This window comes from Euphorbia lathyris, chromosome 2, assembly GCF_963576675.1.
Source record: "Euphorbia lathyris chromosome 2, ddEupLath1.1, whole genome shotgun sequence".
In the NCBI taxonomy this organism is placed as follows: Eukaryota; Viridiplantae; Streptophyta; class Magnoliopsida; order Malpighiales; family Euphorbiaceae; genus Euphorbia; species Euphorbia lathyris.
In genome coordinates this window covers 36,923,499-36,995,587 of record NC_088911.1, presented here as the reverse complement: position 1 = coordinate 36,995,587, position 72,089 = coordinate 36,923,499, and the positions used below count along the sequence as shown (strand labels likewise).

Sequence of the window (72,089 nt, the reverse complement as noted above, 5' to 3'; positions counted from 1 at the left end):
TAATTCTATCTAACTAGGGATTAGATACAAGAGAGCAAGCCCTAGAGATTTTCGAAATCCATATAGTGCAAGAGAAAGAAAATTTCGACACCCCTAGTACGAGGACGAGATTTTCTACGGCTTCTTTTCGATCAATTGATTTCATCTATTTCTCTTATCCTTGATCTTGTGTTGATTAGTTAGAGGCAATCTACTTTGGTTGCTATTCAACGGTTGATTCTAAATTAATCTTCCCGTGTTTTATTTCGTGTTTGGAAACTCGGAGAAGAGTTGTGGGCACTTCATTAACAACGGTAGATTGATCATCAATAGGTAATTCTTCTTATCCCTCTTTATATGAAATAACGGTTAACAAATCTTGTGGTTTATGGAAATAGGTTAAAAATTTTATATTTCCGCTGCTATACCTTAGCCTAATTTCCAACAGCCTGTACCTACAATTAATTATTGTTCTCCATAAGAAAAACTATTTAGTATTTTACCCGACTATTCCCATGCTCCGTACTTTCGGTTGTCTGTATTTTTCTTGGCTTCATCCATACAGTCCTCACAAGTTACATTCTCGTTTACGAAAATGTATATTTCTCAGTTATAGTGAAGTTCATAAAGGATATAAATACTATTACCCAATGAAATTTTTTTCATCTCATGCCATGTTTTTAATGAACATGAGTTTCCATATTCAAAGTTAGTACGTGAGATACATTCTGAATCGATTACCAATTAGTCACAACCAATTACTGTTCCATTTCCATCAATTTGTGAACCATTCACTGCAGTTCTAGCGACAACCCATATGTTACCAACCATACATCGACAAAGTTCAATCATCGACAAAGTTCAATAACCCCTCTACCTAGCTACCTCTGACAGACCAACCTTGACATCATCTCCCTCATCTCGACACAATACTACAACTCGACCAAATCGACCAACCCCTACACCTATACTAGTTCGACCGACCACTCGTGCTCCTGCATTTAATTCCCGACCAAAACCTACATAAAAATCTCAAATTCCCACTCATGTCCCTCAAAACCTCACCGCCACAAAAACAAAATTCAACACTACCAAATTCACCAGAACCCACTATACCCGCCACACATGTACCATAACCCATATTACCTCAACAATCAAACCTATAACCCCATATCCTTGTACAAATTGACCTCACCTCCTTTCCTAATACCCATTACCCAATACCTCCCAAACTAGCCCTAAACACAAGCAACACCCATCCCATGGTTACTCAAAATCAAACTAAATCCCGATGGTACAATTGATCGATATATAAGGTGCGGTTTTTTGCTAAAGGATTTCATCAACGACCCAATTTAAATTTGAGCAAACTTATAATTCGATTATCCAACCTACCATAATTCGATTGTTACTTTCTATTGTTGTGTCAAATGGTTGGTTTATCACTCAACTTAGTGTACCTAATGCCTTCCTCCAGGTTGACTTGATGAATTTGTGTATATGGAACATCCCACATGCTTTATAAGTACCCAATTTTCTACCTATGTCTGCCGGTTGAATAAAAGCATATATGTTTTGAAATAAGCTCCTCGCATGTGGCATAAATATCTTTCTGCAACACTTGTTAATCTTAGTTTCAAAAGCTCTAAAGCTGATTCTTCACTCTATTATTTTCAAGGAACCAATGTTGAATTGTATTGCTTACTCTATGTGGATGATATTGTTGTTACATCTAATGATTCTCAGGCTATTTCTTACTTGATCAAACAGCTTCAGTTAAAGTTTGTAGTAAAAGATCTTAGTCGATTGTCTTACTTCATTGGTTTAGAAGCTCATTGGACTTCTGATGTTCTCTCTTTAAATCATCACAAATATATTCAAGATCTTTTGGAAAAATCCACCATGTTAGATGCTAAAGCAAACTCCACTCCTACCTGTAATCTTTAAGCTCACTCCTTAAATTAGTGAACCTTTCTCTGATTACAACTTATACAAAAGCATTACGGGTGGTCTGCAATATGTTACCATTACAAGTCTTGGTATTTCTTACCGAGTCAACAAAGTCAGTCAATTCATGGACCCACCAACACTTAATCAGTGGAAAACAGTCAAACAAATCCTTCACTACCTCCGTTCAACGCCTACTCATGGACTTCGAATTCAACAGAGTTGGTCAATTGATATAGTGGGATTTTGTGACGCCAATTGGGGGTGGAGATCCTTATGATTGAAAAGTAACTACCGGCTATATCGTCTATATTGGACCAAATTTGGTGTTTAGGCATTCTCGGAAGTAGCACATTGTATCTTGGTCATCCATAAAAGTTGAATATCGTGCACTCGCTTCCCTTGCATCCGAAATTTTATAGCTGCGCATACTTATGTTCGGGACCACGTATCTATGGTGTGATAACCTAAGATCCACGTATCTAACAACCAATTCAATAGTTCACGATCGCTCTAAACATTTGGAAATTGATTTTCACTTTGTTCGGGACAAAGTTGCAAAGAAATAATTTCAATTTTAATATATTTCGTCACTTGATCAAACCACAGATGTCGTTACCAAACATTTGTCCAAAGCTCGATTCCCTGCTCTTCGTGACAAGTTAAATGTTCAACCACCTTTAACTTGAAGGGACATATTATGGTTATGATTATTATTATTATTATTATTGATATTGTTGTTAGCAATATCTCTCTGTTAATATCTTGATATACTATAAGTTATACTTTGAATCAGTCTTGAAAATTCAAATAGTTTGTATTCCTATCCTATAAAATCTATTTAAATACACAAATAATTGAGAGATCAAAATGTTTTAAATACAACAATAGCTTGAGGAAAGAACAAAAAGAAAATAGAGTTGTAATTTCAACGATATTGTTTATAAAAACCCCACAAAAATCCATTCAAAATATATATAAAGGGATAAGGCCAAATTTGACTCTAACGTGTTTTTTGTAAAATGCAAATTTAGCCTTAATGTATGAAGAAGAGATGGATGGATAGGGGTAAAAGAGAGAAAGGTATAAAATTATATTTTTTATAATTTGTGGGTCCCACTTTTACTAATGAATAGGATGATAATGTTGAGATGGCGCGTTGACTAGACGTTGACCAATCATTTTTACCTGTTGTACACCATAGTGTGAGGTCATCTATAAGGTCGTACATATTAGTGAGACAAAATAAAGGTTGTACACCAAATTATGAAATGGGGTAAAGATTGTATACAATTGATGAAATTAACCCACTATATGATCTATGGTAGCTCTATGGTAAACTACTCCGTGACTCTGAAATTTTTCATGATCCTATGAGAAGTAATCTACATTTCTTTTTCTGTAATACCCAAAAATCAATTTTATATTTTCCATTTTAATGTACTTTCTCGTTAATGGGCTCTATGCTAATTTACAGTCCCAGCTCTCATCGCTTCACATTACATTTGCCTCAGAAACTGAGTGGCACAACTGGAAGAATCGCTTCACATCATTAACTTTTCTTTGATGTTATTGGTAGTAGCTGGTAGAAATTAGCTAATTTTACTTCCGAAATGGCTAACAATGTTGTGTTTCAATGCTAATCAACTACCAAAAGCCTTAAAATAGTACAAATATCTATTTTTTAGGGAATTATAAATATCTATTTTTGCCTATATTTTATAGTTTGGTGAGCAAACTTCTTGAAGTATCTATTCAACCTTGCAGATCCTTAATCCCATATTTCAATGAGGCATCTTAAATATGTTCTTCATCGATGGAGTTAAATGTAGAGAATTGTGAACTTTCTTGCAAAGGAGTGACCCAACTTTTTGACACCTTTTCAATCCTACAAAGACCGCCAATGTCCCTCTCAATTATAGATAATGGCTTTGGCAAGTATGTTTGCCTAGTGATATATATAAGTTTCATATTTTTTGTTTGTGTTATTTATTGAGATGTGTCAATTAACTTCAATTCAATTAACATAATATTGGAGGCATTGGACTAGGCTCAGATGGCATTCAGAAGCTACAAAATGAAATGCTGGTAAAATCAATGGTTCTAAAAATCAACATAAGGTTTGAATTAAATTCTTGATTTCTTTTCACTAACTACCTTCCATTGCAATTTATATATGTAATTTAATAAATTAGATGTTTTTATACAGTAAAAACAATAAACTTTTTATCTTTTCAGGGCTCGGTATAATAGTTATACTGAAAAGAAAGAGAACATGATAAAGTGTATCATGCACTATTTTGTGATGGTATAAAACTTGCTCTCCAAGACATTGTTTGGAATTGGCATGGAGAGCAAGGTAAGCAAATACAACAATAACAAAAAGTAGAGAAACAACAAGAAATAAACATGCAATAGTGTTATACAAAATTAGGAACAATCAACAGAGAAATTGCGCTTTTAAATTCAATGGCGTAATGTCAATTTTTTTTTCAATTCCTGAAAATTGTATGTTTTATTTATTGGAAGCTAACATGGTGATTCAAGAGACATTACGTCTATACCCACATGTTAGAGGCATTAGAAGATCTCAATTTTAAAAGACATTATGATTCCAAAAGTAACATACATCCATAGAAACAGTAATCAAAACCCAAATTCTTCTACAAAACCCAAAATATCGTATAAAAAGCAGTAATCAAAAGCCAAAATATCAATAGAAACACCATTTCTTATTTATTGATAAATACTAGATTAAACCTCTAAAAATGACTAATGAAATATGGTTGGAGGGTGAGGTGGTGGCCTCTCCTCGTCGATGCATTTGGTCAAGCAGCGAACCGCGTAGACAGGATCAATTGGTGGATTCAAGCATGCAAAGATATAAGAGCGAAGGCATTTGAAGAATGTGGTGTAAGGTTTTCTTTTCAAGACCACTGATGAATCATTTGCTTTCACTGCCATGGAAATCAGCAGTATAAGCACGACTATGAATCTCACTCGATTTTGATTAACCATGATGTTGATTATGATTTGATGAATGTTTCTGTGTATGAATATATGTTTGTTTATATTGTGTAAGGATGGATTCTTGTGGGTCACTTGTACATTTTTTAATAAAAAAAAATGATAATAATAAAGTTTCATGCAGTAACTGTAAACTAATTAAAACTCCAAATCAGTTTCCCATCAAAAAAAAGAAAAAATTGCCTCTATGTACAATGCCAACTATTTTTTCACTAGAGTTGTCAAAAAAATAAAATAAAAATAAAGTTTCATGTAGTAACTGTAAACTAATTAAAATTCCAAATCAGTTTGGCATTTAAAAGAAAAAATTGCTTATATGTACAATGCCAGCTAATTCTTCACTAGAGTTGTAAAAAAAAAAATCTAATTAAAAATTGGAAAAAAATGATCGTGGTTTTCGAGAACGTTCTAGAAATTTAGAATTTAGAATTATATATTTTTTTTCCATTTTTATACTTTTAAGTATTTTTTATTTTTTCCAATTTTTAATTAGATTTTTTTTTGACAACTCTAGTGAAGAATTAGCTGGCATTGTACATAAAGGCAATTTTTCCTTTTTTTTATGCCAAACTGATTTGGAATTTTAATTAGTTTACAGTTACTACATGAAACTTTATTATTTTTTTTGACAACTCTAGTGAAGAATTAGCTGGCATTTTACATGGAGAAATTTTTTTCTTTTTTTTTGATAGGAAACTGATTTGGAGTTTTAATTAGTTTACAATTACTACATGAAACTTTATTATTATCATTTTTATTTTTATTAAAAAAAGGTACAAGTGACCCACAAGAATCTATCATGTACACTATATAAACAAACATATATTCACAGATAGAGACATTCATCAAATCATAAACAACATCATGGTTAATCAAAATCAAGTGAGATTCATAGTCGTGCTTATACTGTCGATTTCCATAGCAGTGAAAGCAAATGATTCATCAGTGGTCTTGAAAACAAAACCTTACACCACATTCTTCAAATGCCTTCGCTCTTGTATCTTTGCATGCTTGAATCCACTAGTTGATCCTGTCTGCGCAGTTCGCTGATTGGCCAAATGCATCGCCGATGAGAGGCCACCACCTGACCGTGCAGCCATATTTCATTAGTCATTCCCGGAGGTTTAATCTAGTATTTATCAATAAATAAGAAATGGTGTTTCTATTGATGCATGTTACTTTTGGAATCATAATGTCTTTTAAAATTGAGATCTTCCAATGCCTCTAGCATGTGGGTATAGACGTAATGTCTCTTGAATCACCATTGTTAGCTTCCAATAAAACATACCATTTTTAGGAATTGAAAAGAAAAAATTGACATTACGCTATTGAATTTAAAAGCACAATGTCTCTGTTGATTGTTCCTAATTTTTTATAACACTGATTATTGCATGTTTATTTCTTGTTGTTTCTCTACTTTTTGTTACTGTTGTATTTGCTCACCTTGCTCTCTATGCCAAACCCAAACAATGTCTTGGAGAGCAAGTTTTATACCATCACAAAATAGTGCATGATACACTTTATCATGTTCTCTTACTTTTCAGTATAACTATTATACTGAGCCCTCAATAGATAAATTTTTTATCGTTTTTGCTGTATAAAAACATCTAATTTATCAAATTACATATAAAAATTGCAATGGAAGGTAGTTAGTGAAAGGAAATCAAGAATTTAGTTCAAACCTTATGTTGATTTTTAGAAGCATTGATTTTGTCAGCATTTCATTTTGTAGCTTCTGAATGCCATCTGAGCCCAGTCCAATGCCTCCAATATTAAGTTAATTGAATTGAAGTTAATCGACACATCTCAACAAATAACACAAACAAAAAAAAGTGAAACTTATATGTATCACTAGGCAAACATACCTGCCAAGGCCATTATCTGCAATTGGGAGGGACATTGACGGTCTTTGTAGGATTGAAAAGGTGTCAAAAAGTTGGGTCACTCATTTACAAGAAAGTTCACAATTCTCTACATTTAACTCCATCGATGGAGAACATATTTAAGACGCCTCATTGTAATATTGGATTAAGGACCTGTAAGGTTCAATAGATACTTCAAGAAGTTTGCTCACCAAACTATAAAATATAGATGAAAATAGATATTTAGACTATTTTAAGACTGTTAGTAGTTGATTAGCATTGAAACACAACATTGTTAGCCATTTCGGAAGTGAAATTAGCTAATTTCTACCAACTGCTACCAGTAACATCAAAGAAAAGTTAATGACGTGAAGCGATTCTTCCAGTTGTGCCACTCAGTTTCTAAGGCAAATGTAATGTGAAGCGATGAGAGCTGGGACTATAAATTGACATAGAGCCCATTAACGAGAAAGAACATTAAAATGGAAAGCATAAAATTGTTTTTTTGGGTATTACAGAAAAAGAAACATAAGTTACTTCTCAAAAGTGCATATTATTACATATCGGTTTTTGTTGAGATAAAACTATAGAATTCATTAAGTTGATAGCTTAATAGAAGTCAATTCATTGTTCATAGAGTACATTGTTTTCTTTAAATAAAAATTGACAAAATATAAATAGAAAGTGAATATAAATGGGGCTAATCCAATTAAATATCAGAATTACTTTCCTTCAAATAGGGATGCACACAAAAATTCGGATTGAAAAACCAAATCGAAACCAAACTGAAAATAAGATTAACCGAAATCGATAGACTAGTGTACGATTTTTAATTTTAAAAATAGTGGTTAATGGTTATGGTTTCGGTTTCGGTGTTTCAAGAACCGCAGCTAACCGAAACCGACCGAATATCAATTAAATATTAAAAAATATAAAAATACGTTTATTTATATAGATAAAAAATTATTTAGTCTCTATAATTTTACATAACCCATTAATCAGTCCACTATCTGTTAGAAATCTTAGATTTCATCATAATATTAGACAAACATAATTACCCAGATGTTTGAATAAGATGATTTTCACAAACACTTAATAACAGTCAGAAGAGCGTACCTTGATCCATGATAATTATAATCGAGTTCTTATGGAATCACGAGAATTGTGTTTCTCTCACTTAACCCTTTAGACTTTATAGATTTTCTAGATGGAGAGAAAACGACTTTTAGATAAGTTAGAGAAAGGACCAATTCTGATTATGTTCTATAAATATACCTTCCATCAAGGTATCTCTTCATCCATAAGGTACCTTTTCATTAATGAACCAATAGGATTCAACGTACCCTTTGGTTAATCAAACACGATGATTGATCGTACCCTTACGTGAACTGACCAATAGCATTTATTGTTTTATTTTATCAAACTACATAAGTATATAATATACTAGGACCATATTCTAACTTGATATAAATTATGGAAAATCCAACATTCTCCCACTTGGTCCGTGTGAAATTATATATATATACAGTTTAATAACAAACATAAGGCGCGCATTAAAAATAAACCCATTACCATACTGGTCAAACATAAAGTCATTGTTAAGCAATAAGACTAATAAGGATCATAGCGGTTGTATGTCAGTTCATCGACATAGTCCCTTCCATGTATCACAATATAAATCTTATACTCAAAATGAATTATAATAAGTTTTTCATGATGGTCCAATAATAATGTCTTTGTTAGAGACTATATCCTGTTTAATGCCCATTATGCATTCATGTATATATACTATTTATAAGAAACAGGATATAAAAATTTATATCAGAAACAATATGTAAATGAGCTCAGAGTGTCAAATACATTATATCATAAAATATAATTATAACATCATCATTAATGATATTTGATAATCCCCATTCTTTCAACATGTTCACTAAACACCTTAGGGGATAATCCTTTTGTCAACGGATCCGCAGTCATAACATTTGTGCTAATGTGTTCTATTGACACTCTTTGTTTCTGAACTTCTTCTTTAACAACAAGGTATTTAATTTCCATATGTTTAGCACCTTGCGAATACTTGTCGTTTTTAGAAAAGAAGACTGCTGCAGAATTATCACAGTAAATTTTCAGCGGCTTAGCAATACTGTCGACAATTTCAAGTCCTGAAATAAAGTTCCGCAACCATAATCCTTGAATTGTGGCCTGAAAACATGCCACGAACTCAGCTTCCATAGTGGATGTAGCAATTATTGATTCTTTTGCACTCTTCCATGAAATTGCTCCTCCAGCTAATTGGAACAAATAACCAAATGTGCATTTTCTAGTATCCACACATCCTCCATAATCTGAATCTGAATATCCAATCACTTTAAGATGATCAGATCTTTTATAAGTGAGCATATGATCTTTTGTTCCTTGAAGATATCGCAACACTTTCTTTGCAGCTTTCCAATGATCTAATCCTGGGTTACTTTGATACCTGCCCAACATTCCAACAGCAAAACTGATGTCTGGCCTGGTACAAGTCTGTGCATACATCAAACTCCCAACAATAGATGCATAAGGAATATTTTCCATTTGACTACGTTCCAATTCATTCTTTGGACATTGATCGAGACTAAATTTATCTCCTTTCTGAATTGGAACAACACTTGCAGAGCATTTTTCCATCTTGAATCTCTCTAGAATCCTTTTAATATATGCTTTTTGAGACAATCCCAATAATCCTTGTGATCTGTCACGAAATATTTCTATTCCAATCACATAGGATGCCTCACCCATATCTTTCATTTCAAAGCATTTAGAGAGAAATTCTTTGGTTTGACGTAATAAACCAAGATCATTAGTTGCAAGCAAGATATCATCAACATACAGAACTAGAATTATAAGCTTACTCCCACTGATTTTTAGATATATACATCGATCAACAATGTTTTCCTTAAATCCAAAAGATGTGATGGTATCATTGAACTTAAGATACCATTGTCGGGAAGCTTGTTTTAGCCCATATATTGACTTTTTCAGTTTACACACCATATTTTTCTTTCCTTCAACCACAAATCCTTCTGGTTGAACCATATAAACATCCTCATCTAAATTCCCATTTTAAAAAGCGGTTTTCACATCCATTTGGTGGAGCTCTAAATCATAATGCGCTACCAATGCCATAATAATTCTAAAAGAGTCTTTTCTAGAAACAGGTGAAAAAGTTTCTTTAAAATCAATACCCTCTTTTTGAGTAAAACCCTTGGCAACAAGTCTAGCCTTGTAACGTTCGATATTGCCTTTCGAGTCACGTTTAGTCTTAAAGACCCACCTACACCCAACTCGTTTACAACCTTCTGGCAATTCAACAAGGTCCCAAACTTTGTTGTGGTCCATTGATTTCATCTCTTCGTTCATGGCATCTAACCACTTAGTAGAATTATTACTTTTTATAGCTTGTGAAAATGAAACTAGATCATTGTCGATTCCTTCATCAAATTCTGTCTCTTGCAGATAAACCACATAATCATCAGAAATAGCAGATCTTTTTTCCCTTACAGATCTCCTTAATGTAGTTTCTTGTGCTTCACTTATGATAGGTTCATTCATGGAAACTTCATTTAGTGGAGTTGGATCATTAATTTGTTGTTCTTGTAATTCATTAACATGATCAACATGTATAGGAACAACAACTTGAGAGGAAGCTACAGGCAAGGGAACTTGCACTCTAACTTCTTGAATTTCCACATTTCGTGGTTCCAAAATCCCACTGACTTCATCATTCTCAATGAACCTAGCATTTCCAGTTTCAACAATTCTTGTACTATGGTTAGGACAATAGAATATATACCCTTTAGATTTTTCTGGATAACCAATGAAAAAACCACTGATTGTTCTTGAATCCAGTTTCTTTTCTTGTGGATTATAAATTCTTACTTCCGCTGGGCAACCCCAAACATGCAGGTGCCTTAAACTGGGTTTCCTTCCTGTCCACAGTTCAAAAGGAGTCTTTGGAACTGCCTTACTAGGAACCCTATTTAATAAATACACAACGGTTTTTAAAACATGCATCCACAATGATTTGGGTAAAGATGAATTGCTTAACATACTTCTAACCATATCCATTAATGTACGATTACGCCTTTCTGCAACACCGTTTTGTTGCGGTGTTCCTGGCATTGTGTATTGAGCACAAATACCACGAATTTCTAGGAATTTAGCAAATGGACCAGGGTGCTGTCCATTTTCATCATACCTTCCATAATATTCACCACCTCTATCAGATCTGACAATTTTCACCTTTTTATCTAGTTGCCTTTCAACCTCATTGATAAACACCTCAAGGATATCTACTGATTGAGATTTTTCATGCAATAAATAGACATATCCATAACGTGAAAAATCATCAATAAAAGTGATGAAATATCGTTCCCCACCAAAAGATGGAACATCAAAAGGCCCACAAATATCAGTGTGTATAATTTCAAGGAGCTGTGAACTTCTTGTGGTTGCTTTCTTAATTGTGTGTTTTCCCTTAATACAATCCACACATATTCCAAGATCAGTAAAATCCAAATCAGGTAGGATTTGATTCTTTATTAATGCCTCCATTCTTGCTTTGGATATATGACCCAAACGTTTATGCCACAAGTTAGCAGACGATTCATTACTTAAACCACGTTTAGTTCCAACGTTTTGATGCAAGGTTAACAAAGTTTCGACAAAATTAGAATCAAGATTTAATTTGTATAAGCCATCATAAAGAATACCAGAACCAATAAAGAGATTTTGATTGAACAAACTAAAACAACTATTCCCAAATTTAAATGTATACCCAGAATTATCAAGTTTGGACAAAGAAATCAAATTACGAGAAATAGAAGGAACATAAAAGGTCTGAAAAAGATCTAAATGATGTCCAGTGTCTAAAATCAAACGGTAAGTGCCAATGGCTTCAACTGGAACTTTGACCCGATTTCCCATAAAGATGAACTTTTCATTTAGGCTTATGGTCTGGGTTGAAAGGAATCCATGCATCGTATTTGAAACATGAGTGGTACAACCAGAATCAATCCACCAAGTATTATAAGGAACTTTAGCTAAATTTGATTCGAAACATACTAAAGCCTTAAGCTTACCTTTCTTTTCGAACCATGCCTTACGTTTCAGGCAGTCTTTCTGATAGTGTCCATGTTTTTTACAAAAATGACACACATCCTTGTTTGGTTCCTTTTTGTGGATTTGGGCTGATGACTGATTCATTTTTGATAGTCCTTTCTTGCCCTTTCCATACTTCTTTCCTGGTTTCTTTCCAACTCCTTTATTACCCATGAGATTAATTGAATGAATTCCTGGTTTCTTAAGCCTTGCCTCCTCTTGAATGAGCATACTTTGCAATTCATGCACATTCCATTTGTCCTTTAGAGTATTGTAGTTCATATGAAATGGACCATACTCAGAAGGTAAGGAATTAAGAATAAACGTTACTAGGAAATTCTCATTCACTTCCATTCCCATAGACTTCAGTCTTGCAGCAATATTAGACATTTCAATAATATGCTGGTGCATGGTACGAGAACCATCAAACTTAATAGTGGTTAAAGTATCCATTAGTGTCCCAGCAAGAGACTTATCAGCAGACTCAGACTGGGAACATTCTTCCACAAATTTCATAAATTCCCTTGCACTTTCGGTTTTATTTATTGTGGACTTGATGTTGTTTGCTACTGTCATTCGCATAAACATTAAGCTTAGTCTGTTAGATTTTTCCCATGCTTTATAGGCAGATCTCTGTTCGGCACTACTAGTAGCAGTAAGTGCATTAGGTGCATCAATTAAGAGTGCCAAATCAAGATCTAAAACACCAAGGTGAAACTGGATTTGTTCACACCATTCAGAGAAATTAAGCCCATTGAATTTAATTACAGACGTTGCTTGCGAATGAAGAGAGACAGGAACATATGCTGCAAATATATAACTCATCCGTTAATGTCTTGAGTAAAATGTAGTTTCAGTAATAAAGATTCAGAATTTTATATCATCATCAAATGTACATTGAAATTCACCTTTGGGTAAAACAACAATATATAACAATGAAACAAAACATAATTGATGCTTCATTAATTTAATTACACATAATTTGTAATTAATATACTCCAGTTAGACATATTTGCTATCTTTGGATATACTAAACATGTCTACTCAAATATATATTAATTAACCATGTAATGTTTATAAATTATAAAATAACTAATCAGCCTTTGGGCGATCCATAATATTTTATAACAATGAACGTCAATATACTCATGATAAAATATTTTGATATATCATAATATCATCTCACTTATAAGCATCATCGTATACATGAGTAATTAAAATTATTTTAACATGATATCTATGAAATCTTTCTAATTTGGCCATTTTGATGACTAACAAATTACACATAATATAGATATCAAATAAAAATAATAATATACAATTTGTATAAGACTTTAATATTTTAATCACTTTGGTGATTAAATTCGTTACTGAATTTTAAATTATATATATACTCCACTTCATATATACATCATGTATATAGATATTGTAATATACACAAAACAAATATGGACAGTAAGCATAAAAGTAGAATAAAAACTGATTTAATCCATAAGGCTTTGCAAAACTAGAAAATATAATTGCCCTTCACAAACCGATTTGCCCACTAAACATTAATTCATAATTAAGGTAGTCATTAACATTTGAATAGAATAAAACATAATGGAAAACAAACAGAGATAAGAAAATCTGATTAATGGGTTTCCCAAAACAATCAGAGATAAAAGAAATCAAATTAATGGTTTCATCTTTCTTTTAATAACAAGTAATCAAAATCTCGCATAACATCATAAACTTTCATAATCAATATTCATGATTCAACAAATCAAAACAATTACAGGAAATAGATTTTGGTTAAAGCTTATGACACAACCATTTAAAACAAAAATTGAAAACCATGATTAAAACAGAACATCTCCATTCTTATAAAAGGAAAAAAATTGTTAATCAGATTATTTGTAGAACAGAGTTCATAAAAAAAAATTTAACTATTAAAGCAGCGGATAAACATATTAAACATAATTGAAAAATCATCCATTCAAAACCAGGCTCTGATACCACATAATATTAGAAATCTTAGATTTCATCATAATATTAGACAAACATAATTACCCAGATGTTTGAATAAGATGATTTTCACAAACACTTAATAACAGTCAGAAGAGCGTACCTTGATCCATGATAATTATAATCGAGTTCTTCTGGAATCACGAGAATTGTGTTTCTCTCACTTAACCCTTTAGACTTTACAGATTTTCTAGATGGAGAGAAAACGACTTTTAGATAAGTTAGAGAAAGGACCAATTCTGATTATGTTCTATAAATATACCTTCCATCAAGGTATCTCTTCATCCATAAGGTACCTTTTCATTAATGAACCAATAGGATTCAACGTACCCTTTGGTTAATCAAACATGATGATTGATCGTACCATTACGTGAATTGACCAATAGCATTTATTGTTTTATTTTATCAAACTACATAAGTATATAATATACTAGGACCATATTCTAACTTGATATAAATTATGGAAAATCCAACGTTATCTAATTATAAGGTTTCTAAATTTTTTCACTTTCAATGGTTTAGTCTTTCTATTAAATATTAACATTAAAGAAGATGAAAATACTTAAATAATCCTCAGTTTATTTGTTATTGTTCTCTAATTTCGTTTAAGATTGTGCTCTTGCTAATTTTTAACTCCATCTCACACCTTTTTTTTTTATTATTATTATTTTGGGTTAAACTCTTTCTCCAAATAGCAATCTCTTATCTGATAACATGATTTCTTCTCTTATGGGGACTCATAATAAGGAAGGAAAAGATGGAACATAATGAAGAAATTGAAACAGCAACAGAAGCAAAATGCATTTGTTACCCGACTTTTGTCTTGATTATATGTTCCAGGTTCTTCATATTTAATATAGGATTTTATTAGAGATTTTGTAAAAAAATTGGAAATTAATAATGTGAATTGAGTGTAGATAATTATTGAAAGTGATCAATATGTGGTTTTTTTTTTATTATGTTTTCGGATATAAAAAAACAACAAAATTTTATTACTTGTTTTTAAAAAAATTGTATAGAGAAGTTTTATTAGGAGAAATTTTACTTAAAAATTTATTTTTATCTGTTTAATTGTTTTTAACATATCTGTAGATAGAAATTTGATATAGGGACTAAACAGTTTAATGGAATGCACACACATCTTTATTTTCGTTGTTAATTTCTTCAACTCGTCATTGACCCATCCTCCCACTCACAATAAAAATTAGAATTCTTTTATTATTTTTATTTTTATTTACTAATAGTTAGAATCCAAATAGAAGGTTAACCGAATTTAGTGTACTAGTGTATTTTTTAAAAACCGATCAAATAATTAACTAATCGAATTAATCTTAATGGACTGATTAACCGATCGTGCATCCCTAACTACACATGTTATTGTAATAACTTACCAATAATTTTATACTAATTTTGATAATAATAATTTGTATATATGAAATTAATTAATTATACAATCATAATATTGATAACTCGTCACTATAAAAGGGGAAGTTTACATTATTCAAAGTTGAGAACGTGAGAACGTGAGAACGTGAGAGGTTGCTTTCAAAGTCTGATTTAAGCAAATTGACTTTTGATTTGGTTAATACTTTTTTAAAATTTAGTTCCTTAATTACGAATTGTTTTCCTTTCTTTCATTACATACATTCTTTCACCATTAATTTTTCACAAAAAATGATAGTAAAAGAAATTTAATTTAACAATTATGACACTTCGAATAGATAAGTTACTTCATTTGTTTCTTTTTACTTGTCGTTAAAACGGCATAAAAAAATACGGCTAAAAATATATGTTATTATTGATGTTTTACCTTTAATATTGATAAGTTGGGTCAATTGGAGAAATTATTAATCAAATTATCTTCTTAGTCATGAATATTGTAATCTATATTTCACATGTATGTCGTTTTATCACCCATGAGTAACATATCACAAACATTTGACTAAATGTGATTTTAAAAAATAAAATAAAAAATATATTGTATTTTATATACGAGTTGAACAAAAAAAAATAATTCAAACATTTCACCAAATTTAAAAATATTAATCTTTAATTATATTATTAAATCACAAAAAATATTTTAGAATCAACTTACGTGCAATTGGTACAGAATAAGGAACAAAATATCCGTGTTTTATAATAAAGTTAAGGGTAAACTTGCTATTGACTGCAATATTAAAATAAAATTACATCATTTTAGACGTTAGGCCATCTCCAAGGGCTCTCTATATATAAAGAGAGCCCTTGAAATATAAAGAAATCCAGCTCCAACGGAGCTGGATTTGCTTGCGGCAAAGATGCCGCAAACGAGTTCGCTCTTCATATTTGAAGAGCCAACTTGCTTGCGGCATCTTTGCCGCAAGCATAGTTAGATTATTTTAATAATTTTTTTTTTAAATCTTTTATATGTCATTAATGTTAATTTAATATTACCAAATGTTATTTTTTTTTTTATAAAAATCCTTTTATTGAATGTTATCAATACAAGTTATAATGTATTTATTTTATATAACATTTATTTCCTATATTTTGTTATAATGTATTAATTTCATTTTTTTATTTTTTTACATTTATATTTATTATTTAGATATTATTTTTTAGACATATTCATGTAATTTCTAATTGTAGTGTTATTTGATTTTCTATTGTGTTGTACATTTAAATGTTATGTGAAAAATGAATATAATAATAATAAAAGTTTTAAAGAGTGGGTAAAATAGAGTATATGGTTGGAGAACTTTTACTGTAGCAACTCTATATTTAAAGATAGAGTAGAGAAAAATAAAGATAGAGTAGGCTAAATAGAGAACACCGTTGGAGATGGCCTTAAGGATAAAATTGCTTCTGCCTATAAACGTTATGAGTATTTTTGCACATTTTCCCAATTGACCTTAGGATAAAATTGAGTGATTTAAATTATTAATTTAATATACAGTAAAACCTTCATAAATTAATACTCGATAAATTAATAACCTCTTTAAAATAATAATTTCTTCTGATCCCAACTTGGATCAGTTCAGTAAATTAATACTCGATAAATTAATGTATCTCTATAAATTAATAAAATGTTCCAATATTATTAATTTATAGAGGTTTTACTCAAACCTCTCTCTAGCTGTAAATAAAGATAAATTTAATTTTGTTTTTCGAATATAAATAAAAGAATGAGAAATTAAACATTTAGTTGACCGGGTCATCCCTTACATAGCGGAATTAAAAGCTGCAATTTTTGCTATAAAAACAGCGATTTTGAAAGGCTAGAAAAAGCTCTGGGTAGAAAGTGATTCAGTCTATGTGGTCAACATCATCCGAAGCCGCTCGGTAGCAGTGCCTTGGACCCTCAAACAGGAATGGATAGACTGTATACGACAACTGGAATCATCAACAATTGTGGTCTCACACATCTACAGGGAAGGTAACCAAGTAGCTGACTTGCTAGCTAACTTTGGTAGACTTACGACGGACCAGATATGGTGGGACAATCTCCTAGATTTTTTGTTCTTCTGCTTTCTTCTGTAACTTAATCGGGCAACCTTGCACCGATTTGTTTAGTTTCCATTGCTGTATATTTCGTTTTTGCTTTCTCTTTAATAAAATCGGCACTGGTATCGGGAAGGTCTTTAGGGGGTGCCAACATAGTTGGGATGTCCTTTGTCCGACCCCACCAGCTGTCTGCTTCCAATCAAAAAAAGAGAAATTAAACATTTAGTTAAATACTTCATCCGTTCCACGAATATAAATACACAATTTATTTTTTATCGTCTCATGAAATAGGTAAAACTCAACTCCGAAAACGTGTTTGGGCAAGATATGTGATTTTTTGAAAAATCCTCGTGTTGCACCGCATAAATTTATAAATTATAAATAACCTTTAATTTTCTATTATACATCTATTAATTATGGTTTGAAATTACTAAGCTTAGAATTTATTAATTGGGGGTATATTAAAAACAGATCAATAAGCATTTAATGTTTTTGTATTAAATGTAAAATCATACTCCTATTTGTTTCTATATTCATCATAACTAGTCTTGCACCCATGCGATGCACGGTATATAAAATATTTTTAAATATATTAAATATAAGTAAATAATAAGTAAATATGTATGAATATGTAGTTTACAATCTAACTAATTTTATTATAATAATTCACTATAAATTATTAAAAATCTCTTTGAATACAACATTTTGAGTATGATCACATGTCCTATCTTCATCGTCGCAAATAAGAATCTTCAATATGTTCCAAAAATAATTTCGAATAAATTTTGTTAGTGATAAGTTTAAATGGGAAAGGGAATAAAAATAAACATTTAAATTGAAAAACTAAAAAACCACCTTTGTTTAAATGTGACAATCTCATCAATATGGTCATTGTGTAGAAGTCTTGTCTGATAAAGAGTATTGGATATTTTTAATGCATCTAAGAATAAACTTATTTAATTAGGTTTCGAAATATATATATAGAAACATATATAATGCAAAAATTATAATAAGCTATAATAAGATTATTTTACCTCCAAACTTTTTAATCTCGGCATGCTGCAGAATGATCACATATGGAGGATTAGCCGTAGTAATATAGGCTTTTAAGTCTAGAGCAAAGTCATCCCATATAGTACAATTGATTCGATTTTCTCTACATGTAGAGAAAAAATATGTTTATGGTAGAATTAAAAAAAAGAATATTAAATATAAGATATATATATATATATATATATATATATATATATATATTTTAACTCACCCAGCATCTAACAATGTAAAAGAGAGTCTATAGCCAATCTTTTCATCTTCTTTAGTTTCTACAATATCTTGAATTTGTTTTACCTCTCCGATTACATCTACACCAAAATATAAATGTTTTCAAAAGCTATAATTAGATAATAATATAACATTAATAAATTACATACTTACCAACTAAAAATGCTTGATCGGTAGAATTGGACATGATATCTTCAATTGGCGTGAAATCAAACAAATTCTTTTTAATAGTTGTAGATTCATGTTTCGTGACACATGTTTTGTACAAAAAATTCAGTTTAAATGAATGTTTGGTTGCTTTGTAGTCTTCATTATTTTTTGCAACATTGAAGTACTCAAAAACATATGTTTTGTGCTCTTCCAAGAATTTGTCAAATTTCATAAATAAGTCTGGTTTAATTTTTGCCTCAATTGTTGTATCCTACAAAATATTTAATAAAATAAGAATCAAAATTCATGAATTAAAATGAAAAATTAAATATAAAATAAAAAAAAATTCATGAATCAAAATATTTATTGGTGAATCTCGGTGGCACTTTCCATAATCTCATGATTTTAACTTTTATTTTCCATTTATCTTTGGCATCCGTAACATTTTCAAGGAAATCGTATGTTCTAGCCATCTAACAGAATAAAAAAATAGATTCCGAAGTTTTTCAAATATGTTCGGTATACTGAATATTATAACAAATCGGAATTAAAAAACTACATGCTAAATATTATAACAAATCAGATACAATATTGTGATACATACCAATTACCAGAAAGGAAGAGAGAGAGCGAGAGAAAAGTTAGAGTTTACCTGAAAGAGAATAAAACACATAAAATTAACAACGTAAAATAATAGTCACATTGAATTGCCAAGAAATTACAAAGCTATTCAATTCGATTCGAGCAAACTGTTCATACAAAGAGAGATTGTTGTATATAATTTATTAGTAAAAACAAATCTACGAAGAAAACCATGAAAGAGAGGCTGGGTGACAAACCCTGGAGTTTACCTGGAAGAAGTTGGTGAGCCAAAAAAAAAGAATCTGATTTGAGAAAATTACAACATAAACGGATCAAAATATAATGAGATAGAGTACCAGTTGGAAAAGAAGTCCTCAAAAGAAAGAGAGAATAAAATCGAATAAGCCAGATATTAAAAATAAGATCACATTATCACATACCATCCATGCTTATCTTCAAAAAATAATATTTTATTAACTATATGAATTTTAATTGAAATTGAAATCTTGCTCAACCACCAATTCGCAGGATTATTGTTTGGAGTTCTTTATCCAATAGACAAATAGTAATTAAGAAATAGATTTTCACTAAAAAAAACAACCTTATTTTAATTATTTAATTTTATATTCGGAGGAACCTATTATTTTCCAACTAAAATTACAATGTGGGTACACCACATAATATTGATAATTACTTTTCTATTTTGTATTTTGTATACTATCAATTTCGGATTCTTTTTGATATTCATCATCTTAAATCTAATAATTTGGTTGGCAATATTTGTTTATTAATGTTAATAAAAGTTAAAGAAAAAAGATAAATAAATATTTTTATTTTTAATCAATAAAAATCGAGGAGTCGACACCTCAGCTCCATCGTTACTGTTTTATATTATATATATAGATATATATAAAGGATCGAGAGAAACGTGAAATTGTGAAAATGAAATGGTGAGTTGAGAGAAATAGAATAAAATGAGAAACACATAAGATGTTTGACCTAAATTAAAAAGAAAAGAATAAACAGAAAGTTGAGCTGTAACATGATTTCATTACCATATATACCAAATGACATTCTCTTAATGAAAATTCTTCTTTCCTGTCTCCATCTTCTCCATTCTTCTTTCTCTCTCTCTGTGTAAAAAATTCAAATAATATAAGTGGTGATGGTGCTGAAGAACAAGAGAAAATATTCTAAAATAGGATTAATATGTTTCATCTTTTTTCTATTATTCTTCATCCTCCAAATCTCTTTTTCTTCGATTTCAAGATCAACAGCTTTCAATTCTCATCACAATCCAGGTATTTATTTAATTCCTCTTTTTAGTTTTATATATTATTCATATAGTTCTCTGGTAATTATGTTCTTATTATAATTCTCACTGTGTTGATGCATAGATTTTTTAACAAGCTTGAAAACCAAGATTTATAGTGTCTTGAAAAACTCAGGAAGACTACTTCACCTCTATACAATTGAATTTTGATCTACCTCATATGAGTAATGGGTTTAGTATTCTTTTGCTTTTTTTGTAAGGAGATAAATTAGTGTTTGGTTAGAATTGAGAAATGATCTCTAATAACGAGAAATCATCTAATGTTATCTGACATCTATTAGCTACAGTAAACAACAATAATAACAATACACACAGTAAATAACAAACAAACATTTATATTTTCGTATACCGTTTTAAAAAGTTAAAACTAAAATTCATTAGATTGAAATTGGAGAAAGAGTGGAGTCCTTTTTCAGTTACATACAATATTAAGAAGGTACTCGTATGAGATTAAAGATCTATTTAACGGATAGTTGATAGTTGTTGTTGTAATGTTAACGGTTTGTTATTAATTAATTAATAGTTAGTGTTTAGTGATGAAATAAAGATCAAGAGTGATGACAATCGTAGGATTGATGATGATTCCACATCACAGAATGACCATGGTTGAGTCACAAGAGTGCATCTAGGACAGACAATAGCATATCATTTTCCCCCCCTTTTAGTATTCTAGGTCACCGTTATTGTACAACTGTTAGCTTTTTCCTATTTTTGTGTGCACAACATCACATTTGTGTATTTGTACCACTCAGTCATATTTTATTGAATCAAGGAATAACAAATTCTTCCTTTTCATTCTTCTTTTGTAAGATTGTATCAGAGCACATAAACTCTATCCAAATCAATATCCTAAAAACTTCCACATTAATGGATGTGATTATGCCATCCAATCCTTTCTTTTTACCTGCAAATGAGAATCCAACACTGGTTATTGTCAATGCCCCTCTCACCAGTGAAAACTATCACCAGTGGTCGAGATCCATGTGAATAGCTCTCATTTCGAAGAACAAATACAGTTTCATTGACGAATCAATAGAGAAGCCCGAATCTAGCGCCACAAACTTTAAGATCTGGGAGACATGCAAGACCATGGTGCTTTCATGGATCATGCACTCTATTTCGCCTCAAATTGGCGAGAGCATAATCTATATCGAATCTGCGTGTTCTGTGTGGAATGATCTGAAGGATCAATTTTTGCAAGGTGACAACATCAGGATCTTGGAACTTCAGAAAGAGATTCAATCGCTCAAACAAGGTTCTATCACAATCATTGATTATTATACCAAAATGAAAATTTTATGGGATCAGCTGCTTAATTACATGCCTCTGCCTAAGTGCTCTTATGCTCCTGCTCGCATTTGTGGTGTTATTAGCAAGTTTAGGAGCTATCTTCATTCTGATAAAGTTATTACTTATCTTAGGGGCTAAGCAGTAATTACCAAACTGTTTGCTCTCAAATTTTACTTATGCAACCTCTACCTCCATTAAACCGTGTCTTTAACCTCAATATTCAATATGAGAGGCAAACCAACTCCCAAATACATACCTAAACTCACCATGAACCTACTGCTTTTCCTGTAAATATTTCAAACAATTCAAAACCACCCAGATTTCAACAAAACAACAGTTATAATCCCAAGAAAACCTCAAACAATCTTTCCACATGTACACACTGCGGCAAAAAGAGCCACTCTGAGGATATTTTGCTATCGGAAACATGGGTTCCCCCTAGATATGGAAACAGAAACAGAGGAGGAGGACCAAGGAATCAAAGGCAACATAGAGCAAATCAAGAGTCTCAAAATGATGGCAATGAGGAGCAGTGTGACTTCACTGAATTTAACAACAATAATTGCATAGAACAAGACCAAGAGAGGTATGGTTTCACCAAAACTCAGTATGATCACATACTCAGTCTACTACCTCAAATGAAAACAAATGGAGGAGCCTCATCAAGTGGGTCTCAAACACACATAGCTTCAGTCAACATCAATTACATGCTGCCAACTCCCTTCTCTGGTAAGATACTTTCTACTTATCAAGCACCTATGCATAAAAGTAAATAGATAATTGATACTAGGGCCACATATCATGTAGTTTATGACCCCAAATATTTCATGCATTGTAGAATTGCATCTAATTTCTCTATTCAACTACCCAATAACCAAAACATTCTCGTCACTCACTTAGGGGATGTTCAATTACACCCCAATCTCATTCTTCAAAATGCCCTATATGTACCACAATTTCACTACAATATGATATCTAGTAGTAAATTGACTGAGAACTCAAATCTTTGCCTATATTTCACCTCCAAGAACTGTGTTATACAGGATGAGAACTCTCAGAAGATTGGCTCTGCTAGCTTGAGAGATGGACTCTACCACTTAGACAAGCCAATTCCCAAACACTTTGCTGCATCAAACACCAGACAATCAACAACATCCACCCTTTAGCAGATGAGATTGGGGCACCCTTTAATTCAAAGAAGTGACATTTGTCACATTTCTTACATGCTTTAGCTAATTCTCCCAAACATTTTTCTTGTGATGTATGCCATTTGGCTAAGCAGAAAAGAAACAATTTTAATCTTAGTTGTAATAGAGCTGTTAGATGTTTTGACTTGATCCATTTGGATATTTGGGGACCTCTTAAATATTCCTTCAATGAAAAGCATTATTTTCTCTCTATCACTAATGCTCATATCAGATTTGTGTGGTTGTATTGAATGAAATTTAATCTAAAACGAGGGAAGCTATTGAGACCTTTAACCAATATGCTATGACACAATTCAACAAGCAAATTAAGGTTATTAGGTTAGATAACAGAGCGAAGTTTCTAATGCCCGATTTCTGTGCAAAGTTTTGCATCCTGCACCAAACAAGTTGTCTTGAAACTCCATAATAGAATGTAGTTGTGGAGCGAAAACAATAGGAAATTTTAAACACCACAAGAGCTTTGCTCTTCTAGAGTAAAATACCAAACAGTTTTTGGCCCTTGGCAGCAACACACAATGTGCATTTAACGAACATGCTCCCTACCAATTCCACTAAGAACTGCATACCCTACACTTTGCTTCATAAACATTCCCCAAACTGGAATGACTTGAGAGTTTTTGGCTTCTTGTGTTTTGCAACAACACTTGACAGAGATATGACAAAATTGACCCCTAGAGCCATCAAGTGTGTATACATAGGATATCATACAAGAACCAAAGGCTACAAACTCATGAACCTTCAAACTAAGAAATTTTTTGTCTCTAGAATTGTCCAATTCTATGAGAACATATTTCCCTATGACAAAGGCACGGACTCCTCCTGATATATGCCACCCTTACCATTGCCAAATGTAACCACTAATAACAATGTCAAGGATTATAGCACCCCTGAGCCTGAACATCCACAAAACCCAACACCGGAACCACCATTACTAAAAAACACCAATCCAGCTCCACCAAATTTGGAAGAGAACCGCATAAATGAGAATCCAACCCAGCCTAAATCACATAATGCTGCCCCTAAAAGATCCGCTAGGTAGAGACACCCTCCAAACTACCTACAGGACTACCATCATAGTCTTCTCAATAACGTGACCTCAAAATCCCTTCTTAATACCCCTCATTCATTATACAAACAAATATCTCATGACAACCTAAACATATCCAAAAGAGCATTTCCATCAAAATATCTTGTCACAAAGAACCCCAATCATATGAGAAGGAAATCCAATCACCTCACTGGCGGGAAGCCATCCAAACTGGACTAAAAGCACTGACAACAAACAGTACGTGGTCTATCGCATAATTGCCACTTGGAAAGAGGTCCATCGGTTGCAAATGGGTATTTAAGATAAAATATGAGGTTGTTGGTAAGGTGGAGAAATACAAAGCAAGGTTGCAAATGGGTTTACCCAAAGGCAGAGATAGATTTCAATGAAACATTCGCCCCTGTGGAGAAAAATCATTACTATCAGAATGCTTATAGCTTTATTTAGTATGCATGGTTGGTTCCTGGAACAGTTGGATATAAATAACGCATATCTCCATGGAGACATTAGTGAGGTCTACATGAGTATGCTAGAGGGGTATCAAGCCCCAAATTTACAACCAGGTTTTGTATGCAGGCTTCATAAATTGTTGTATAGGCTCAGGCAATCGAACCATAAGCTAACATCAGCTTGGAAAGACTTTGGTTTTAAACAAGCTCCTGCAGACCCATCATTGTTTGTGAAAATTGGAAATGACAAATTCTTGGTCGTTTTAGCATATGTGGATGACTTGCTACTGGCAAGCAATTGCAACAATGAAGTACATTCTGTAAAATCTTATTTACATAAACTTTTCAGTATCAAGGACCTTGGGCCTTTGAAGTATTTCTTAGGTTTTGAAGTGGCAAAAAGATCGAAGGTAATTCATTTCGACGAACAAAAGTACTGTCTTGAGTTACTCTAAGACCAAGGTTTTCTAGGTGCAAAGCCAGTCCTCGCACCTGTTACACCAAACTCTAAACCCTCAGAAAATCCTGTTGTGATAAGCGTCATTCCTACTTATAGGCAACTCGTCGAAAAACTCCTTTATTTGACTCACTTTAGGCCAGAAAATCTGTTTCATTGTGCATCAACTCAGTCAACATCTGAACAATCCCACTCAAGATGACATCCACAGAGCATAAAGAGTCTTAAGATACTTCAAACACTCCCCTGGCCAGGGCCTTTTCTTTCCAGCCATCGGTCAAGCCACCAAGATCAAAGCTTTCACTGATGCGGATTGGGCAATGTCCCTTGAAACACGAAAGTCTATAATATATTTTCGTGTGTTCCTTGGAAGCTCTCTTATTTCTTAGCGTTTAAAGAAACATCCGACAATTTCTCGTAGCTCTTCAGAAGTCGAGTGTAGAGCCATGGTTGCCTCTATTTGTGAGTTAAGGAGGCTACTCTTTCTCTTACGAGACTTTAACAGCATTCACACGAGCCATCAATTCTTTTTTTTTTTGTGACAATCACTATGCATTGCCCACAATCCTATCTTTCATGAGAGAACAAAGCGCATCGCATTGACTTTCATATTGTGCGTGAAAAATTGCAGCAAGATATTTGACTTCATCAAATTCAAATCCAAACTCGGCTTGGTAGACATCTACACACCTAGTTTGAGGGGGGCTGATGAAATAAAGATCAAGAGTGATGACAATCGTAGGATTTATGATGATTCCACATAAGAAAATGACCATGGCTGAGTCACAAAGGTGCACGATAGGATATACAATAGCATAGCATACAATAACGATGTGAACGTAGGTCATCGTTATTGTACAACTATTAATTTTTTCCTCTTTTGTGTGCATAGCACTTCCATTTGTGTTTTTATACCACTGACATTGCGGTCATATTCATTGAATCAAGGAATAATAAATTCTTCCTTTTCATTCCTGTTTTATAAGATTTAGTAAAATTGTAACTAATTAACAATTTATACATTCATAAGATAGATTAGACATATGATATTAGAATGGATTAATTTATATTTTTAAATTGGGTAATTAATTTATTAGTTCTTATATTTTGACAAAACACACTGTTTAGTCCATGTATTTTCAAAAACACATGATAAGGTCCCTAACTTTTTTCTCAGTGAACTGTTTAGCCCTTCCGTCTATTTATTAGATTTTTTACCGTTTATGAATTCGAAAATGACTAAATTACCCTTTACTATTTACTAGTCAAAAACAATTCACACCTTTATGTCTTTCTCTCACAACTCGCGCTAAAAAAATTGAGAAATGATTGAATCTCTAACCCGTAATCGACTGAAATCAACTAGAAGAACGCAGAGATGAGAAACAATGAAGATAACTGTCTTATATATTTGATTTTCTGATAAAGGGTAGTTAAGGCATTACATTTTTTTTAAATAGATTTTGACTCAAATCTAAATTAACCAACAAAATCTTCATGAGAGTCTCACGGCAGGGACTAAACAGTTCACCGAAAAAAACGTTAGGGACTAAACAGTTCATTGTGAAAAAGGTTAGAGACCTTACCGTGTGTTTTTGAAAATACATGGACTAAACAGTGTATTTTGTCAAAATATAGGGACTAATAAATTAATTACCCTTTTAAATTATAATTTATCTTCACATTTTAATTCCTTAACACCTTCTCCAATCACCTAGTATGAGAATTTTTTTTGTTATTATTATACTGATGGCGAGTCATAATATCAGATTATTTTAAAATACAATTTACTATTCTTTTAAGACAAAATATTGCATGATTCATACATGCCGTTTAGCTCAATAGTTGACTTAAAAAAAAAAAAACTCAATAGTTGACTAGTATAAAATAGGTTTAATATATTTTTTTTTGGTAGAAAAGGAAAGGAAAGCAAAGCAAAACAAGCAACTACACCGGGATTAGCCTAGGAAAGCTAACCCCAATCCTATCCTCTAAAAGAAGAGGAGAAAGAGCGATAGGGGGAACGGTAAGGGTAGAAACACCTAACACCCCCTCATGGCCTGCCGCCGCCAAGTGATCTGCAACACGGTTCTGCTCCCGGAAAATGTGGCTGAACTCAAGGATATCAAATGAGGGGCTAAGCCTCTTAATAGCTTTAATAAGGTTGCGGCTATGAAGACCCATGACATGACTACCCAAAATCATATTGATAGCCTCCAAGTTATCTGACTCCACAGAAAGCCTCTTAACACCCAGCCTAATCGCCAGCTGGATCCCAGAGAGAATGCCCCAGAGCTCCGCAGAGAAGGAAGAACCCAAACCCAAATTCTGGGTAAACCCAGAAAGCCAGGCGCCTTCCGCATCCCTAAGAACACCTCCGGCAGCAATCTTACCATTACTGAGGTAGGAACCATCAGTATTCAGCTTCACAACCCCCTCTCTCGGCCTGCTCCAGCTCACGAGGTGGACATCACTACTCGGGGAAGATCTGGCAAGGGACTCACCTTTGAAACTATCAATAATAGAGGAGAGTTTCTTCAAGAAGAACTCAGCTAAGTTAGGCAAAAGCACAGCTTTATTATCAAAAATCTCCTCGTTCCTCCATTTCCACACTTGATGACAGATAATGGCAAAGAAAATGTCCCCATGCTCCATATAAGACAATAACTTTCCCCTAATACCATCTGAGAACCAGTCGTTCACAGAATGGGACATGAAGGAAGAGAAAGTATGATGAGGGAGAATTTTCTTCCAAACCTCTTCACTCTTAGGGCAATCCCTAAGAGCGTGGCACAACGATTCAACATGGCCTCTACATCTACCGCAAGCTCCAGAGGTCACCAAATGCCTTCTGTATCTATCTGAGTTAGTAAGTAATCTGTCTTTAACGCCCAGCCACAGGAAGCTCCTCATGCGGTAGGGGATTTTAAGGGACCAAATGGTCTTCCAAATATCCGAGGGATTATCAGTCCTGTTAAGGGAAAAAGCTTCAAAGGCAGATTTGCAAGAATAGACTCCATTGTTAGTCAGCGCCCAGCAATGCTTATCCATGTCTTCCTCTTGATTACTCACCTTCACTCCTCTAACTCTAAGGAGAGTCTCAAGGCTAAAGAAAGAATCAAATTTAGGCCAAACCCAGTCCCCTTCAGAGTCCACCACATCGGCTAACCTCCAGTTTTGGATATCACTAGGCGGGGGGGGGGGGGGGGGGGGGGGGGGGGGGGGGGGGGAAGTGCACACATCCACTAAAGGTTTATCCCCAATCCAGGTATCAAACCAGAAGCTTATGGACTTACCATTACCCACATCCAGACCAACCCCCGAGCAAAACTCAGCAAAAACGGCGCTAAGCCCTTTCCAGAGGAAGGAACAATTGATAACTCTCTCTTTCGGGCCCCCAAAGATCTTATCTTTTCAATACTTACCACAAAGAAGGCGAACCCAGAGAGAGGAGGGGTATTGCCACATACGCCAAAGGAGTTTCATTAATAAAACTTTATTATTATCCTTAGCTCTCCTAATGCCCAAACCCCCTGAATCTTTGGGCTGACAAACCTCACTCCAAGGCACCAGGTGGATCTTTCTTCCCTCCGCAGCTTCCCCCCACAGGAACCTTCGGTTAATCTTATCAAGATCATTAAGCATAGGATTCGGAAGCTGACAAGCCTGCATGATGTGGTTGGGAGCAGCGGAATTCACAGATTGAATTAAAGTCAGACGGCCAGCGAGGGAGAGAGTCTTGGCTTTCCACGTGGCACACCTCGTGTTGGCTTTATCCAAAGTATCTTTAAAAGAAACTTTAGACACTCTCTCACTATGGAGAGGAATCCCCAGATACTTCCCAAGAGAATTAGTAAGAGGAATACCAGACAAATCACTTAATCTTTTACAAATTCTCGGATTCATGTTCTTAGAGCACATCATCCTAGATTTCTGGATATTAAGTCTCTGACCAGAGGCCGAACAAAAACAATCCAGAATATCCATAATGACACTCAACTGCTCCTCATTACCTTCAAGAAAGATAAGGACATCGTCCGCAAAGAATAAGTGGGTCACCTGGGGACAGAAACTGTTGATGGCCACCGGGTGGAAAATCCCAATATCAATGGCATCTTGAATAAGGTGGGACAGCCTCTCCATAGCAATAACGAAAAGGAAGGGACTCATAGGATCACCCTGACGGATGCCCCGACCCGGAGAGAACTCCTCCGACATATCCCCATTCACCATAACCTGAAACACAGGAGAAGTAATACAAACCTTAATAAGATTTCTCCAACTGTCCGGGATCCTAGCTCTCTCCAGACTCTCCATCAGGAAGTTCCAGTTGATGCGATCATAGGCCTTCTCCAAATCCAGCTTAAGAGCCACAATGCCTTTCTTCCCTTTCCTAATCTTCATAGTGTGCACCATTTCTTGGGCAATCACCACATTATCCATCATTTGTCTACCGGGTACAAAACTACCCTGATTCTGACAAATGATCTCCGGAAGAATGCCACGGATTCTATTAGCCACAATTTTTGTAATCGTCTTGTAAAGAACATTACAAAGACTGATGGGTCTTATATGCAAAAAGGAAGAAGGCTTATCAATTTTAGGAATAAGGACCAGGAGAGTTCTATTAACCAGCTCAATATCCTTAGACCCATTGAACACACCTATGATAAACTCATAGATACCCTCCTTCACAACACCCCAGTGCTTGTGGTAGAAGCCAGCTGGAAGACCATCAATACCAGGCGCTTTAGACGCCCCAATGCTGAAGATGGCATGGTCAATCTCTTTTTGGGAAATAGGAAGAAAGGCACTCTGACTGATATCCTCACTAATCAAAGGAAAGGTAGCAATAGAGTGAGCCCTCTCCAGCTGAACATGATCCTCTTTGAAAAGCTCCTTATAGAACTCCAGAGCCAAATTCCGAATCACCTCATCTTCATACACCCACTCCCCATCAGAATCTTTGATAGCCTCAATTCTATTCCTCTGCCGCCTGATCATAGTAGACATATGGAAGTACCTGGTATTACGATCCCCATCCCTAATCCAGGATTTCCTAGACTTCTGGAACCAGAGAAGCTCCTCCCGCCTAAGCACAACTTCCAGCTCCTTCTGAAGGGTTCTAAGGAGGCCATCTAAACTGTGATCAAACCTCACATCCAACCAACGCTGAACGCCCTCCATCCTTTTTAACAACTTATTCTTTCTTCTAATAATGTGCCCAAAGACATTCTTATTCCAACCAAGCACCTTCTTCCTGAACCCTTCAGAAGCTTACAGGACATTCGAATGAGGTTTCCAATTATCTTGGACGAACTCCTTAAACTTAGGATGGGACTCCCATGCCAGCTGGTACCGGAACGGTCTCTTCCCCCTAGGCCGGTTGCCTCTCAAAAGTCTAAACAAAATAGGGCAATGGTCCGAATGACGGAACGGAAGATTTAAAACAGAACACTCAGGGAAAGAAGTCAGGGAAGCCACATTAGCATAGACCTTGTCCAAACGAACAAAGGTACTATTGCGTTTCCAAGTGAATCTATGACCCAAAGCCCCCAAGTCGGAAAGCCCACATAAATCCATATTATTTTTGTGGTGAAGACAGCGATTAACATAATGATTGGAACCTCCTCTCTGGTCACTCATAAGGCCGATATCATTAAAGTCTCCCGCAATAAACCAGGGCTCAAAGATTCTGCCACTCATTGAAAAGAGGATCTCCCACAGCCGTTTGCGATTAACTAAGATCGGATCAGCATACACAAGGGTAGTCAAGAAGGGAGTAATACCAGAAATGCTCACTTTACAGTGAATGAACTGCTTATCGATACTAATAACATCAAAATGAATCCGATCTGGCCTCCAGAAAAGCCAGATCCCACCAGCTCGGCCAGTAGCCTCCGATCTAACACACCTCCAGTTCTTAAACTTATTAACCACCTCATCTGCTTTCTCTCCACTAATCTTAGTTTCCAGTAAAGCAAAACACGAGGGGTTAAACTGTTTAATTAGGTCATTAATATGGATACGGGTAGCCTTGCTAGCCGCACCCCTAACATTCCAGCACAACAAGTCCATAGAAAGGAGGAGACTGACCGCACCAACCTACCTAAGCCAGGTATTTACTAGGGGCTCCTAAGAGCCTCACCGAGGTACCCGCAAGTCCCATCTTCTCTGAAAAAGCCAAGGAATTCTGGATGCTTTTTTGTTTGCCCTTTGGCTTTTTCAAGCCAGGTTTAATAACCCCCATTGGATTCCCAATTCCAGGTCCACCAGTAAGAATAGAAGAACTACCCTCATTAGTTTCCTTCATTTTTCGAGCCGCCTGAACCAGGGGGCCTGTAACCCCCTCACTTAGATCACATGATATCTTACACAATATCAGTTATAGACATGCTTTCAATACTCAATCATATAAACTTCAATCTCATATAAACTTTATATTGTGTCCTCATATTTTCTTCTACCTCCCAAGTTGCCTCATCAAGTGTTTGATTATGACTCCATCTCACCTTAACCATTGGAATTTCATGGTTTCTGAGTCGTTTCATTTCTCGTCCCAAAATCTCTAAAGGTTGCTCACGAATAGTCAAGTCTGTGTTCACTATTGCAATCTCAGGTTCAGGAATCATATGACTTGGGTCTGATCTATATCTTCTTAATACTGACACATGATATAAATCATGTATTAAAGACAATTCTGGTGGTAAAGCTAACCTATAAGCCAATGGTCCAACTCTCTCAATGATCTCATAAGGCCCAATGTATCTTGGATTCAACTTCCCTCTTCTACCAAAACGAACTATTCCTTTCCATGGGGATATTTTTAAAAACACTTTATCTCCAACTTTATATTCCATCTCCCTTCGGTGCTGATCCACATAAGCTTTCTGACGTTCCTGTGCAGCTTTTAAATACTTCTTTATGACATTGATCTTCTCAACCGTTTCCTGGACTAACTCAGGTCCTTCCAATTGCCTCATTCCTTCAACATCCCAACATATAGGGCTTCTACACGGTCTTCCATATAATGCCTCATAAGGTGCCATGCCTATACTCGAATGATAACCATTATTATAAGCAAACTCCATAAGAGGTAAATGTATATCCCACTCACCTTGAAAATTAAGAACACAAGCTCTCATCATATCCTCTAAGGTCTGAATAGTTCTTTCTGATTGTCCATCTGTCTGTGGATGAAAAGCTGTACTGAAATGCAATTTTGTTCCCAAGGAGTGTTGCAAACTGCCCAAAAATCTAGATGTGAATCTAGGATCACGATCTGAAACAATAGATATAGGTACTCCATGAAATCTCACAATTTGTTCCACATAAAGTCTAGCCAATTTATCCATCGAGTCTGTCTGTTGAACCGGTAGAAAGTGAGCAGATTTCGTAAGTCTATCTACTATCACCCATATACTATCGTGTCTACGCCTTGTTCTTGGTAATCCCATCACAAAATCCATAGTGATCCTCTCCCATTTCCACTTTGGTATGGTTAAAGGTTTTAGTTTTCCCACGGGAGCTTGATGCTCAGCTTTAACCTGTTGACATGTCAAACATTTGGAAACAAAATCAGATACATCTTTCTTCATTGTAGGCCACCAGTAAAAAGGTCTCAAATTTCTGTACATCTTTGTCATTCCTGGGTGCATAGCATAAGGAGAATTATGTGCTTCCTGTAAAATTTCTGATCTTAAATCTGCTACATCTGGAACACATAATCGACTTCCTAACATCATAGTCCCATCATCTTCCACAGAAATATCAGGTCTCTTACCTTGTTGTACACGATCTCTCATTTTCTATAAATAAGGATCATGCCACTGTGCTTCTTGGATCCTTTCTTTCAAATCTGGTTTTACCCGTAGTGTAGCCATCAAACCTGTTACTTCATTTACTTCTAACTGCACATCCATGGCTCGCATATCCACTAGTGAATTCAAACTATAACTCTTCGTACTAGCCACAATATCAACACTCTTTCTACTCAAAGCATCTGCAACCACATTAGCTTTTCCTGGATGGTAATCTATTGTACAATCATAATCTTTTAATAGCTCAATCCATCTCCTTTGTCTTAGGTTCAACTCCTTTTGTGTAAAGATGTACTTCAAACTCTTGTGATCAGTGAGAATCTGAAATGTCTCCCCATATAGGTAATGTCTCCATACCTTCAATGCATGGATGACTGCTGCCAACTCTAAGTCGTGTGTGGGGTAATTCATCTCATGAGGTCTCAGTTGCCTAGAAGCATATGCAATAACTTTCCCATTTTGCATTAGAACACATCCCAAACCTTGTCCCGAGGCATCTGTATAAACAACAAAGCCACCACCTTCAGAAGGTAACACTAACACTGGTGTGGAAGTCAATCTCTTCTTTAGTTCCTCAAAGCTTTGGTGACATTTATCATTCCACTGGAATACAACTCCCTTTCTCAGCAATTTAGTTGATGGACCTGCAATTAGAGAAAAACCCTCTACAAATCTCCTGTAATAACCAGCTAACCCAAGAAAACTCCTAAGCTCTGTAACGTTCTTTGGCGGTTCCCACTCATCAATAGCTTTAATTTTGGAAGGGTCGGGTTGAACCCCTTCACCTGACACCACATGACCAAGGAATACAACTTCATCCATCCAAAATTCACATTTGCTCAGCTTTGCATACATCTGATTATCTCTTAAAATTTTCAAAACAATTCTCAAATGTTGTTCATGCTCACCCACAGTTCTTGAGTACACTAGGATATCATCAATGAACACCACAACAAACTTATCTAGATATGGCTGAAAAGTCTTGTTCATTAATGCCATGAAAGCTGCAGGAGCATTAGTCAAGCCAAAAGGCATCACAAGAAACTCAAAATGACCATACCTTGTACGAAAAGCAGTTTTAGGTATGTCAGCTTCGGCAACTCTCAACTGCCAATAGCCCGATCTTAGATCAATCTTTGAAAAATGACGAGCTCCTCTAAGTTGATCTAGCAAATCATCAATTTGAGGCAATGGATACTTATTTTTCACTGTCATTCTGTTTAATTGTCTGTAATCGATACACAGTCGCATACTACCATCTTTCTTCTTCACAAATAATACAGGTGCTCCCCACGGTGAAGTACTAGGTCGTATAAACCCCTTCTCAAGTAGTTCTTCTATTTGTTTCTTCAATTCTTGTAATTCCATTGGAGCCATTCTATATGGAGCAATTGATATAGGAGATACTCCTGGCATGGTCTCAATAGGAAAATCAATCTCCCTATGAGGTGGTAATCCTGGTAGTTCATCTACGAATACATCTGCAAAATCTCTCACTACTGGAATATTCTCCAATTTGCCTCCATCCTCCCTAGTATCCACAACATGAGCTAAATATGCCTCACACCCACTTCTCATCCATCTGATTGCTTGAATTGCAGATATTAAACGAGACGGCACAACCTTTCTCTCCCCAACAAATAACACAGTTGACTCTGAAGTAAAATGTAACACAACTTCCTTTGAACAACAATCAACTTTAGCTTCATATTTACACAGCCAATCCATCCCCAAAATAATATCAAATTCTCTAAACCCCATAACTACTAAATCTATAGAGAACTCACTTCCCCTCACTTTTATAGGACAATCTCTCAGAACCTGATTTACAATAACATGATTCCCAACTGGTAGGATAACTCCCACATCATATCCTAATGGTTCTACCTTCCCATTTATTTTCAATATAAACTCAGGTGTTATGTATGAATGAGTGGATCCAGGGTCAATCAAAATAAAAGCTAAGGTATCAAGGATAGAAATTGTACCGGATATAACCTCTGGTGCTATTTGAGCTTCACCCCTCGTCATATTGAAGGCTCTATTTCGTGGTAAATTTTGTGTCTGTCCACCCATAGGAGCATCATGTCTACCCCCTCTACCTCCTCCTCGACCTCTGCCTCTGCCTCTATCCACTCCAGCTGCACCACCTCTTATATTAGACTGAGGTTGAACTCTCTCTCCTCTATCAACTAATAAGGGACAATTGTTACGATAATGGCCTGTTTCTCCACACTCAAAACATGTGCCCTTCTTAAATGAACCATAACACTCTCCTGTGTGAGATCGGCCACATCTTCCACAAACCAGGGAAGGTCCCCAACACTCACCTCTGTGTACCCGTCCACATGTCTGACAAGTTGGAAAAGATGTTGTTCTCGCTCCTCCTCTATACCCACTATTAAACCGACCACCTGAAAATCTGTTACTACCCACAGATGGAGCACTACTCAAAACATCTCCAAATCCGCCCCGTGATCTAGTCCCACCACGATGGATACTACTACTACCTCTAAATTGGTGAGAATAGCCTCTAGAAGAAACTGAGAATCCACCTCTCTTTGTTGGCCTGCTAGACTGACCCTCTGTATCAAATCTAGCCCTTTTGGTTACAAAAAGTTGTTCTCTATCTTTCACAATTTCCTCAGCTCTGAGTGAAGATTCTACTAACAATCTAAAGCTCGTTTCATGTGCATGAATCCCCATTCTAACATCTGGGTGTAGACCATGTTCAAACCTACGACATTTTGCTTCTTCTGTAGCCACATTTGCAGGTGCATATTTGGCTAAGGTGTTAAACTTAAGCTCGTATTCAGCCACAGACATATCCTCCTGCATAAGGGTTAAAAACTCTGTTTGTTTCCTATCTTTGTATATCATTGACATGTACTTATTAGTGAACAACTTCTTGAAAATATCCCATGTTATTTCAGTTCTAATTCTTGTCCTTTTTATAGATCTCCACCATTCTAAAGCTTCACCAGTGAAAAGATTAGAAACATATTTGACCATTGAGTCCAGACGACACTCTGTGTTCCCAAGTACATCTTCAATCTTGGCCCACCATTTATCAGCTATATCAGGATCTGTGCTACCCTCAAACTCTGTTGCACCCATCTTTTTAAGCCTTTGAAATTTTTTATCAAAGATTGGCGCATCTCGACGAGCTTGAACACGTGGTTGAGGCTGACCTTGAGCCAAATAGATTCCCATCATTTCTTCAAACTGGTTGTAACCCTGTGGATAACCTGCATGTCCTGAAGCTCCTATATGTTCTGAGCCCCCAGACTCATGAACATGACCAACCGAACCATGACTAGACACATTACCAGATTGTCCATTCTCACCATCAGACTCCATAACCCTACATGAAACATGACCATGTCAACATGCTTTAGCATAAGAAAATATGATTATGTGGTCTTAACCTAGGAATCCAAAACAAGTCATACACAACCAAATCCCTAGGAAAGTAGACCCGCTCTGATACCACTAAATGTAACCCCCTCACTTAGATCACATGATATCTCACACAATATCAGTTATAGACATGCTTTCAATACTCAATCATATAAACTTCAATCTCATATAAACTTTACATCTTATACATAAGAGAAAGCATTTACAATACACGTTTAAGTCATTATCCTGCATAGAGGATTTACAAAATAAAAGTACATCACAAGACTCCAAAATGCCTAGATGAGAATGGACTGACACTGCTGGTGCGACCTTAAGCGAGAAGAACTCCACCTAACCTGTAAAATCTGTTGGCAAGGGGTGAGCTGCCTACTCAATAAACATATTACGCATTTATGTATATACAAAAGTAATGTAAAGAGCACAAATCAAAATATATCATCAGTACCAAGTTAGAATTTATTCACCTGTTTCATTTATTATAGTAATACTTATTTTAGAAAGGCCTTGCTGTACTTAGACAATATATATAAAATGGTCCTTGGGCCCAATCTGTATTCCGGCTCACTAAATTCGGAATACAATCATCTGTGCTACGGAGGAGTTACACTCAACTCACGTACTCATATATCTCAACACATGTGCTTCCGGCTCACAATATTCGGATAGCACTCTCAACTTGGACCATTTCACATATCCATCTAAGCAAGCTCATATTCATTTATAATCCAACCATTATCCAGTTCCAGTATGCGCACAAGGCTCAACATGCCGTATTTGCTCATAACACTGCAACATACTCAATCATATCACTTTCTTATCAATCATAACGTATCATAAACACTCAAACATTATTCACATCATTCACATCAGATTCAACCACATCTCACACTCAACAATTCACAAGGCACAATACATTCATACACATATATAAGCAATATGCTTACCGTCGCACTTGGTTCGATCTATTCAACACGATCGGGTGTGCGTTCAATTGCACCTTGCCCTCCTAATGTCACATAACATTGATCCAATTAGCCTTAACATAAACTTAATGAAAATATAAACTAAGGAATGCTATATGATTTACAAGACACTAATGCCACAAAGTTCATGCAATCTAATCCTTTTGTCTTAGATCATCACATGACCTACTTGCACACATTCGGTCATAACTTTCTCTATATGAATCCAAATTCCCTGATTATTGAACCTACTGAAACTAGACATATATGGGAAGAACATATCCAAAATTCACATTAATATCACTTCTGCACAATATATGGCATGCAAAATGATTCTGTCCTGTTTCCAGCCAAGAAACAGACTACCCAGCTTTGCATCTACCATAATGCACTCAACCTAGCTCACACTAAGCACAATGGATTGCCAAATCCTTTTACAGTAGTTAGAAACAATTTTGTATAAAGAAACTTTCTCCAATTCGGAATCTAAGATCCTCAAAATGCTACATCAACATGGCTGCCGCACATGACATTCAATTTCGAGGCAGTCATGATCCATCTAGGTTTTCTTCCTCTATATATGGAATTAAAGTCCCATATTTTACAGAGAGTTTCATAACACATATAGGAACATAGTTTATTCTTTATGTATCTTCAAATTCGAACAATATCAATATGAAAAACATGCTCCAAAATGACGGAAAGCAGTACCCTAGATTTCTGTTTAGGGCACTTGATACATATCTTTCATTTGGACAGCCTATAACCACTTCAAACAACACCAAAACTCAACAAACTCAATAATAACTCATCCACAACAACTCCTATCATCATACCTAGGTATTTCATAATCTCAAACTCATAGAAAACAAGCTAAAACAACATACTAACCTTCAAGTTGTGTCTATCACCTAGTATGCTTCCTAACTTAACTTGTTTGGCTTGACAATGGAAGAAATTGGAAGAGTTTTCTTTGGAGGATGTTAGGGTATGAAAAGGGAAAGTTTGCTGAAGCTTTGGTCGAAATTGTGGCTGGAAAGCATAAAGAATGAGTTGTGTACATCCATTTGAAATGAAGAGGTGCATTTTGTCTCAATCTTGGGTGACATCATGCTTAAGTGAGGTGCTTGTTCACAAAACTCATTTCCAGCCCTCCACAAGTCTAATTTAATCAATTAAGGACATGTTCATTCATTCATTTAAGTCCTAACTCAATTAACCAATCGTTACATCTTAATGACACACTAATCGTCTACTAATCGCATGATAATCACATTATGCATACGAAACTTCCGATGCCAATGAGATGAATCTAAAATGTATGTATTCAATCATGAAAACATATATGAATGTGGGAAGATGTATATGTTAGGGTTTAGGGATGTTACAGGGCCCCCTGAGCTTCATTCTTGGAAGCAAAGAGGGGATTAACAGAATCAACCACTAGCTCAGAAGACACAACAGACTCCAGACCCGGCAAACTGTGTTCCATAAGCTCATCTCCTCTGAATTTGTAAAAAAAAAAAACTTGATTATAATCTGAATTTATTTAAAGTTACCTCTTAACTCCTCTGAACTTGCTTATGAGTGATTCATTTGTCACCTGAATTTGTTTAAAGAGATATAAGTCTTTAAAATAAAAAATAAAGACATAGTTCGTGATTTAAGTTTTTAAAACAAATTAACTTAAAAAATGAAACTTAAAACAAATTAACAATCAAAAATCTATAATAAAACTTAAAAAAAAATAAAGGTATAGTTCGTGATTTAAGTCTTTAAAATAAATTAACTTTCTGTTTTGTACATTTTTATGATGTTTTTTAATAGATTTGGTGACTTAATTATGACAATTTAAGTAAATCTAACAGATTGATAAGATACATGTAAATCAACTTTTTTAAACAAATTCAGAACAAGTGATATATTAAGCCTATAAAATATTTTAATAAATCTCTTCAAGGTAGAAACAAAGTTTTGAAGATTCGAAATCAGCATTAGTGAATCCCACTGCGGAGTAAAGTGAAAATATGGGAGAATTAGGTTGATACGGCCGGATCGGTTTGGTTATTGCTAGTTTTTTTTTCTTCTAACCAATCTGGCACTTAAATGATTTCAAAAAGAAATTTATAATTTTTTTTAAATGTTCATTTTACTACATTTTTAATAATTTTGTAATTGTAATTCAAATTTATTTATCATAAATTGTTTAAAAGTACAATTTGAGCAAAAATTAAGAAATGTGAATACAGTGTAATCTAAAAAGCCAAATATTTTAGCCAAATATTTACCATAAATCGCAAATTAAACCATTAGTTCCTTGCATTAAGCATATTATCTCATGTAATGTAATTTTAATTTGTATATTGCAGTATCAGAACAACATATGAAATCAGAGGAGACAATTCTCATTCAGAGCTCAACGCTTCCACCACCAACACCACCACCACCACCACCACCACCGTATCATGAAATCATCCGGTGCGACCGATCAAACAGAGGCTACGATTTCTGCAAGATCGACGGCCCAACTGTATTGGATCCCAGGATCTCCACATTCTATGCTGTGGACCCTCGACTACCCTATACTGCCCACAAAATCAGGCCTTACCCCAGAAAATGGGAAAATTTCACTATGCAACGGATCAAAGAGCTCACTCTAATTTCAGGCCCATCAAGCCCACAATGTGAAATCCAGCACAAATATCCAGCCATAGTATTCTCTGCGGGCGGTTACACCGGAAACTTCTTCCATGATTTCAACGACGGGCTCATCCCTCTCTACATCACCGTTAAATCTATCTTCACCGACGACCAAGATTTCATCCTCGTCATATCCAAAGCTCGTGATTGGTGGGTCAGTAAATACTCAGATATCTTACAAACTTTCAGTAAACACCCAATCATAAACCTAGACAATGATACCTCCACTCACTGTTTTACTTCAGCCAATATAGGCCTCATGTCACATGGATTTATGACCATTAACCCCAAGTTGTTACCAAATTCACAAACCTTAACCCATTTCCGCACTTTCTTAAATTCGGCCTACAGTCGTCACATAACCACCCGTCGCATGTTCAAAAAACCCCGGTTAGTGTTGGCTAGTCGAAGTGGTCACGTGGCGCGGGTAATTTTGAATCAAAAGAGAGTAAAAAGGTTAGCCGAAGACGTTGGTTTTGAGGTTACGGTATTTGAACCCAAACCTAGTACTCCGTTGCATCAAGCGTATGATTTGATCAATTCGAGTCATGCGATGGTGGGGGTGCACGGTGCAGCGTTGACACACGCGGTGTTTCTTAGGCCGGGGTCGGTGTTCTTGCAAGTGGTGCCGCTAGGGAACGAGAAGGTTGCGGAAATGTGTTTTGGCAATTTGGGGAGGGGGATGGAATTGGAGTACATGGAGTATAAAATTGGAGTGGGGGAAAGTAGTTTGGTGGATAAGTATGATAGAAATAGCCAATTGATAAAGGATCCAATAGGGTTCCAAGGGAAAAAGTGGTCGGATGAAATAATGAGAATATATTTGAAAGAACAAAATGTTAGAATTGATTTGGTTAGGTTTAGGGAGTATTTGAAGATAGCATATAAGAAAGCTAAGAAGTTGTTGGATCAACAAGGTTGATATAAATTCACAGGATTAGCATTGAAGAGATTTTCAAATTTGTATTAGCTAGTTTTTTAATTTTTTTTTTTTTTAATAATTTGGTTTCAATTTATCTAAATTGGATGGATTCTTCGAGTTAATTTTAAAATTTAGAAGTTGTCGATTTTATTATTCAAATTTAAAAAGAATCAGTAGAAAATAGAAAGACAATTATTGTGGAGATCTTATTTTTCATATATGAAATCATGGGCATACTTTTAGTCCAAGATTGAATTCTGAATCATTGAAATGTTGAAATGTTATAAATCATAATAACCTGAATAGTTTGTGGATCCAAATTAGAACAGAATTCACCAAAGATTTTAGTAAATTTTCATTGACTATGCACAAAGAAAGAAGTAAGAAGTTTGAAACCTGGCACGTAGAGGGAAGGCAATTTTTGAAGGAATTTAATTGAATTAAACTTACATTTAGGTTGCAATCTTGTTACTAAATAAGTGGAGGATGTGTAATGATTTTTCGAGTCAAATCAAAGGATGCGATAATGATAAAAGTAGGTGAAAATATTGTTTGATAGCAACTTTAATAAAGAGGGCTCTAGTATCATGTTAATATGAAGGCTCAGGAAGGGATGTCCTTAAAGTGCGCTATCTAACAGTACGACAGAATACGAAACATTATTTTAGAGAATCCAAATGCTCAACATCATAAAATCGGATCGAACAATTTTAAAAAAGCGACTTGAATCTTATAGACAGCTAGATGGTTAGTAAATACAAAGCAAAAGACGCCTCAATAAAGAAATATTTGACTTTAGTTAAACAACTTATGGCTCAAGCCCAACAAGATGGAAGAAGCCTATAAATAAGGGGAAATCGAGTAGAAGAAAATTGTGAAGCTAACCACTTGATAGCATCGATTCCGAACGGGCCAAGGATCTGTTCGTACAAAATAGAAGTAATCCAATAGCCAAACATTCATAAGACGGACGTAATGGTTCTCGATATTTGACAACCAAATGCAATTACCCCATTTATTTGTATCTAACTAGAAGAATCCTCCCGGAATGAAAAAAGGACCAAGTCAAGATCATCCAAAAATCTGGACGATACTCTATTATGGATGACACCTGTAAGGGATTTAGAGCGGTAGCCGTCAATTCAGAATTGCTATGTTTTCAACCTTACGTGGTTTGTCAACATTCAATACCACTTATTCAAAAAGTTTTCTTACCTACTTCAACTTAAGCATGAGGAATACATGTTGATACGCACAAAGACTTCAATGCAAATGAGATTTTAATCAAATGGAAAGACCGAAGTAAAAATCCAGTTGAAAATGAGTCGAAACTTCAATTAAATGACCCACTGCTCGCTAATATGCTACAACCAAGTCCTGAAGAACTTCAATCCATGGATTTCCAAGGAGACATCTAATATCATATATAACTTAATCATATTACATGTGGCCCAATAACGTAGTCCCTTCCTAAATAGTAACTGTCAAATACCACGTGGACCAATAAAAAAAGACCACATAGTCATGCACATTCTACTTAGGTATTGCGCCTTGATTTACAGGACCACAAATACAACCGACTCAACCATTTCAGGTTGAGAGCGGACCTCCACATGAGCTCCAACTCATTTAACGCACATAATTATATTCTCCTATAAATAAAAACACACTAAAATGTAGCATTTTCTTGCTCATTTCAGTTATATATTTTTCAATATCTTTTCTCCTTCGGTTGACTTAAACATCAGAGTAAAGTCACTGATATCCAACCACTCCTTGATCATTACATAATATCACAAATAATCTTGTGATGTCTTTAAAATGTCTTCTCTTCCTCTCTCTTTCATCCCTCTCCTCTTATCAATTAATATCCTCTCTTTTTTTTCAAAGCTTCTCCAAATTTTCTGTTTAGTTATTGAAGTTTTAGTTTTATTTGGTGCGATTTTTCTATAGAATTGTAAAGAGTTTGGTGTAATTTTTCACTACCTGTTTGATGAAAATCAGAACTCTTTGTTATTATAACTCCACTCCATATTAACCAATCAGGGCTTTCGATCATTATACCAACCCTCCTAGATTTTTTTTGATGGACTCCTAGATTATATTTATTCGATGATTAATATGGTTATATTATATATCCACATCACGGTGCCTTCTATGGTTACTTTGTTTTTGACAAAGTACCATTACTTGGTGTGTTTTCACCATTGGATGATGGATTAGAAAATTAATTCAATGGTAAAAACACACAAAGTAAGGCTTACTTTGTTAAAAACAAAGTAAGGATAGCCTTTACCTCCACATCATATCTCAAGGGTTGAATCTTTACTTTACTAAATAAATAATTCAAATATTATAAAAAGTACAAAAAAAAAAAAATCAATATACTGTATTGTTCTTGGTACCTAAATGATTGATTACTTATCAAGTTCTAAACGTAAACCAATTGTGATGGAGATTCTTTTTTTGAAATTTTATATATTGATTCATCTTTTAATTTTATATTTAAAATTGGCTTAATACATCATTTGCCCGTGAGCTTGTCCAAAAAGCCTCTGAACTTTCAAAGTGTCTTAATAGCCTTTGAACTTGCATATCTGTTAGTCCCCTGAACTTGCATAAAATGTAATCAATTGATTGTAAAAAAAAGTAAGTTAAATGCGGAAGATTTATTCCACGTGTCTTAAAATGTTATTACATAATTCAAGAATAGATTAAAAATAAAGTTGTTACTTGCTTAACTATAAACTTTGTATTCTCTAATATTACAACCGCATACCCCGATCTTGATTGTTTTACTTTTTTAAGACACGTGCAATACATTTTCTGCATTTAACTTACTTTTTTTTTTTGAAACCGAGTGATGAATTGATTACATTTTATATAAATTCAGAGAACGACACTTTGAAAGTTCAGGGGGCTAATGAAGCTTTTTGGATAAGTTCAATGGACAAATGATGTATTAAGCCTTTAAAATTTTGACATTTAATGAGAATAATAAAAAAAGAAAACTTTGGTAAAGAAGTGGATTAAGAAATAGAGGTAAGTGAAGAAAGAAATAAAGAAGTAGAGAAAATGGTGAGATTCTCCTCCTCTAGGTATGGAAGTCTCCAAAGTAGCTAAGTTATGAAAGAGACAGATCCCATGCATAAAATCATGGCACTGATTTTGTTTTATCTTTTTGGTACACCTAAATTAAGTAATTAAATACAATTTCCATGTAAACCTCACATGCTTAGTAGGTATTAATCAGTCCAAATTAAATTTAGAAGAAACAAACTCTGATATTATATTCATAAGTAGCACATATTCATCTGTGTCTTCCTCTTAAATTAGAAACATTGAATCACATAAATCTGTAATAAAATAATAAATGGAAGTGCAAAAAAGAAGGGATGTTTGTTCAAAATCTGAGATTGCTGTGTCTGTATGGTGCTTACTTTGCTGCTTTCTTCTGCTATTCCTTCATATCACCATCATGTCCTCTGTCTTCCACTTTCATCTAAATCTGCCAGGTACTCTCTTTTTTATTCTGATTCTTCCATATATTTCATCATTTCTTACCTTTTTAATCTCTACTTCATCATTATTTTGATTCATTTTTAGCTAAACCAATGGCTTTTAATTTAGAATATTATAAACATGTAGAGAAAAGAGGAGCTAGTAACCAACCGAACCGATACTGAACTTAGGTAGTTTCGATATTATAGTTGGTTAGTTTTTTTTTAGCTCAATCTGGAATTGAACCAAGCCGAATTTTAGCAAATTTTAATCAAAGTCATAATGTACGTAGAACAAGTAGTATAAAAGACAAATACATAAATAAAACCTACAACATATTAGTAAAGACAAATTTACAGATCACAGGTGTTGTAGTGGTTGTATATTGACGGTAGCTGCTAATTCTACTAGTGTGGATGACAAAGTAAAAAAGAGAGAACAAAAAACATATTAGTTTTTAGAGGATGTTTGGTACGAATGATAAATGAGATAAGATATGGATAAAAAATTTCAAGTTCATTTACCATATTTTTATTTTAGGGATATGGAAAAATCATTTTATTTCTCAAATCAATTTATGCAGGGTAATATAGTAAAATATATTATTGTATCCATATCTTTATTCGACAAAAAAATGGAATAATAATTTGTACTTATCTTTTATTTTTATCCATATCCTAACATTTATTTATATCTCTATCCCCATCAAATATCAAAGGTCCATTTAGAATTTGTATTTTAAACTTTAAATTACTATAGCTATCGAAAAACTTAAACAACCATTAAATGTTTTTTAATCGGCTTTGTAAATTGTGACTAGGTTAGAACTAGATTGGTTAAGACGACCTATTTATATATGGGTCAATATGATCCAACCCATTTATTAAATGAGTTACATGGTTGACCTATTTAACCCAATTAACAAAATCCCATTAAAACTGAGAAAAAATAAAAAAAATACATAAAAGTATTAAATCGGAAAAAAACTTTATAATTACAATGGAATTTTAGAATTTTGGAAATCTAGAAATCTATAATTTTAGACTCTAAAATTCTGGAATTTCAGAAAATACTAGAATTCTAGAATTCCAGAAAATATCGGAATTCTAAAAATCTGGAATTCTAGATTCTTGAATCCAGAATTCTAAAATTTAAGAAAATACTAGAATTCTAATATTTCAGAAAATACTGGAAGTCCAGATTTTGGAATTCCAAAATTCTAAAATTTTAGAAAATACTGAGATTCTAGGTTCTGCAATTCTGGAATTCTAGATTTTGGAATTCTAGAATTCTAGAGTTCTTCTAAAATTCTGGAATTTCAAAAAATACTAGAATTCTAGTATATTCTGGAATTTTAAAAAATATCGAAATTTTAGTATTTTCATGAATTCTAGAAATCTAGAATTCTAGAAAATACTTGAATTTTATAATTTCGGAATTCCAGAATATGGAACAAACAAAAGAAAAAAAATTCGGAGGGGGAGGAAACTAATCTTGCATTTTAACGATGTTAAAAAATTTGTTGCGAATTTGCTAACGACAAAAACCACAACGCTATTTTTGGGACAAAAAAAAAACCACAGATACGATATGTGAAAACGTGAAATCATAGAGTTTTTTTTAACTTAATAATTGATTCTATCATCTTAAAGTTTTAAATAAATTCACGTTTCAATTTTTCACATTTTTACATTTTCCCATTTTTCATGTTTTTCACGTTTTCCCAATTTACATGTTTTTTTTTGTTAATGTTTCACAAATTATTAAATGGGATAATGAGTCAATTCAACTAACTCACAATCCAACCCATTTATTATATGGGTTAGATAGATTGACCTATTCATGACATAACTTATAAATGAGTCTAGATCAGACAATTATCATGTTCGTGTCATTTTCAGGTTCGTGTCAAAAAGGGTAAACTCAAACCCAACCCAAAAACTTTCGTGTCACAATCGTGTTAACCTGTTCAGGTTAGTGTCGATTTCGTATCGTGTTTTCGGATCACATGCAATTTTGTTATGCATATATATTAATAATAATTTTTAACAATATAAGAACATATGGTACAATTTTTCAATACTTTATGTCATTTTTAGATTAGTATGTTAACACTAACCATCGAAAAGTCCGTTAATATCATATTAGGGTTATGTAATGTGTTTATAACCATTTAGGAGGTTCAAATAATGTTTGCAAGTAATAATTATAATTTTATTATCTTTATTAATAAAGTGACATAAAAACACGAGAGTATATAACAATAATTTTAAATATTCGTGTCATTTTGTGTCGTTTTTGGGTTAGCATATCAGTCCTAACCCAATCCAAAAATTTTCGTTTCAACCCAAAAATGACACATTATCTACTAAGCTAAACCCAAACTAAAATTATGTGTCAATTTCGTATTATATAATCGTATCGTATATTCTTTTACCATCCCTAAATGAATCATTCCAATTCATTTATTTGGAAAATAATCTCTCAAAAGTTATTTGCATTTGTTCTTGTTTGTTTCTTGCAGTTTAAGTGCTTTAAATTAATTTTTAACTTTGTTAACTTTTATCATTTTCTTTTACAGACAGGCCACGTGGGGATTTGGAGACGACGATACTCCAGGAGGGCCCTTCTCCCCAGCAACGTTCACAATCTTCGACCGGCAGTCAAATTAGCTGCGACCGCTCCCACCTACGCTATGATCTCTGCTCGGTCAACGCTACAACCATAATGGACCCCACAATCTCCACCTTCTTCGTGACAGGCCCCACCAACTCCCCTCCGAATTTCCTGGAAAAAATCAAGCCTTATCCGCGAAAATTCGAAGCTTTCATCATGGCCCAAATCAAAGAACTCACTATCAAATCAGGCCCACCAAGCCCACTATGTCAAATCCGACACCGTTTCCCCGCCCTAGTATTCAGTGACGGAGGCTACACCGGGAACTTCTTCCATGATTTCAATGATGGCTTCATCCCCCTATTTATCACTCTCAACACAATCTTCTCCGATCAACAAGACTTCATCCTCGTCGCTTCGGAGGCTCCTGATTGGTGGATTGACAAGTACAAAGATTTAATACAAGCATTCACCAAACATCCAATCGTAACCCTAAACGACACCGTAACACACTGTTTTCCATCTGCAACGTTCGGTTTAATTTCACATGGATTCATGATCATTAACCAAACCCTAATCCCCAATTCAAAAACATTCATAGATTTCAGGTCTCTCTTAGACAAATCCTACACTCAGAACAATCAAACCCTAAATCTGAACAATTCGAAACCCAGACTGTTACTAGCGAGCCGTAATGGAAGTATCGGCCGTGTAATCATAAATCAAAACCAAGTGATAAAGGAAATGGAAGAAATTGGATTCGATGTGACTATTTTCGAACCGATTTCAAACAGCTCATTGAGTGAATTGTATGGGCTGATTAATTCGAGTCATGCGATGGTTGGGGTGCACGGTGCTGCACTTACGCACTCGTTGTTTCTCCGGCCAGGTGCGGTGTTTGTGCAGGTGGTTCCGATAGGGGTAGAATGGGCATCGGATGTGTATTTTGGAAGGGTAGGAAGGGGATTGAAATTGGAGTACATGGAGTATAGGATTGGAGTGGAAGAGAGTAGCTTAGCAGAAAAATATGGAAAAGAGAGTATTTTGTTGCGGGACCCACATGGTGTACAGGTTAAGGGGGAAGGGTGGCCCACTCAGATTATGGACAGTTATTTGAAGGAACAAAATGTTAAGCTTGATATTCAGAGATTTGGGGATTATTTAAAGAAAGCTTATGACAAGGCTAAGAAATTTATGGAGCGACAAGGATGAGTAAATTTTTTTTTTTTGCTCATGTTTTTTATTTTATACATCGACTTCTTCATTATTTCATCTATTAATTTGTTTAAAGGACATCAAGGTTTGACAAATTGGATGGATATTATTCGTGATGATATTCTCGACCTTCTTCATTCTTTTATGTCGATCGAATTTGTGTTTGAGAGAATACAAGTGAATACTATTGCACATGGTTTAACTGCTTGAGCTCGTTCTCTGTCTATTATGGAAATTCTTATTGATGATTTTTCTGATTGTATTGCTGTTTGTATTCAAAACGATTTGACTTATGTTGTTTAATATAAGTTCATGTTATGAAAAAAAAAAACATAAACAAAAACAAAAAATACAAGGAAAATACTCAAATGGTACAATTGAACTTACGGTATCGAAACTTCTCAAACTCTTCGTATTGGGAAACTGAAATGTCAAAATTACGTTCATTCCACCAAGAGATTCTTGTATCACATCTCATTGTCTTTCTATTTAGGATAATTAATTTATTAATCCCTATATTTTGATAAAACACACTGTTTAATCCTTGTATTTTTAAAAACACATAGTAAGGTCCCTAGCATTTTTCTCAGTGAACTGTTTAGTTTTTTCATCTATTTGTTAGATTTTTTACCGTTTATGAATTCAGAAATGACTAAATTACTCTTTACTATTTACCTTCAAATATCAGAAGAGGAAATCCAATTTAGAAGAAAAAACTATTTTTATGGAGAACAAGAAAAAGAACAGACCCAATGCTTATGAATTTGAACGATTAAGAAGAAAATCGAGAAGAAGAACACTCAAAGTTGATTTCAGATGTGATGATCCGCGAAGCCAAACCGGGCCGAATCATAAACACGGGCCCAACCTATACTTAGGCCCATGGTTCAAGATCAAATGGGCTCCTAATAAAGGAAGCGGGTAAAGCGGATAACCGCCCCGAAATCCTAACAGGGCATTAAACCTCTCACTCAAACAAACGAAACCACGTTGGTGGCCACGTAAGGGACGTGGCATAGAAAGAGTAACCGCCCTCGGCGGTTACCTAGAGATACTTATAAAAGAGACATGAAAGCAAATGGGGAGGTAAGTTCACATTTTTTTCCCCTCAATACTATTATCAATCTACTAGCCTTCCACATAAAATTGACTTGATCGTCGGAGAGTTTTCCCGGAGATACTGTCTCCAGTTTTGTTTTGCAGGTAACTACGACGAGGACCATCGAATTAAATCCGACAAGTTATCATTGGTGCGGTGATCGTGGACCTTTTTTACCAACATCTGGGTAAAGGTACACAAAGAACATGTCAGAACCATCACGAACGACCGGAGTTACAACCAGATCAACTAGTATGAACTCAAGAGGTCCACGGACTGTGAATTCGCAGCCTGCGAGTACACAGCCTGTGGTACCCAGCTCGTCGAGTCCTTCGGGACAGTTGAGTCCATTATTAGAGGTCCAAGTGCAAACTGAGAGGGAGATGTCCAATAGCGATTTCGTACAGATGGCAGGACAAAGTCTTGGCTTCGAATATGAGCCAAGCGGCTGGAGATCGAATGATTAGTTTGTTAACTGCAATCGCTGATCACAATACCGCCGTAGCGGCTGCTCCTCAAGAACCCGTTGTCATCTCGACACAATCACCGACTATTCCTGCCATATCTGCGCTTCCGTAGCCATCTCGAGAGACAAATCGGATGGGTCAGAGTAGTCGCATGAACCCACACAGCCATCCAGGCAACTACTCGCACCAAGATCCTATTATGACGATCCATCCGACCTGGCAAACATCCCAGCCGATGTCAGGAATGCAAGGAATTCTTCCGCTACAACAAACGGAGCCCTTTGTCCACAGACATTCAGAGTTGATGACGTCTGGAATGAATATGTCTGGGTGGGAGCACACTTGGAACTTTGATCCTATAACTGGACAGCGGTTAGACCCACAGCGAGAACAAATGTCGATACAGTATGGCGGGTGGATGTCACCCAGAATTCACCAGCAGCGGATGGAAGAAGTTCGGCGGGAACCCAATACTGAATTGGAAGATCAACTGCGAAGCATGATGGAGCGAATGGGGTACACACCTAGGGCGAGAGCAGTGGTGCAGAGTGATTCGTCTTTTGCCCCATCGTTGCGGGAGTTTATTCCAGATCACAGAATAAAAGCGCCGGCGATACCTAAATACTATGGGGATCCAAATTCTGACCCTGAGGCACATGTCAGAAACTATAGGGAGTTGATGGATGTTGCAGGAGCAAGCGAAAGCATAATTTGCCGATTGTTCTCGACCACTTTGGGCGGTGCAGCATCCGATTGGTTTCGGTCTCTACCTACTGAATCTATTCACAACTGGACTCAATACAGTCGTGATTTCTGTGCAAAGTTCGTTGGCTGTAAAGCAGCAGATGTGACGGATAGACAGCTGAAAGAGATCAAACAGAGAAATTACAATTCCCTAAGGGAATTTGTTGTAGCCTTCAATGATATTCTGGTGCGGCTACAGAACCCGGATATCGTGAGCATCAGCAACATAATGGCGGATGGAACCACAGATTGGAGCATGCGGGAGGAAATCATCCGCAACAAGCCACGCACAGTGGCCGAACTCATGAAGATAGCAAAGGAGTTCATGGAAGTGGATGATGTCAACAGGGAACATAGAGCTCAAACCCGGCGAGAAAGAGATGCCACTAGATCCGCTTCGGACAATCGGCGCCATCAAAATCAAACCCAGTCCAAGGGTAATTTTATTCGGAAGGGCGATCGCTCCTTCCAGGGAGGGGGATATCAAACGCCATTGAATACGACTCGCCATGAGGTGTTACTTTGGATTGAAAAGAACCCCCTGAAGAAGGATGTGCAGTTTCCTAAGACGAAAGGTCGAACTAGTTTGGGGCGATATCCTAACAAATATTGCAGGTTCCACAGATTGAACGGCCATGACACGAACGATTGCTACGAACTAAAGAGGGAGATTGAAAAGCTGATTGAGAGAGGCAAACTGAGTCAATTCGTTAGAAAAGAAACGATGGATGAAAAGGTAACACTTCCGCGTGAGGTAGAAGTAAGACCAGAAAAGAAGCAGAAAAAGGAGTGATTAACGTGATAGCAGGCGGGGTCTATGAGCCTCCAACAAAAAGGGCTCGCCGTGAACAGCGAAAAAGCAACACGAGTAGGGAGGATGCCCTCAATTACTCATTTGCGCGAATCACGGAGCCGCATGCAGATGCGTTGGTGATTACGGTGGCTATTGAAGGATGGGACGTTAAGCGGGTCCTTATCGATACAGGCAGTTCTTGCAATGTTATTACTCGAACTGCATTCAACAAATTGGGAATTAACGACGAGCGAGTAGAATATACGTTCATGGATGTAACTGGTTTTGGAGGTCAATCATCTCAAACAAGTGGACAGGTGGTGTTGGAGACAGAAATGGGCGATAAAAATCTAAAATGGCGAGGTGATCTGGAGTTCGCAATTGTTGATCTCCCATTGGCTTATAATATAATCCTGGGGCGTCCGTTCCTATCGGAAACGGAGTCACTCATTTCAATGAAGCATTTGACATTGCATTTGCCAACACACCAAGGGCGAGTCGTTGTTGAGGGAGATCAACTTATATCTCAACAAGCTTATACATTGTCACTTGAACCAAAGCCAGATGAAGAGGATAAATTTGATGAGAAGTTGCCGGCTGAAGCGTTAGGAGAAACAGAACTATTCGCCATCTCAAATGACAAGAATGTACGGATAGCGGCAGGACTTCCAGAGGAAATGAGGAAAGCCATTACCGATGTGTTGATCCAGTGCGAGTCGGCATTCGCCGCTCCAAATGAAGTGCTGAAGGGGATAAGCCCAGAAATAGCGACACATCGTTTGAATGTGGACAAAAGTGCAACCCCAGTGCGACAGTAAAAGAGAGGACATGCTCCAGAGAGGCAGAAGGCGATTGAAAAAGCAGTGGCAGATTTGCTAAAATCAGATGCAATTCGAGAAGTCACCTATCCGGAGTGGCTAGCCAATGTGGTGCTAGTCAAAAAGCCAAATGGAACGTACAGAATGTGTGTAGACTTCAAAGATCTGAATAAAGCTTGTCCGAAGGATATGTATCCGCTACCTAACATTGATATATTGGTAGATGGGACTGCGGGATTTGAAGCTTTATCGTTCACCGATGTGAAATCCAGTTACCACCAGATACCAATGGAGAAGGCGGATGAGATCAAGACGTCATTCATAACTCATCAGGCAACTTATTGCTTCAAGGTGATGCCCTTTGGACTGAAAAATGCTGGAGCAACCTATCAACGGATGATGAACAAAATATTTTCAGACAAATCAGGCGAGAACTTCTCGATCTATGTAGATGACATGATCATTAAAAGCAAGAAGATGCAAGACCACCCGCAGGATATTAAAGAAATCCTGGAAGTGCTGATCAAATATGGCCTCAAATTGAACCCAGATAAATGCACGTTTGGAGCAAGAGCAGGGAAGTTCCTGGGTTTCATTGTTAGTGGCAAGGGAGTTGAGGCGAATCCTGAGAAGGTTAAAGCAGTGATGGAGATGAAGACACCGAGGAATATAAGAGAAGTACAGCGACTCAATGGGCAGTTGGTGGCATTAGGGCGGTTCATATCATGCTCGGCTAGAAGATGTCTACCTTTCTACAATGCCATCAAAAAATCTAAGTCCTTTGAATGGACACCAGATTGTCAAGAAGCATTCGAGGGGATAAAACGACTACTATGTTATCCGCCCTTAATGAGCAGGCCAGAGGATGGAGAAGATTTATTTCTTTATGTATCCGTCACCAGCACGGCGATATGCACCGTAATGGTATGGGAAGAAGAAGGGCAACAATATCCGGTGTACTACGTGAGTAAAGTCTTGAAGGACGCAGAACTTCGATATTCGAGGTTAGACAAAATGGCCCTCGCGGTGATAACCACGACGGCTAGGTTAAAGCCATACTTTCAGGCGCATACTATCATTGTGAGAACTGGAATTCCAATGCGAAAGGTACTACAGAAACCTGACGCATCCGACCGATTAATGGAGTGGTCAATTCGCTTGGGAGAGTTCGATATTCGCTACGAAGGAAGACCAGCTCTAAAAAGTCAAGTACTTGCCGATTTCGTGAATGAGTTCACATGGGATGAAGACGAATGTCCAAAGGCACAAAAAGAAGAGTGGAGTATGTTCACAGATGGGGCATTATCCACAGATGGAGCCGGACTAGGAGTCGCCATCAAGGGTCCGGATGTTATTCGCCTGTACTATGCGGCACGGTTAACATTCAAAACTACCAACAATGCCGCGGAGTATGAAGCAATGATATGCGGATTGAAGTTGCTTAATGAACTTATGCCAAAAAGAGTGGTAATCTACAGCGACTCTAAACTTATGATAAATCAGATCACAAAAAATTATCTGGTGAAACAGGAGGATCTGGTCAAGTACCATCAGGTTGTCGGCAGATTGACGCAGGAGTTAACACATAAAGGAGTCGTCTGGGAGATGGTGCATGTTCCAAGAGGCCAGAACACAAAGGCTGATGAGTTGGCAAAGGCAGCGGCGAGTAGAGACCCATGGAGTCAAAAGGCATGTAATTTGGAAATAAGGTCATCACCAGCATTCGAAGCCGATCAGATTATGGTCATCGAAGAGCTAGAAGACGATGAAGATTGGCGGATGCCCATCCGCCACTATCTAGAACATGGAGACTTGCCGGTTGATAAAAGTTTAGCTAGAAAGCTACTCGGGCAGTCAGCAAGATACTCAATTCGGGATGGAACTTTATACCGAAAATCATATACATGTCCATGGTTGAAATGTATTAGCCGCAATGAAGGAGACTACGTGCTGCGAGAACTCCATGAAGGAATTTGTGGCGCACATGAAGCATCCGCGGCGTTGGAAAGAAAAGTCAAGTTGATGGGTTATTATTGGCCAAATGTGGTGGAGGATTCCCAGAAGATGGTAGCGGAATGTCACAGCTGTCAAATCCATGCAAATGAAAAGCACGTTCCCGGAGCCGAACAAGTCACTATAATGACGGCGTAGCCATTCGCGATATGGGGAATCGATATAGTGGGTCCGTTCCCAGAAACAACAAAGAAAAGGAAGCACTTGGTAGTCGCAGTTAACCACTTCAGCAAATGGGTAGAAGCGGAGGCAGTAACCGCTCAAACACCTGAGCGAATGATCGAGTTCTTACGAGAGAACATTATCATGCCGTTTGGAATCCCACAAACGCTTATAACCGATAATGGCACCCAGTTCAACTGTGTCAAGTTCAAAGCATATTGCGAAAGCATGGGGATCAAGAATCATTTTTCTTCCGTAAATCATCCCCAGTCGAATGGTATGACAGAGGTTACCAACAGGGCCATGATTCAGGGAATCAAGAAGCGACTAGGTGATAAGAAAACAGGTTGGGCGGATGAGATACCTCATATGTTATGGGCATACAGAACCTCTGTAAAAGCAGCAACAGGCGAAACACCTTTCTCGCTGGTTTATGGAGCCGAAGCAGTCCTACCTGTTGAAATCAAGTCGCCTACAGATCGGGTAATTTATTTCTGCGACACCCAAAATCCTATCAACATTAGAGATGCATTGGATTCTGTTGAAGAACGAAGGGAAAAAGCTTACATGCGAATGGCAGTATATCGCAATAGAATCAAGAAGTATCATGACAGAAGGGTGCGAAAGGTGATAATCAATGAGAGCGACTTGGTCTTGAAAAAAGCAGATAAAATACAGTCCAGAGAAGGCAAAGGAAAATTAGGCGTCAACTGGATCGGGCCTTACAAGGTATCCAAGAAGTTGGGACCATCAACTTTTGAAATAGAAGAAATGAGCGGCAAAAAGCTCCCGCGCACCTGGAATCTAGAGAATCTACGCCTATATAAATAGGCCGAGTAGTTCAGGGAAATGACGAGTACTCTTTTTCCTTTTATGAGTTTTTTCCCACTGGGTTTTCTGATAAAAAGTTTTAATGAGGCTTTGATCCCACACAGTTTAGGTACCCATGTAACAAGAAGTCTTTTTTCTTTATCAATAAAGAGGTTCATTGGTTACAATTATTCAGTATGCTACGGCTGAATGCAGGTCCTTTTCAAACTGCTAATACAAACACATAAATGTGTTGCCTACAAAAGAAAGGCGGATGCATGATTACGCATCATTCGCAAAACCTTATGGTTAACCTTAAACACATAAATGTGTTGCCTACAAAAGAAAGGCGGATGCATGATTACGCATCATTCGCAAAACCTTATGGTTAACCTTATGATTATTTGAAAAATTATAAGGCATAAAATTAAGCGAATAAATGAGTACTCAAAAAATTGCAAAAAGGGTCTGGCCACCCTAATGAAAACAAAACTAACTACGAAAAATTACAAGTATGAAGTCGGCAAGAGGCAAGGGTCGCATACGAAAATAACCGGCATTAAAGCGAAGAAGAATAAAACAATAATTGCACATATATGTAAAGCGGCGGCAAAGTCGCTCGGTTGATATATATACTGGCAGTTTGTTACATACAACAGTTCGGATATAAATAAAATTATACCACAGTTTCTTCTCCTTCGCCCCTATTGCCCCCTTCGCCTTCACCGGCTCCTTCATCTTCTCCTGTGGGGTGATCTGCTTCAAGCGAATCCCCCAACAGTCAAATCAGTAACCGCATCAGAGCGAGGTACCTCTTGTTCAACGTGAGAAACATCTTGTGGTACCCCTCCTTCTACGTTCTGATTTGGGATCTCACAGCTAATTGGAGAGTCATGAAAACTCTGCCAATCTAGGAGAAGTACCTCATCCATATCGGCATCCTCGGCCTCCAACTTGTCCCATTTTTCAGCTAAATCCTTTTCAGGAATGGGAACCTTGGGGCGATTAAGTACATGATCTGGATGTCCATGCTCATAAGCCGCATGAATCCGCTCTCCATACCAATAGATGCGAGCACCATCTTCAGCGGTGATCTCCTCGGCCCTCCTCTTTTGCATCTCCAAAGCTTCCTTGGACGAATTCAGATCATCAATAACCTTTTGAAGCTCATCGGACTTAGCCTGGAGGGATTTGAGAGCTTCCTCCTTCTCGCTGATGGCCTTCTGACAAGCACCTTCAAGGGCCTTTACTTTGCCTTGGACATCATCAAAAAGCGACTTCTGAGTCACCAATTCAGTGCCAAGGCTTTCCAGCTCTCTAGCTCGTTCAGCATCCCTGCAGAGAGCACCCTCCGCGAAATTGATAATCTGCATATAGGACGATATGTGAATAAAAAGAGCGAATGGAGACATGCATTTGAGGGATGGAACATGAGTAGAAAGCAATATACCTCTATAGCACGCTTCTCAATCCCCTCCATGGCAGTCGGAAGCGGCACCTGTTCGCGCACACGAGAAGCGGAGGGAAGTCGCCCAAGGACATTGCATATGGAAGAAACAATGTCCCTACAGGAAAAGCTCACGGCTTTACCAAAGGTTCTGGTCCACCATCCGCTGATATCAGGAATCGGCTATGGATACACAAGGAGAAGGGTCAGGAGAACAGCGAAAACTGATAAGAGAAAATAAATAACGCAAGAAGAGCGAATAAATTATGATACCTCATGAAATGGGGTACCGCCCTTGGCTTTGGATGGAGTGGATGTAGATGTACCACCGATAGGCAAGGATACGGAGGTATTCTTCTTCCTAGGGCGAGAAGACTCCACATCCACATTACTCTTCCGCTTCCTATTTAAGGGAAGCTCCTCAGAAACAGAAGCGGGGCCCTGTGAAACGGAAGCAATTGTGGGGGAAGCCGCCTTAACAGAAGTCGCCCCCACAGGAGAATTCGCCCCTGCAACAGAAGTTGTTCCCGCCATCCGCTTCTTCCTTCTCGCCAGGGCTTTCGCTTCCCGATCTGCAGCGAGTTGAGATAAAGGATCACCCCTGCAAAGGGTTAAAAGAAATCATCAACTTGGAAATAAGTTAATAGTACCTTGTACAAAAACGCGATAAGGGATATAGACAACGCGATCTCCCTCGCGATAGGCAATCGCTACTCGGCTTCTTAGCATATGGAATGCCTGATCATATGTCCATACAAAAGGAGGAGTACTCTTCAAGAACTTTATAATAGCGGATTCTTCCTTGCTGGGGTAACCAAAGTTCAAACTCTTTACATTGGGTCGGCCCCAGCAGCGAAGAAAGTTTGGATTCCCTTCATGGAACTTAATGAAGAAATAGGACTTATCCCACTCACGGATTTTGTTCGACTTCTCATCAAAGCCGTAGTAACCGCTCTGTCGGATGAAAGTAAAGTACTCCCCCGAACTCTTGAAATGATGAAGCTTAGAGAAAATCTTGAGCGAGAGGGGAACCTCCAGACAATCCGCCAGAAACTTATCTAGGGTTAAGTCGGCCCATCCATTGGGATGCAGTTGTCCAGGTGCGATTCCATAACCACCAAGGATGGAAGCAATCTCATCCGCCAGCGGATACGTGAAATCGCAGATAATCTGGGCGATAAAAATGGTAAAGTACCCCTTTGGGTAGTCACCAGACCCTCTATTTTCCCCGGGAATGCTTGTCTCCAGGCCTTGAAGCCAAGGATACTGCTCCCGCAAGTCGTCAATCGTCTCGCGGCAAACTAAGCTTCCGGACCTATCCTTTTTCGATAATAAACGGGGAGTTGGGACAAGTGGTGGAATCAACTTCTTGGGGTTGAAACCTAGGCCCTCATCAGTTGTATTCGCCAAATGGAGAAAATCGGCGGGATGAGAGTCCGACCTAGGAGAGCTAGTTGAAACTTCATCAACCATCTCCTCGACCTCGTGAGACACCTCGCGATCGTAATTTTCGTCGAAAGGTGCGAAATCAAGTTCAGGGTTCGACATATCAGGGAGGGGAACGAACAGAAATAAGAAATAGTTGAACGAGCTGCAAGTTACAGAAGGGGAAAACTTACATGTGAGAAAGAATACAGAGAAGAACGAACGCAAAGATGTTGACGCCGGAGAGGAAATGACGGAGAACGAAGGAACCACTTTCGAATTTTGAATATCCAGACAAAGACGAAGAGTTGCCTATAACATATGAAAAGACCCTAAAGGGCTCTTGCCAAACTAAGGGGGAGGCATGTGATGATCCGCGAAGCCAAACCGGGCCGAATCATAAACACGGGCCCAACCTATACTTAGGCCCATGGTTCAAAATCAAATGGGCTCCTAATAAAGGAAGCGGGTAAAGCGGATAACCGCCCCGAAATCCTAACAGGGCATTAAACCTCCCACTCAAACAAACGAAACCACGTTGGTGGCCACGTAAGGGGCGTGGCATAGAAAGAGTAACCGCCCTCGGCGGTTACCTAGAGATACTTATAAAAGAGACATGAAAGCAAATGGGGAGGTAAGTTCACATTTTTTCCCCCTCAATACTATTATCAATCTACTAGCCTTCCACATAAAATTGACTTGATCGTCGGAGACTTTTCCCGGAGATCCTGTCTCCGATTTTGTTTTGCAGGTAACTACGACGAGGACCATCGAATTAAATCCGACAAGTTATCAAGATGCAGTAGAGTTTAAAGGAAAGAAAAATAAAGGAAAAGAAGAACACAAATCCAATTTAACTAACAGAATCTTCATGAGAGTTAACGACATGGACTAAACAGTTTACCGAGAAAAACATTAGGGACTAAACAGTTCATCGAGAAAAAAGTTAGAAACTTTACCGTGTGTTTGTTAAAATACATGGATTAAACAGTGTGTTTTGTCAAACTAGGTTAGAACAAAATGTATTATGGAATATGAATGAAAACCATTGATTCCAATTTTTTTATTTAGTTAAATAAAATTACTTAAAATTGTGAATCACATCCCTACTATGTATATATATAAATCTTTCATTTTATACTCTCTCAATCAAATATTGATTCTCTCCATTTTTAATTTTTCTCGTTCTCTACCGACTACTTTTTTCCAATAGTATTGCTCACTGGCTTCCAATACGTTGCACAATTTCGAGTATATAAATAGATGGATGAAAGTTAATAAAAAACTTAGAAGAGTTTTAACAAGTTCGAATAAGAAATCATTAAACCCATGATTAATTCAAGGGATAAATGAACTATAATCTTTTTTGGCGATTCCTCCCTTTGAGAGTCCTACTCCTTATGAGAGTTTTACCTTTCTTCCAACACCTCCTCACCGCCGCAGTCGCTCACTAGGGCTCCGGGCATCTCTGATTCACCGACGAACACAGTGCCTTCCTTGAACTGTTACCTGCTCTAGAGCTTTCCCGAACGACAGTCCCACCTCCAATTCTCGACCATGGAATCGCAGATGCAACAACTCACCATCGTCGACGGCTTCGAATTCGGAACCGAAGGAGAAGGTACGCTGGAAATTGAATATAAGTTATGCTTGGTTGGTTCTCTGATTACAGACAGGAACTTCAATTTTGAGTTTTTTAAGCATCGTATGGCTAGTTTGTGGAGACCGAGTAGAGGCCTTACGATTACCGAAATTGGAGGTAGACTAATGCTATTTAGATTCTATTACGCTTACGATCTGAAATGGGTGATTGCGAATAGCCCATGGACATTTGATAATAGCCTGCTGATCCTATATGAATTGAAGTAAGGGGAATTACCAACTGAAACTACGTTAACGCACTCACTATTCTGGGTTTAGGCCCATGGCCTCCCTAGGGGACTTTCCTCGGAAACCGTAGCTCAGGAACTCGGAAACTTTGTGGGTCATTTCATTGCTTATGATTCAAAGAACAAGTGGTTACAGGAACAGAACTACATGAGGCTACACTACAACAAATGAGCACTTGTGCCACGAATCATGCCACGAGAATGTAAAATTCGTGGCATATTTTTAGTTAGCCACGGGGAAAATGGATTCCACCATAAACTTTTGATCACTTGATGTATTTATGCCACGGTTAAGTTTATTCCGTGGCAAACATATACTTGTGCCACGAATCTTGCCACGGTATTTTTTTTTGTGTGGCTGAACTTGTTTATGCCACGGGAAAAGTTTAAGTGTGGCATAAACTTACTAATGCCACGGGTAATTTATTTGGTGGCAAACAATAATTTATTATGTAGCAAAATTTTCACTTACTATTCTCACTATTTTATTTAACAATAATATTAATAATACATTTAATTCTCACTATTAACTTTAAATAATTACCCTAAAAAATTTGGAGTACCGCCAAGTTGTCCTTCCCCCAATTGTTAAGTTACCGCCCTCTTCACCAAATAATTCCTCCAAAAAGTTTTCCCAATTTGAAAATCAAATTTCAAAAGCTTAGACAAAACCCTTATTCCAATTGTTAATGTTTATGCTTATGAATGTATGCTTTTAATGATGCGTAATGGTGATATGTCTTGCGACTCTAATTTCAGTGAGAATTTTCGCAAATTTGAACTAAAATAACTTAAATGCCTTAATTGAACTAAAATAATCTGATATGAATTATAAATGGAATAAGGTACCAAAATAGGCCTAAAGTTTTTGGGGAAGTACCAATTTAGGCTTAACGTTCAAAATAGTACCAATATAGGCTTAACGTTTACAATATAATATCAATTTAGGCTTAACGTTTACAATATAACATCAATTTAGGCCTCACGTGCAAAATAGCATCAATATAGGCTTAACATTTATAAAATAATAATATGATTAATTTAATTATGACGTTTAGCTTAAATTGTATATATTTTGTAAAACGTTAAACTTAAATTCATATTATTTTGTAAACGTTAAGGCTATATTGGTGCAATTTTGTACGTTAAGCCTAAATTGATGCTATATTGTAAACGTTAAGCCTAAATTGATATTATGTCGTAAACGTTAAGCCTATATTGGTTCTATTTTGAACGTAAACCTTAGGCCTATTTTGGTACGTTATCCCATTATAAATTAACTAACTAAATTATTTATCAATTATTAAAAGGAATGGGTTAAATTGATTAAAGGGAATGAGTTAAATTGAAGCTTAGATAAGTAGAAGGGTGGCAATTGTGATAGGAAAAGGGCATAATTGAATTTAACTTTAAAAGGTTGGGTCAGTGTGCATAGGATTGAATAATTAGGGGGTTCAATTCGGAATAATAAAGAAACATTGAGATAAGCTCTCACATTACGGATTAGGGTTGAATTCTAACCCCCATTCACACCACCTCCATTCTCTTCTCTCTCAAATTTCTGCCGTTAACAAGAAGAAGAGCAGCAGTCATCCGACCGACCGCCGTTCTTCACCGCGCCTGCGTCGACGTCCCTCCGCCAAGTCCGCTTCGTCATTCCCCGCTCGCCCCTTCACCATTCACCTCGGCCCACCGCGGCGGCAGCTCCGCCGACGACAGGGGTAGCCGGAGACGAGCGGATCCGCGTCTCGGCGTCTCCGTAACTCTCAGGTACTAGTTCCGTGATGTTTTATGTAGAAACTTTACTCGTTTTTTTTTGTTGTTTGCTACACCCTAACGTCGTACTAAGACATTAAGGAAGCTAACTACAAGAAAGACAAGAACTGCATTAAACAAACTAACTGCAAGAGGATAGCTGCAATAAAGCACATAAGCTGCTTAATATTCTAATAATTAGCTCATTCCTTTAGGAATTCATAAAGAAAAGGAAGATCCCGTGCAATCAATAGGGTGAGCCGCTTTGAAAAAGGATTTGAAAAGCTCTAGTCCCATGTTATCCTATAGAACAGGAAGCTGCTAACTGCATTAAGGCTAAGCAGATTAAGAGACTTTTCGAAAGAACAACTCTTTAGAAATGGTCTTCCACGACCAACGCCCCCGATTCGAATAGGTAGCTTCAAGTTTTTTCAACATAAACATAGGAAGGGATGAATGCCCGTTCTTCGGGGCTTTTTCTTTGTTTTCCATATGCTGTTGCTCAAACCATTAGGTATGTCAAAGCCATTCTATTCGGGTTGTTATCGCTTTCGCGGTGAAGAACGACAAATGGGTGATTTGGTGCATCTTTCATCTCTTCCTTTTATTCTTTTTTATTGGATGATTTGTGGAATATTCAAACAGGTTTTCCTCCGAAGAACCTTTGCTGCAGTGGCATGTTTGGTTTTATGGATATGGAAGATGTTATTTGCCTTTGCAGTATGATTAAGGTAGTTTCTGTGCATTACTATTGAGATTCCTATTACAATGACTTTGCTTCTTAATTTCTATGGAACATAAGTTCCTAAAGGATTCATATATGCTTGGTCCTTTTTTTAGTTTCACCTTTTATTTCTCTAACTAATGTCTATTGTGGATCTGGTATAATGTCAAGTAACCATTTAATCCAAAAGCCAAAGAAAAGGGAAAAAAAGAACATACATTTACATGAAAAGATAATTGATATTAAGAAATAATATGCAATGGATCTAAATCATTATAGAACTTTTCTATTTCTAGTTGTTTTATATGTGTTGGCCCAAAAAATAAAATAATTATTTTTATGTATATAAAAAGCTTGGGTTATGTTTTTAGGGTATAGTTTATATTTTCTAGAAAATAATGAACGTGTAAGCTGACCTGCAACCCATGAGAGAGTCCCTCCATACGCGGGGCGTGTCCTCCATACGCAGCGCGTAAACAAGGCGTCCGGAGAAATCAAACGTCAGAAACTCAAATACGCAGCGCGTCCTTCCCGTTACGCGGGGCGTACTTTCTTACGCGGGACGTACTTGCCAATACGTCATGCGTAAGACGCATCCGCTGAGTGTTCCAAGATCAGAAGCTCCAATACGCAGGGCGTATCCATCTATACGCAAGGCGTACTCTTTCCTACGCGGGACGTAACACCAGAGGCGCCACGCGCAGATACCATCAACGAAACATAAGCTTCAGGACCTCCAATACGCAGGGCATAACCAACGATACGCGGGGCGTATCGCCTCTTCCGGCAACAGTTGGAAGCAGTCAATGGAAGTTGAGGTAGTGGGGTGATGTGGCATGAAGGTAGTTGTGTTAGTTGGTTAATAATTACCAAAATACCACTGAATAATTACCAAAATGCCACTCCAAAATACTATAAATAGACCCTATCCCCTTCATAAAAAAACACACTCAAACACACAACAAAACCCCTTCCTAAGGTCCCTTCCAATGCTCTCTAGTTCTTAGTTTTAAGTTTTTAGTTCTTAAGTCTCTTAGTTCTTAGTTCTTCAAAGTTCTTCCTTTCGTTCTTCGTTTTTCTTAGCTTCGATTCCTCTTTTAGTTCTTCTTCAGCTTTAATCCAAGTTTCAATAGCCTCTTTCCAAGTCCTTTCCAATTCAATTTAGCATTCCAAGCCTTCAATTTGCTCAATTCCTAGCTATAATTCTGTTTTCAAATCAATTTTCCAGATTCGTCCAACTACTTTCAAAGCCCGATTCCGTCTGTTTAAAGTCATTTTTGGCTTTCAATCCCTTCGACAAAGTTGTTCCTGACGTCCTGAAGTTCGATCTAGTGTATTTATTTGCCCAATTCCGTGCCCAGAAACTCTATTTACAAGCCGATATTTTCAGCCCAAATTCTTTTAGACATTCTGTTTCCAGAATTTTCCAGATTCGTCCCGTTATTTTCAACTCCCAATTTCGTCTACTTAGCATCCGTTTTAGCCTTCGATCCCTTATAGAAGTTTGTTTCTGACCTCCCGAAGTTCAATTTACACTATTTACTTGTCCAATTCCGTGTTCTTAAGCACTCCAACCAAGCTCCCCAAAGTCAAGGTTTAAATCTGCCCTATTTGCCTACCAACGTTTAGTCATTGCACAAAGCACATACCGTACGGGCCCGACCGGTTGCAGCTCTCTGAGGACCTCGCACCTACACCAAAATTCAACTTCAATCCGAGATAGCTATTGTGGCTCCAAGTTTGTTGTTGAATTTCAATTTATTTTATCGCATTTCAATTCTTTGTATTGATTTGTTTGTTCCAATTCAATTGATTACCTATATGTTTAATATAGAGATTTCTCAATTGTAATTTAATTCATTTCCAATTTCATGTTTCAAACATTTATTCATCAATAAAATACCGATTTTTCACCAAATCTCGTGTCAATTTCGCACTTTAATTTCTTTTATTTTCTCGTCTTCAATTTATACGCTTAGCTTTAAAGAATAATTTATCTCGCAAAGTTTCTATAACAGCGCGAGAGACCCAAGAGGGACTTTTTCAATCCTTGCGTCCCTCGCCAATTGCTTCGATTAGATTTCAAGTTTTGGCGCGCAAATTCCATAAACTTAACCATTTTAATTGAGAAGTAATCTTCTCTGGCACGCCCGCACCCTAACCACACGTGACAAGGTTGAAATTAGCATATTTCGAAAATATCGCTAACAATTTTTGGCACGTCCAGTGGGATCTTTTATTTTTTGTTTTGGCTTAGCCAAAAATTTGTAAGACTTGTTTTTTCATACCACGTATATATTCTTCACGCTCATTTTTTAACCCACTTGTTTTTCATGCCTTGCTTTTGTTCCGTTAATAAGCATTTATTTATTTCCTTGTTCTTTCTTTTTTCAGCACTAGATTACTAACATAATTTCATAATTTTCACCCATAAGTACTCACGGAGAATGCCTCCTAGGAAGAACACGGGAAAAGATCCAATCCCATCGGACTCCGAAGAGAGTCAAAATCAGAACCGGGATCAGAGCAACGAACCCGCCATGCCTGAAGGTTGTGCGGCTGAGACCTTGAACAATAGCGGGGGTGCAAACCAACAACCTCAAGGCCCACCCATATTCGACATGGCACCATTTTTAGCAAAACTAGAGAAGCAGATCGACCAATTTCTACATGGATTTTCGCAATCCATGAGAGAAAGTTATGAGGATGTGTGCAAGGCAATGCAAGCCAACAACGAGGCGGTGAAAAATTCCAACAAGGGACCGGCTCTCGAGGAAAGGATCGTTGATTTAACCGGGGAGATCAGCAAAATCCCAAAAAAGTGCACCGAGCTGTTCACACAAAGGGCGACATCTCAAGGACCGGTGGACGGTGGGAAGAAAACACCGACATCAGGAGCTGGGGAAAGGTATACCCCGCCACCAGCTCGAGAAGAGAATCTCAGGTTCAATGAGCGCGGTGACAAGATCAGCCCAGAACCTATTCAAGTCCCGCCACCTCAACAACAGTTTAGATCTTATACAGGACCTAGTAACCATGCCGAACATTACGAGGAAAGCTATGCTCGTAATGTGGGGGGCAATGTGAGACAAGCCAACTTTCACCCACAACGGACGACGCATACACGCATGGAGCCCACCAACAACTTGGGAGAGGCCCAACGCATAAGAAACATCATCCAAGAGATCTATGGGCCAGCCGTGAGGGAAGTATACCGACCCGAGTTCCAGAAACCATATCCATGGCATTATGATCAGCTATACCCTTTACCCCACAATTTTAGAGTACCTGATTTCACTTTATTTTCAGGAGAAGAAGGACAATCTACTGTGGAGCACGTGGCACGCTTCACCTTTCAGTGCAGCGGTTTGAGCATGGACATGAACTTCGACATGTTACGCTTGCGGCTATTCCCAGGTTCACTAACGGGACCAGCTTTCTCTTGGTACACCACCTTATCATCCGGATCCATTCATGGATGGGAACAAATGGAAAGACTGTTCCACAACCAGTTCTATCGAACGGAGCCCGAGATCTGTGTTGCGGAGCTGTCCCGAATGACGCAACGACATGGAGAACCGGTTGAAAGTTTTATCAACCGATTCAAAAAGATGCGACATCATTGTCGAATCAACATCCCTGAGGTCGAGTTCGTGAAGATTGCCCAACGTGGGTTGGAATTCGAAAACCGGAAGAAATTTCAGGGGATAGATTTCCACGACTACTACGAGTTGGTGGCCAAGGTTTCAGAGTACAAGGAGTTGATGAGGGAAGATCATCGACGCAAGAAGAACTCTGTAGGAAGCTACCAAGGGGATGTACAGACGCATGAGGTAGCCATTGCCGACTTAACGAACATCGGATCTCGCACATGTCCCGTGTTGGTAAAGAATCCCAAAGCACCCGAGGTAGTTAAAAGGATCCCAACCACCCAATATACGTTTGACGTCTCGAAGACGGAAGAGATCTTCGACTACTTGCTAAAGGAGAAGTTCATCACATTGCCTCCTAGACATGTGATCCCATCCAAAGAAGAAATACACGGACGAAACTACTATAAGTATCACGACAACTGGAGCCACACCACTTAAGCATGTTTTGGTTTTAGAAATGCCGTGCAGGATAGGATTAACCGCGGGATACTCCAATTCCCGGAAAAGAAGGAAAGCATGCTGATCGACGAGGATCCATTCCCAGTAGCCAATATGATCAATGCCACTTCACTAGTGTGGGGGGCAAAGGGAAGCAACAGGGTGACGTGAGAACCCGACAGATATGGGTACCAAAAGCCACGCCACCAAAGTTGGAGGAAAGCTCAAGGCAATCACAGAATACGAAGATAAGAGACGTGCAACAACAACAACCACGTTTCGTGATACCCTCGAGCACGTCACCCCTCAATCAATGGCAATTAAATAGCCACAAGAAATTCCCAAGGCCTCTCTCCAGGAATGCAAAAAGAAGATTAAGGAAAAGAGAGGCAGAAAAGAGAAATAGTCAAAATGAGTCATCCAGCGTCAACTCCAACGATGCGAAAAGAGGAGGAAAAAACCAAGAGAAGAACCTCCAAATCCGGGTTGGAGATTTCATCATACGGGTAGATTGTGCAGCTACCTCTTTAATCTTACCTTCGGATTTTAGGAGCGAAGACACCAAGAAGGAATGCCCCAAATCCGAGCATAAGGAGCAAGAAGACACAGTCCCAAAGACACCGGGTGAAGAGGGCATGAAGAGGGTTTACTTTGACAAGCCCACTCCAAGGATGACTCGCCATATCAAACCTCTATACGTCAAGGCTCATGTAGATGGCAAACCAATCTCCAGAGTGCTCATCGACAATGGATCAGCCGTTAACATCATGCCTATGAAGATGGTCCTAGCCTTAGGGAAATCAGAGGAAGATATAATCTCATCAGAGGTGTCAGTTTCAGCCTTCACGGGAGAAATTGCAAAGACATACGGAGTCCTACCATTGGAACTCACCGTTGGCTCTCACACCGCCATGGCCGCTTTCTTCATGGTAAATTCAACCGCGAGTTATCAGGCACTGTTAGGGAGAGATTGGATTCACTCCAACTCATGCATCCCTTCGTCTTTGCACCAATTCCTTCTATTTTGGAAAGGAGACGAGGTGGAAGTTGTTCGGGCAAACGAGAAGCCATTCGAAACCTACTCAGATGTGGTCGAGGCTAGACTCTACGAGGAATCTGTAGGCCCAATCTGAGTGGGATCCAATTACAAAGAGCAAGCATGTGGCGAAGAGATTAAGAATATCCTAAGGCCAACGGCAATCGTGCCCCGTCGAAGGCCATCCCGTGATGAACCAATAATAGAAGAAATTCCATGACTAGCACAACATCGAGAAAAGAAGCGGTAGCTTCAGCCGCTATATCAAAACTGAATGCACAACAACTAGCGGAGAAACTATACCAGGAGGACGACATGAGGGTCTCAGAGATCGAAGCACTCAAAGGAATAGCAGAACTAGATCCTCAAGGAGAAGAAATCCAGTTTCAAGATCTGAAAAGGGCGAACCCGAAGCTAGAAGACGAAGGTTCCATGGCAGTCGACCCTCTAGACGAAGTGAACCTAGGGACAGAAGAGGAACCTCGGGTTACGTTTGTCAGTAGCTTACTAGGCCCAACGTTGAAAGAAGCCATTATCACTTTGCTCCAGGAGTTCAAAGACTATTTTTCATGGAATTATGATGAAATGCCCGGGTTGAGCAAGGACGTAGTGGAACATAGATTGCCAATCAAACCGGAGTTCAAACCCTTCAAACAACCAACAAGAAGGATGAGCAAAGAGGTTGAAGGCAAGGTGAAGGAAGAAATAGAAAAGCTATTCAAGGCTAAATTCATCAGACCAGCAAAGTACGTGGTATGGCTATCTAACGTCGTACCTGTAGTAAAAAAGAACGGTAAATTACGCGTATGCGTAGATTTCCGCGATCTAAATCTAGCTACGTCAAAAGACATCTATGTGATGCCTATAGCCGACATGTTAGTAGATGCTGTGTCTAAAAATGAATTAATATCTCTGTGTGATTACTATGCGGGATATAACCAAATCCCCATTGCCGAAGAAGACATTACAAAAACGGCATTTCGATGCCCAGGGTCAATCGGCACGTTCGAATGGGTCGTCATGCCGTTCGGTTTAAAGAATGTCGGCGCCACATACCAAAGAGAAATGAATGCCATCTTTCACGATTTACTCGGCACCTCTATGGAGGTATACGTGGACGACATCGTTATCAAGTCCAAGCGAGAAATGGAACATGTCGGCCATTTGAGGAAGAGCTTCGAGCGGATGCGTAAATACAATTTGAAACTCAATCCTCTAAAGTGCGCCTTCGGGGTCAAAGCAGGGAACTTTCTCGGATTCTTAGTCCACCAAAGAGGAATCGAGATTGACAACAATAAGGCAAAAGCAATCAAAGAAGCACAACCTCCGAGGAACAAGAAGGAGTTGCAGCGGTTCTTGGGCCAAGTAAACTACTTGAGACGATTCATATCAAACTTGGCTGGAAAATCCAGAGCCTTCTCAGATCTGTTAAGACTCAAAGACGAAGAAAGCTTCAAGTGGGACGTCAAGCATCAAGCGACATTCGAAGAGATCAAAACTTACTTGAGCAACCCACCTGTGTTGATGCCACCAAAGGAGGGTACTCCACTCAAGCTCTACATATCAGCAACCGACGAGTCAATTGGGTGCTTGCTTGCCTAAGACAATGCAAATCATCATGAACAAGCCATCTATTATCTAAGTCGAACATTGCTATCGGCAGAAACGAGGTACAACCCAGTTGAGAAGACGTGCTTAGCCCTCTACTTCGCTTGCACAAAGTTGAGGCATTACTTGCTCAAAGCGAGAGTTTATGTGATTGCTAGCACCGACTTGATCAAATACATGCTCAACTAGCCTATCCTCTCAGGAAGAATAGGAAAATGGTCACTAGCACTGGCCGAGTTCACGTTGGTGTATCTCCCACAATCCTCGATAAAAGGGAAAGCAATTGCAGATTTTGTGGCCGACCACCCAACCAACTTTCAATATCCCGAAGAAGCAGAGCTGCCAATTTATCTGACGCACAAAGAGCCGTGGCAGTTGAAGTTCGATGGTTCAAGCACAGACAATTCCAACGGGGCAGGAGTGATCATCACAGCCCCATCCGGGACTAAGACAATATTAGCGGTAAACTTGGATTTTGAATGCACAAACAACTAGGCTGAATATGAAGCTCTAATCATCGGCTTAGAAATCTTGATAGACCTAGGAGCGAAAGAGGTCAAGATTTTCGGTGATTCATAATTGGTTATCTGGCACCTAACAGGAGAATATAAATGCTCAAGTTTATTTTTGTTACCTTATTTCGCGTTTGCAATTCAACTTTTGGAAATATTTGATGAGGTCAGTTTGGAGCATATTCCAAGAAATGACAACTGGGAAGCTGACGAGTTAGCCCAAATCGCTTCTGGAATGAAGATCTCCAAAGAAACAGCATACAAAGTTGTTATCATCAGAAGACAGGGCCATCCTTCCGTGGCGGATATAGGCGTCTAGTTTGAATCATTCGACATCGATATTAACTTAGCTCAAGATTGGAGGAAACCATTCATCGATTACCTCAATGATCCTTCCAAAAAAGTAAAATATTCATTGAGCATTCAATCTCGAAATTACATGTTGATGGCAGGTGATTTGTACCGTAAGAGCTATGGCGGAATGCTACTCAAATGTCTCGGCTTCCCAAAAGCAATGGAAGTCATGAAGCAAGTCCATGAAGGCATATGCGGAGCTCACCAATCCGGAAGGAGAATGCGGTGGCTTATCAATCGCCATGGATACTTCTGGCCAACGATCCTATGCGATTGCATCACATATGCGAAGGGTTGCAAGAAGTGTCAACTGTATGGCCAAATCCAACGAGTCCCTTCAGAAGAATTACACTCAGTGGTGAAGCCGTGGCCTTTTAGAGGATGGGCTATTGATCTAATAGGGAAAATATTCCCAGCTTCATCAAAAGGTCATTATTTCATCATAGTTGCCACAGATTACTTTTCCAAATGGGTGGAGGCAGCACCAATGAAACAAGTCGGCCAAACACAAGTGATCCGATTCATCAAAGAGAACTTGATTCATAGATTCGGAATCCCAGAATCCATCACCACGGATCAAGGAACCATGTTCACAGGCGAAGATATGAACGAGTTCGTAGAAGAGTACAGGATTAAGTTGATTCATTCCACCCCATTTTATGCACAAGCGAATGGTCAAGCTGAGGCGTCCAACAAGATCCTGATCCAAATCTTGGAGAAGATGCTAGAAGACAATCCTAGGGAGTGGCATAAAGTTCTCTCAGAAACGCTCTGGGCTATGCGAACGTCTAAGACACGAGCAACCGGAGTGAGTCCATTTTTCCTAACTTTTGGTCATGATGCAGTAATACCATTGGAAGTCATTGTGCCTTCATTACGAGTAATGCGTCAGAATGACTTGGAGCCGGGCAATTATGTACAAGCCATGACCATGGAGCTAGAAGATCTGGACTACGAAAGGTAGAAAGCGCTCGATTGCATGATGATCCAAAAGAAGAAAGTGGAAGACGTGTACAACAAGAAAGTAAAAAAGAAAAGCTTCAGAGAAGGCGAGCTAGTGTGGAAGCTAATTCTACCAATCGGGACGAAGGATCGTGAGCTTGGGAAGTGGTCACCCAACTGGGAAGGACCATTTCAAATCCACAAGGTGCTTCCCGGGAACGCGTATTGGTTGAAGAGCCTGGGCGGAGAACCACACAAGAGATACATTAACGGCAAATACTTGAAGAAATATTTCCAAAGTATGTGGGATGTAATTAACACAGGAACCGATGGGAGCGTCACGCACAACACGTGATGTGTAACGTGCGAAGTAGTCAGCCAACAAGGCGTAGAGGAAGCACATCCCGAAGGACAGCTCAAAAAGCCAAATACGCGGGGCGTCTTTATTTCACGCAGGGCGTGACTCAGGCACGCACGAAAGTCACACCCCAGAGGCTCATTTACGCGCGGCGTAATGCCAAAGACGCCACGCGTAAATTTCTTCTTTAGATGCTCCAAGATCAGAAGCTCAAATACGCAGGGCGTGTTTGACAATACGCGGGGCGTAAACCAGACGTGTGTAAAAGACAGCTCCAGGAGCACGAATACGCGGGGCGTGCGTTCTCATACGCGGGGCGTGCCCCAAAGACGCAGGACGTGTATCGGACGTGAATAGAAGATGTACTCCAGGAGCGAGAATACGCGGGGCGTAAAACCACATACTCCACGCGTATTCATCATCGAGAAAGCGCTTCAGGATCAGGAGCACAAATACGCGGGGCGTATCCAGGTACACGCAGGGCGTATTCGCTCTTTTTCTGGGCATTTACAATTTTTCAAAGCATTTGTATATTGTCTTCGCAAGTACTATAAATGTTCATCAATAAAAGAATAAGTGTGCCATGGCCACAAATAAAAAAAAAATATAGATGACCTAGCAAACGTTCAAGCGGC

General features: G+C 37.3%; 2 protein-coding genes across 3 annotated transcripts; both read left to right on the top strand.

The window, feature by feature from the left end:
- The first annotated feature begins 20,548 nt into the window (after nt 1–20,548).
- On the top strand, nt 20,549–41,075 carry LOC136217797 (xylan glycosyltransferase MUCI21-like). 2 transcript variants are annotated; one of them, XR_010683544.1, is made up of 3 exons: nt 20,626–20,764; nt 21,607–22,815; nt 23,130–23,507. XR_010683544.1 is itself a non-coding variant. In XM_066004455.1 (2 exons), the coding sequence occupies exons 1-2, from the start codon at nt 20,629–20,631 to the stop codon at nt 41,073–41,075; spliced, it is 1,389 nt and encodes a 462-aa protein (XP_065860527.1). In that variant the 5' UTR covers nt 20,549–20,628. The 2 variants fall into 2 exon arrangements, 1 of the variants encoding a protein (XP_065860527.1); XM_066004455.1 differs by lacking the exons at nt 21,607–22,815; nt 23,130–23,507 and adding an exon at nt 39,823–41,075 and having other exon boundaries at nt 20,549–20,764.
- A 5,359-nt stretch (nt 41,076–46,434) lies between these two features.
- LOC136216854 (xylan glycosyltransferase MUCI21-like) lies at nt 46,435–48,419 on the top strand. Its single transcript, XM_066003403.1, has 2 exons — nt 46,435–46,477; nt 47,158–48,419. The coding sequence occupies exons 1-2, from the start codon at nt 46,435–46,437 to the stop codon at nt 48,402–48,404; spliced, it is 1,290 nt and encodes a 429-aa protein (XP_065859475.1). The 3' UTR covers nt 48,405–48,419.
- The last annotated feature ends 23,670 nt before the right edge of the window (nt 48,420–72,089 follow it).

Coding starts and splice junctions, on each gene's coding strand:
- LOC136216854 (XM_066003403.1), top strand. CDS start 46,435: ATGAGTCTAGATCAGACAATTATCATGTTCGTGTCATTTTCAG. Junction 46,478..47,157: donor CATGTTCGTGTCATTTTCAG/GTTCGTGTCAAA, acceptor TTTCTTTTACAG/ACAGGCCACGTGGGGATTTG.
- LOC136217797 (XM_066004455.1), top strand. CDS start 20,629: ATGGTGCTGAAGAACAAGAGAAAATATTCTAAAATAGGATTAATATGT. Junction 20,765..39,822: donor CAATTCTCATCACAATCCAG/GTATTTATTTAA, acceptor TGTATATTGCAG/TATCAGAACAACATATGAAA.